The sequence below is a fragment of the Lactuca virosa genome, chromosome 8, assembly GCF_052849685.1.
Source record: "Lactuca virosa cultivar CGN04683 chromosome 8, Lactuca_virosa_CGN04683_v6, whole genome shotgun sequence".
NCBI classification, from domain to species: Eukaryota; Viridiplantae; Streptophyta; class Magnoliopsida; order Asterales; family Asteraceae; genus Lactuca; species Lactuca virosa.
In genome coordinates this window covers 263,089,733-263,161,821 of record NC_136433.1, presented here as the reverse complement: position 1 = coordinate 263,161,821, position 72,089 = coordinate 263,089,733, and the positions used below count along the sequence as shown (strand labels likewise).

The following is a 72,089-nucleotide window of genomic DNA, read 5'->3' as shown; positions in this document are numbered from 1 at the left end:
GATTTAATTTATGCTTTTTAAAATAAAATCAGAGAAATCTTTTTAAAAGATGTTGCGGAATTGGTCCCCAATACAAAATATAATAAAAGTTTGTCAAAACCTTTCTTTAAGAAATATATAATTTCATTTCATATCAAAACATCGGGATGTCATGTTCCGATACAGATCAAAAGCATAAACAAGACATTATAAGCATTTCAACAGTTATTTACAACTACTGGCCTTTAATCCAAAAATATCTCATCGTCCTCCGACTATGCTCGAGGTCCATTACCTGTAACATAAAAAGCTGAGTGGGTCAGTCTTGGGAGCCTGGTGAGCATATAGGGTTTTCAACCCACAATAATAATAAACTTATTAAGTTCACCAATCAACAATAACCCTGATTACCCGTTCCCGTTATCCTCACTTTAGGTCCCTAAACACTTATCATAAGGGACCTAGCCTAAAGAATATCATCGGGATGGACACTACTGCTAAGGGGTTTCCTCAGCCATACATGTCCTAAAGGCAACCATGAGGGGGATGGAGTACAGCGAATGAACACTCAAGTTCATTACACCTACAGGTTGCGGGCCTGCCAGTGTTCCACTTGACTGTCTAGAAAGTCTGTGGTCGTCATCCAAACTCCGCGAGATGACTGGATCACAATCACATCGAGGCCTCTCATTATTTTGATCTCATCACACATCAAATATCTACCCATGTTTTACCCAACATAGTTGTAGATAAAAATACATATACAGTTTAAAACTTGTATAAAACATCAATTCAACAGTCACCTCAATTAAACAATTAATATAATTACATGTAGCACGTATTTTATATAAAATACTTCATATCTAGGTGTAAGATGAAGGTGACTATACACTCACTTGATTTGATGAAAATCGGGCAGCAATATGTTTCCTAAAACGATCGTTTCTAATAAAACCGGGAGTTTTATTCAGAAACCCGGCTCTGCGAGGGTCGGGCTTCAAAACCGAAAAGATAAATTTTCCGGTCTTCTCGGGCTCTTCGTGGCGTATTCCGGGGGTTATAATTGATACCGGGGCTTTGTGGGATGTTAAGATGAAGAAAATATGGAAAAAGGGGCTAAATGTGACAAAATTCCAAAAGTAACCGAGAAGGCTCGCACGCCCTCTATTTATAGCAGGTCCGAAGACCGGTTAAGGAATGGAGAGTCAGCAGCGAGGGTGCGTGGCAGCAGCTGGGCGAGGGTGCGCAGGTGGCTTGTACATGGGCTGCGCGTGCGAGGGGCTCGGTGTCGGCCTCCGATTGGACCGCGGTCTAGTCCGAGGCTTCGGACGTAGCACCTTCCTGCGAGACTCGGACATGTGATAAAGGGCACGCGTCGGACAGCCATTGGACCACTTCGGATGACTCAGCAGCTTGGATGACTCAGCAAAATTTCGGACACGTGGCATGTGCTAAGCGAAGGTGACGTGGCCGAAGCCACCTATGCGAATTTTCTCGGTTTTGGCAATATTTCTCGATTTTCGCGCCAAAACTTCTAAAATCCATAACTTTTGCATACGAGCTCCGTTTTTGACGTTCTTTATATGCACGTGTAGGTAAAATTATGCTCTACAACTTTTGTTTAGACTTCGTCGGCTAATTTTGACTTTAATTTTTATATTATTATTTTTAACAGACCGGGACAGGAAATCCGTTAAAAAATCATAACTTCTTCATCCGACGTCCGTTTTCATCTGTCTTTTTACCGTTGTGCTACTATTGACGATACCTTCGATTCTCGTTTAGGTCATGTAGGCTAAAAATCACTCGATCTAAAATTCGAGTTTTTAGCTGTCTACTACTAAGCTGAAACTTCGAAAAATCATAACTTCCTCATACGAAGTCAGATTTGGGCGTTCTTTTTATACCTACTCTCGGTTTAACGAACACTATGACTTTCGTTTAGATCACTAAGGCTGAAAAGTATTTTATCAAAAACTCACTTTTTATGACATTCGGCCCCGTGCCAGTTTTGTCGCGAAACTTCGACAGGTCATAACTTCTTCGTTATAACTCGGATTTCGGTATTCTTTATATATCCGTAGTCCTTGTCACACCCACTACACGTTTCTTAATAGATATCGCCTTTTTCTAATATTTATTTTTGACGCTCCTTTTTATTCTTAATTAATTAAACCCTAATAATTAAGCATAAAACACATAATTCACATAATATTCACATAATTCCTTTTCATTTCTTCAAAATGAGTTACAAAGGTTAACATAGACTATAATGTGAATATTAATGCCTAGCCTAGAAACACGGACATTACAATTCTCTCCCCCTTAGGATGATTTCGTCTCCGGAATCACACATCAACAAACAAATGCGGGTAGCGACTCATCATGTCACTCTCCGTTTCCCATGTGAAATTTGGCCCATTCGTATGTTTCCAACGCACCAGCACTAAATCTACCATCTTGCGTCTCAGCTTCTTAGTCTTACGGTCAACGATTGCCTCAGGTTCTTCAATCAACCTCTTGTTTTCATCCAACCTTAATTCAGAAATGGGAATTATGTCGGGCACATCTCCCGTGAACTTTCTCAAATAACACACATGAAAGGTGTTATGAATACCCTCCAGTTCTTCCGGTAATTCTAGCTTGTAAGCTTGATTCCCGATCCTCTGAAGAACTTTAAATGGTCCAAGAAACCTTGGACTCAACTTTCCCCTTTTACCAAATCTTATAAGTCCCTTCCACGGCGAGACTTTAAGTAAAACCGAATCTCCAACTTCGAAGGATATCGGTTGTCTTTTCTTGTCAGCATAACTCTTTTGTCGATCTTGAGCAGCTAACATCCTTTCCCTTATCACTTTTAACTTTTCAGCAGTCTGATGGACTATTTCAGGTCCCATAAACTCCTTCTCCCCAGCTTCCAGCCAACATGACGGCGTTCGACACTTTTCTCCATACAAAGCGTTATAAGGTGCCATCTTGATGCTTGAGTGGAAACTATTATTATAGGAAAATTCTATTAGAGGTAAGTGTTCATCCCAGTTACCTTGGAATTCTAGGGTACATGCTCTCAGCATATCCTCCAATGTTTGAATCGTTCGTTCGCTCTGACCATCTGTTTGCGGATGGTAAGCTGTACTCAAACACAACTTGGTACCCAATTCCTCTTATAGACTCCTCCAAAACCTTGAGGTAAAACGGCTGTCACGATCGGATACAATCATTAACGGAACACCGTGTAGCCTCACAATTTCCTTCACATAAGAATTCGCAAGTTTATCCACAGACCATTTCTCGTTAGCGGCTATGAAATGCGCACTCTTAGTGAAGCGATCAACGACCACCCAAATCATATCGTGACCGTTCCTTGCTCTGGGCAGTTTAGTCACAAAATCCATGGTAATGTCCTCCATTTACCCATGGGTACAAGTAAAGGTTCTAAACTCCCATACGGTTTCTGATGTTGTGCCTTAACCCTAGCACATGTTACACACTCGGCCACATACTTAGCAACATTGAGCTTCATCGTCGGCCACCAGTAATAGGGTTTTAGATCCCTATACATTTTCGTACTACCGGGATGAATCGAGTACATGGTCTTGTGAGCTTCTTCCATCAGAAGATCTTACTCCCCCCGTCTTAGGTACCCAAATCCTATCTTTGAATACCTTCAATCCTTGACCGTTTATATCAAACACCAACGTTTTACCCAAACGTTCCTCCTTCCTATCATTTTTCTATAAAGCTTCCTCCTGAGCTTTCTTTATACTTTCCGCAATTGTAGAGACAACTTCAATTCTCAACGCTCTTGGCCTTTTCTTTTCAAGGTTCACCTTCCGACTGAGAGCATAGCAACAACATTTGCTTTATCAGGGTAGTAAAGTATCTCACAGTCGTAGTCCTTGAGTAACTCTAGCCAGCGCCGTTGCCTCATGTTCAATTCCTTCTGATTAAAGAGATATTGAAGACTCTTATGATCAGTGAAAAGTTTGCATTTAGTACCGTAAAGATAGTGCCTCCATATCATTAAGGCGAATACTACCGCTGCCAACTCCAGATCATGGGTGGGGTAGTTCTTTTCATGCTCTTTCAATTGCCTCGATGCATACGCTATCACCTTATCCCTTTGGGTCAGAACACATCCTAACCCAACTCCAGAGGCATCACTATAGACTGCGAAGTCATCAACTCCTTCAGGTAACGAAAGAATCGGTGCTTCACACAATCTCTTCTTTAATTTCTCAAAGGCTTCCTTATGCTTCTCATTCCAAGCATAAGTAGCTCCTTTGTGGGTCAAAGCTGTTAATGGAGTAGCGATCGAAGAAAAGCCTTGGATAAATCTTTGATAATATCCAGCTAATCCTAAAAAGCTTTGAATCTCCGTAGGACTTTTTGGTTGTTCCCACTTCATTACAGCTTCAATCTTTGTTGGGTCAACCAATATTCCTTCTTGGTTAACCACATGACCTAAAAATTGGACTTCTTGAATCCAAAATTCACATTTGGAGAACTTTGCATATAGCTTCTCCTTTTTCAGGACTTCTAGCACCTCACGCAGATTCTTTTCATGCTCCTGCTTGCTTTTCGAATAAATCAAGATATCGTCTATGAATATTATCACGGATTTATCAAGGTATGCTTTACAAACCCTGTTCATCAAATCCATGAAAGCTGCTGGGGCATTGGTTAATCTGAACGACATAACCAAAAATTCATAGTGTCCATATCTTGTTCTGAACGCAGTCTTCTCGATATCCTGCTCTGTTACCTTCAGTTGATGGTATCCCGACCTAAGATCGATCTTCGAGAAATAGCTCGAACCTTGCAGTTGGTCGAACAGGTCATCGATCCTCGGCAACGGGTACTTGTTCTTTATCGTCGCTTTATTCAGCTCTCTGTAATCGATGCACATTCTCATGCTCCCGTCTTTCTTCTTTACAAACAACACAGGGGCTCCCCAGGGCGATGAACTAGGTCGAATGAAACCTTTGTCCAATAACTCCTGAAGTTGTGACATAAGTTCTTTCATCTCTGTTGGTGCTAATCGATACGGTGCTTTTGCTATCGGCGTCGTTCCTGGTAACAAGTCGATAAGAAATTCTACTTGTCGATCAGGGGCCGGGAAGATCTTCGGGAAAGACTTCCGGATAATCACATACCACCAGAATATTCTACACCTCCTTCTTTTCCTTCTGAGGATCGATCACGAACGCTAGATATGATGTACATCCCTTGGCCAAACACTTTCTGGCTTTCATTAGGGAAATGATTCTAGAGTTTACTCTGCGTTTGTCTCCATACACCATAAACGACTCTCTCCCTGGCGGGTTTACTTTTACTATCTTCTTCCTACATAATATCTCGGCATCATTGGCGCTAAGCCAATCCATTCCTAAAACTATGTCAAATCCATTTAACTCGATAGGCAATAATTCCTCGTGGAACTTATTCCCATCCAAGTCAATGAGGACGTTCTTCATACGATGGCTAACAGGTACAAACTTGCCACTAGCAATCTCGACTATTATCGCATTAATTAGTCTATCTACAGGCAAAGCTAGTTTTCTACCAAATTCATGCGATATAAAGGAGTAATTGGCTCCAGAATCAAACAAAATTTGGGCAGGCAATTCGTTTACGAGAAAGGTACCTGAAGCGACATCGACTTCTTCTTTTGCAGCCTCAAGTGTCATCTGAAAGGCTCTCGCCTTCGGCTTTGGTGGTAGATTGGGCTTTGCTGCATCCTTCCTCTTCGGACAGTCTTTAAAAACATGCCCTTCTTCATGGCACTCAAAACATACCCTCTTGTCGGACGGACACACGTTGGCATAATGCCCAGTCTTTCCACATTTGTAGCAAGTCACCCCCTCACTACATTTCCCAGAGTGCTTTTTCTTGCACTTCTCACACCACTTCACTTCACCTCCTCCTCCAAACTTCTTGGACTTTGAAAATTTGCTTTTCTTGTTGGAGCCTGAAGTTCCTTCAAACTTTCTATTTTCACCAACTTCTGCCCTCTCCAGACCCTTCTCTCGGATCTGAATCTCAACATTCTTAGCAGCCCAGATGGCGGCTTTCAAAGTGGTTGCTTGTTTAACCATCGGACCAAAGTCCGCTGTTAATCCGAGGGCAAACTTGTTGACCTTAAAGAGTTCAAATGGAACTAGATGAGGAACGAGCTTCATCTTTTCCGTATAACTAGCAACGTATTCAGTAACGCTCATCTTTCCCTTCTTTAAATTCTGGAACTCATTATTAATTTCCAGAAGATCCTGCTCTGAGCAGTATTGCAATTTCAGCTGTACCACAAAATCTTCCCAAGACATCTTGCTAGCTTCTCCCTTGGGCATCGAATCAGCTAGTAACTTCCACCAGCTCAGTACAGCAGACTTTAACAGAGGAATTGCAAGTGCGGTCTTTTGTTTGTTTTTACATTCACAACTTTCAAACATCGTCTCCATTTCGGAGATCCAGTTCATGACTTCCACCGGTTTCGGACTTCCAGATAGACACGGCGGTTTAGATGCCATGAAATCTTTGTATTTGCATCCGCGTCCGTCAACTCCTCCATCCTGGTTGTTTTGTCTAACTATCGGTGGGTTGGCTTGACCAAGAGTCCCACTGTAGTTCCCTCCTACTGATTGCCATTCATTCAATTTGGGTTGTTCAACAGGTATCTTAGTTTCTTCCCTATGTTGTTGTAGTAATCGCCTTGTCTCCTCCATCTGGCAATCTAACATCATCTGCATCATTGATTGTACCCCAGCCATTGTCATTGGCTCAGGTGCAGCTCCTACAACAGGTACTTGCTCAACTACTTGAGGTTGAGGCTATTGATCCCTGTTTCCGTTTGCATTTACAACTCCACTACGAGTTCTTGCCATTACAATATATATACCGAATAAGGCGAATTTAGGTCTTTATCCTCGATAGGTATTTAAATTCCTTTATCACTCCGAAACGTTTACATGTTAGTTCTAATATCGTAATCGTATGTTTAGAATCCTACACACATAAGGTTTCCAGATCCGGTCGGCAACAGACCATAGATCCGAACAAATAATGGCATATATGGCAAACATATAACATTTAGCACATAAAAGCATTTTAGGCACCTTTCCTAAAATAAACTAGTGCTCGTGTCTTAAATATGGTAGACACTCATCTCACAATCATCACTTAGCATTCTAAGCTTAAGTCTAGAAATTCTACAATTTCTTAGTTCGCTTAAACTAATGCTCTGATACCAACTGTGACATCCCCTAATTTCTCGGCCAGAAAAGACTGATTTAATTTATGCTTTTTAAAATAAAATCAGAGAAATCTTTTTAAAAGATGTTGCGGAATTGGTCCCCAATACAAAATATAATAAAAGTTTGTCAAAACCTTTCTTTAAGAAATATATAATTTCATTTCATATCAAAACCTCGGGATGTCATGTTCCGATACAGATCAAAAGCATAAACAAGACATTATAAGCCTTTCAACAGTTATTTACAACTACTGGCCTATAATCCAAAAATCTCTCATCGTCCTCCGACTATGCTCGGGGTCCACTATCTGTAACACAAAAAGCTGAGTGGGTCAGGCTTGGGAGCCTGGTGAGCATATAGGGTTTTCAACCCACAATAATAATAAACTTATTAAGTTCACCAATCAACAATAACCCTGATTACCCGTTCCCGTTATCCTCACTTTACGTCTCTAAACACTTATCATAAGGGACCTAGCCTAAAGAATATCATCGGGATGGACACTACCGCTAAGGGGTTTGCTCAGCCATACATGTTCTAAAGGCAACCATGAGGGGGATGGAGTACAGCGAATGAACACTCAAGTTCATTACACCTACAGGTTGCGGGCTTGCCATTGTTCCACTGGACTATCTAGAATGTCCGTGGTCGTCATCCAAACTCCGCTAGATTACTGGATCACAATCACATCGAGGCATCTCATTATTTTGATCTCATCACACATCAAATATCTACCCATGTTTTACCCAACATATTTGTAGATAAAAATACATATACAGTTTAAAACTTGTATAAAACATTAATTCAACACTCACCTCAATTAAACAATTAATATAATTACATGTAGCACGTATTTTATATAAAATACTTCATATCTAGGTGTAAGATGAAGGTGACTATACACTCACTTGATTTGATGAAAATCGGGCAGCAATTTGTTTCCTAAAACGATCGTTTCAAATAAAACCGGGAGTTTTATTCAGAAACCCGGCTCTGCGAGGGTCGGGCTTCGAAACCGAAAAGATAAATTTTCTGGTCTTCTCGGGCTCTTCGTGGCGTATTCCGGGGGTTATAATCGATACCGGGGCTTTGGGGGATGTTAAGATGAAGAAAATATGGAAAAAGGGGCTAAATGTGGCAAAATTCTAAAAGTAACCGAGAAGGCTCGCACGCCCTCTATTTATAGCAGGTCCGAAGTCGGTTAAGGAATGGGGAGTCAGCAGCGAGGGTGCGTGGTAGCAGCTGGGCGAGAGTGCGCAGGTGGCTTGCACATGGGCTGCGCGTGCGAGGGGCTCAGTGTCGGCCTCCAATTGGACCGCGGTCTAGTCCGAGGCTTCGGACGTGGCACCTTCCTGCGAGACTCGGACATGTGATAAAGGGCACGCGTCGGACAGCCATTGGACCACTTCGGATGACTCAGCAGCTCGGATGACTCAGCAAAAGTTCGGACACGTGGCATGTTCTAAGCGAAGGTGACGTGGCCGAAGCCACCTATGCGAATTTTCTCGGTTTTGGCAATATTACTCGATTTTTGCGCCAAAACTTCTAAAACCCATAACTTTCGCATACGAGCTCTGTTTTTGACGTTCTTTATATGCACGCGTAGGTAAAATTACGCTCTACAACTTTCATTTAGACATCGTCGGCTAATTTTGATTTTAATTTTTATATTATTATTTTTAACAGACCGGGACAGGATATCCGTTAAAAATTCATAACTTCTTCATCCGACGTCCGTTTTCGTCTGTCTTTTTACCGTTGTGCTACTATTGACGAGACCTTCGATTCTCGTTTAGGTCGTATCGGCTAAAAATCACTCGATCTAAAATTCGAGTTTTTAGCTGTCTATTGCTAAGCTGAAACTTCGAATAATCATAACTTCCTCATACGAAGTCAGATTTGGGCGTTCTTTTTATACCTACTCTCGGTTTAATGAACACTACGACTTTCGTTTAGATCACTAAGGCTAAAAAGTAGTTTATAAAAAAAAACTCACTTTTTACGACATTCGGCCCCGTGCCAGTTTTGTCGCAAAACTTCGACAGGTAATAACATCTTCGTTATAACTCGGATTTCGGTATTCTTTATATATTCGTAATCCTTGTCACGCCTACTACACGTTTCTTAATAGATATCGACTTTATCTAATATTTATTTTTGACGCTCATTTTTATTCTTAATTAATTAAACGCTAATAATTAAGCATAAAACACATAATTCACATAATTCCTTTTCATTTCTTCAAAATGAGTTACAAAGGTTAACCTAGACTATAATGTCAATACTAAAGCCTAGCATAGAAACACGAGCATTACAGAGACATATGATAGTTGACATCGATAACTTTGTAAATAAACCAATCAAGTGGTATCGTACCTTTAGAGTACGTTTGATGATAGTAACATTGGAGGAGTATTGTACACGTGAAGTACACTTTCAACTGGCGAGATGATAAAACTATGGTGTAGTCCATGAAGTTGTCCCACCGCTTCGTGATTCCACCGCCGACTAGATTGAAGCAATGATTGCTTACAGATTCAGAAGAACTGGAGATGGTGATGAATACTTCGACAATATCGAAATTGATGTTGTGCAAGATTTAGAAGAATTCAATGAAGATTAAAGGAAAGGCTAACAGAGTTTTCAAACTCAATAGGCCAAGACCTTGTCTAACGTTGTGATGTAGTTTGCAGTTTGAGTGGTGTGGTAAGAGCCGATTTGCACCCTATATAGGATGCTCAGACTTAGTATTTAAATATAAGAGTGGAAATTGACTTCTATCACATCCTTACGAAAGTTACATAATGTGTTAAGCCGACTTTAACATACATGATTAGGATGGTGAAATGGGTTATTTGGTTGTGAAAGGCTCATTGACTTACTTGTCCAAGTAAGGTAGAATACTTAGTTGAAGAAGCAATACACCCATAGTATTGCACAAGAAGAGATGTTGTTTTCAGGAACGAAAAAGAACCAAGTTGAAGCTAGTAGAACATGTTGAGATGCAGCTGAAATGCAGACTTCCTAGGATTGACTCCTATGAAGTAGACTTACATGATACACCAATGAGAAGAAAACTTTCTCATATAAAGGAATGACGATGTCATGGAAGGATAATGAAATGAAGAAATCTAATGATGTTCATGGTGACTTGCATGAGTTAGAAAATGATACAAGTAGTTGGAGATCATTTGTCTCCACGCCGCTAAAGTATATTTTGGTTTAGTGTGCCTTGTAGACTGGCACTACCCGAGAAAGAATTTTTGTGAGAAGTTTGGAAGCGAAATTCCTAGAGATCTAGGAAAAGTATGAAAATATGCTAGATCGAGCATATGCGTGAGGGTACTAGAAGGCGAGTCTAGGAAATCCAAGATGCGCTAGATAGAGATGCAAAATTCTTAGTTGAGTCTAGGAGAAATTGTTGTATGTTCTTGTTTGAACACACTCATGTGTGATAAGTTGCTTTGTGACTTTTCTTGGTATAGTGACTTGGGGACTACGAGACAATTCTTGAGACAAGTATGAGTAGGTGTGAAAGGTAGTAGAGGCCTATAATACCCGAAGCACAGGACTCGCACTTCGATCAGGAAGAGACGCAAGGTTACTAAGGCACTCGTAGTTGATTTTGTTTTGTCTGTTTTTGTCATTACCTTCGTTTCGTTGATGACTACGAAGATGATTTTCGTTTATACCCTAGTAGTCATAAAGAATCAAATATGACTAATATAAATCTACAAAGTGAGTTGATTGGTTCAGAGAACCATGTCATGTGTAGTGACCAACTTTAGTCAAAAGATTGAAGGAGAAGATAATTGAGGTGATTAACAGAAGAATTGCAATCTTCAGTAAGACTGAGGTGCCTGTAGCTAGAAATACTACCGGCTATGAAGAGATTATATTACACTAGAACATGAAGGAAGGTTTCTTCCATGATAGCATTTGCCTCTTAGAGGTAAGAGTCTAGTTCGTTGTGCATTTGTTGCGTTATGTATTGGAAGGTCATTAAAATATGGCCACTCGACTTGCTGCTGTAGCCAAAGTAAAGACTTTATCTTGGGATGAGTCCATGACCCAAATTTAAGGAGTAGGATTCTGCAATGAGAATTGAGTTTTTAACTCGGAGATTAGGACCGAAGGTCCAATAGAGAATGAAGAGCGGGTGCAAGTTTGAGCATTGCCATCAACTAAGAAGTCCAAGAGTTTGTTTAACAAGTCATATGAGTTGCAATTTTTGAGGAGAGGGTGAAAAGACGCATAAAGATGATTGTTGTGCGTCTGTGTCTAAATACTTCAGATATGGTCAAGAGGACCAGGTGGAACGCGATAAGATTAATCGTCCCAAAGAAGAGGTGGGGATAATATTGAGTTCATCAATCGTCGTTGTTGCTAATAATTTATAATACGTTAATAACACCCTCTTATACTACTTTGTATAGGTATACATCAGTAGAAAACTACATGCTAAGTGTGATCTTTATCAATCTGTGTTCGCATTATGCAAGAAGATCACATATTGTGGGCACAATCAGTGATACTACATTGGGAATGTTAAGGTCATTGATATGACAATCAACACTTTATTCCAAGAAGAAAGGGAACTACAAATCATATACGCAAAGCCAGTTAGGGTTATGACCGGTTGCGAGTAGCAACAAATGGGAGTTCATACCCAAGTACGGAGAACCAACCATCGAGGTAAAAGTGAAAAACACAACTCGACTTCGGTTTTGATGTCAAGGACTTCGGAAAAAATCTGAAAGAAAGTGGTGGGGATCACATATATTCACCGAGTTTGTGATTTCGGGGACGAAATCATCCTAAGTGGGGGAGAATTGTAACGCCCGAGAGTTACGGCTAGACCTTTAAGGGATAATAATAAATAAATATTTAGTTTATTGAATAATAAAAATCCTCGAATAGGATAATTATTCTCCGTATGTGTTACGAGTTATATAATACTTATTTATTATAAACGTGTTATGAATATGTAATATATGTATAAATCTTTTTATAATATTATCGAAAAGCGATAAAATAATATGTTTAAATATAGAAGATTATTTACGATGAATAATCTTAACGAAAGTTATAATGACCCTAAAATCTTATTCTATATGTTATAAGATGTATTTGTTCTAAATATATTCAAGGGTGAACCCAGACAGTAAAACGATATTTTTATGTTACACCTATTTTTAGCCGATAATTATCAAATACATTTTACGATGTTAGTTATCGATTATCAATTTTAGATTGGTCGTAAAATAATATATTATATAATATATGAAAATATGGAAGTTATGTAATAATGATCTTTAGAAAAAAAATAGAAAATAAACGTATAAATGTATATATATCTAAATATGTTACTTCCATAGCATGAAATTGAGCAAATAGTTTCATTACGTGGCTGCTAAGGAATTCAAAGCAATATTAACTTTTGGAGTTCATCCAAAAAAAATCAAATTTACGGATTTCTTTTACGTGACAAGTTCATTTGATACGTGTTGAATTACTAAATGCTAGTGTATAATTTCAGTTAATATGGGGATGTACGTGTTACATTTTTGGGATGACTAAGCTAATTAGATACGACAACAAATTTGTAAATTTTGAGTACAAATACCAATGCTTCTCACAAATGTTAATCGCATAATTCAACAAAAAGTTTTATAATGAAGTAATATTTTATAAGAGTGCAAATCATTTCTTCGACTTAAATTCTGAATGTTCGAGCGGTGAATCATAAAAAAAAAAGGGAAGTACGTTACAACGCCGATTACGACAATAGGCTTATAGAACGAGATAAAGTTTTGGCAAGATAATAAGTTGACAAGCAGTGTTGAGATTGGAGCCACAATAATAGTAAGTTTTCATCAACTATTCAGGTGAGTGCATAGTTACTTTCATGAACATGATTTTAATACAAGTATTAATTAAAATATTAAATATTTGTTGAAAGTTTATATGTCAATTATATGTTTATTGCCTGAAATATGTGTTAGAAATATATTTGATGATATACGATGTGCATGCGAACCACTTATGGTTCAATATGTGTTAAGATGTATATATATGATATTATTACATGATAATAATAATAATAGAAGTATTATTTCTAAAAAAAGTAAATTAATACCTAAAACTTTGTGTTAAATATACACTAATAGCGTTGCCTAAACGGAGTTGGTATTGAAAATTGATTATAAGCATTGTAGTTTTTCTAGTGATGGGATAAGACTTAAAAATAGATATTTAGTTCAATTAAGTGTGGACATTGGGTAGCCTCGTATTAAGAGTACGTGTGTGCTGAGATTGATGATCGGTTGAGTACGTCCTACATACAGAAGTACATTTTATGTACGAAGTCTTTTTCAAAGCTCTGTGACTTAGGTGCTGCTTGTGCCGCGGTATAATTATGTTATGGGGTACGAGTCCTACTCATACCAGGGTACTATAATGTGCCAGAAGTACTATCATGTACAAAGTCTTTTTTTGACACTATTGTGTGTCGGTTACAAGAGCGTATGAGAGTACTCTATTAGTATTTCCCCATACTTTTATTTTGAAGAGCTTTGGAGTCATCGTTTCTTTTATGAAGTGATCGGACAAGCTTCATGTGTCAGCGTTTCCCTTCACGAAGTAATTGAGGGAACTTCGTAGACTGCCTAATAAAGTGTGTCGTTAATAGACCACTACTAGATATGTCTGGTGTTATATTGTCGGATAGAGTGAGTCTGGGGTAAAATACCCCATGGCGTCAGACCACTGCTAGGCACAGTTATCTAGATAACTACCCCTGACTTAACTGTCTTGTGGTTTTTACGAACGGAGGTTCGTGGTGAAACTTATTCCATCCCCCTCATTTGATGTCTTTATTGATCCTCATTTGCTGCAGGGAATTTCTGAAGCAGCTTCGTCAGTTTGGTGTTCATATTGATCCTTTAGGCTAGATCTCGTAAAATCATTAGGATCAGTACGTGGGGATCGACAGGATGGGACAGATTGTTTTAGAGATATGATATATCTTTGTTAATGATAATAGTGGTTTTGCAGGTTTGATATATATATTATTATCATATTATGGGATTGAAAACCCTATGTATCTCACCAGGTTTCCCAACCTGACGCACTCAATGTATATGCATCACAGGTAGCAGTGTAAGACTACTGAAGACTCGAGTATGATGCTAAGAGAAGACCTACAATAGAGTTCAGGACCGCTAGGTCTTTACGTTGTAACATATGTTGTGTATCAGTTATGACATCCTTAGAGTTGTATTATTTTGAGACAATCTTTTGTACTCAAATTGTTTTAATATACTGGGAATTTCCAAAATAAAAGATATTATGATTTTTAAAGCGCAAATAAATTTTTTTACGGTTCTGAAAATTGGGGATGTCACATATGATGTATGTTGTTTGTACTTTACTTATATTGTTATAAGTTATTGGTTTTACTTATAAGACTATATTATTTTCTTTATGGTTAGACATGCTTCAAACAATGTTAAAAGACCCGGCATGTAGTGCCGCACTTGAAGAATGGTTTCGTTCGTTGCCACAACGAAATGAAACTGGATGAAATGAGGAGAGCGATGATAATAAGTAGCTACTTTTAGGATTTTTCTAATGTGTTGTTTGTGTTAGGATTTGAAGACTAGTATTTTGGATATTTTGCATTATGTTTTGATGATTATTTGGAAAGGATGACATTTGGATTAATATTTTTGACAGATGTTGGATTGGATTAATATCATAACAGTTTCTATTCATTTTATATATATATTTTTTTCTAATTTTAATGTTAAATACAAAATAAAAAAGGAAAATACAATTACCGGCGACGCCTTTAATGTCGACACATATGTATTAGCGACGATAGACCTTTAGCGGCGACAGATGGCATTAACGGTGACTTGGTGAGTGTTTGTTGCGAGGCATCAACGGCCTTTTAGCGGCGACACGTCGCCACTAAAGGTATCAATTAGCGGCGACAACCCAGACTTTTAGCGGCGACATCTGTCGCTGCTAATACTCGCATTTCTTGTAGTGTAGTTAGTTAAGGAAAAAAAATCAAGATCTAATAATTAGGGGGTATCGAAAGATTACAAAGAGGGTATGATTACATGGGACCTAAAAATTTGAATTAATTTTCATTTTTATTTGAAAGTTTTTTGATAGAATTTTGATGAATTTCCAATACAAATGTTTCTGTTCGAATGCTGGAAATTTTCGCTACATATAGGGTTTCCTTTTTGTGGGAATTTTGCGTGTTTGGTTTAAAATTTCCCACTAAAGCTTTCCATTGGAATGTCCGTTATATATATATATATATATATATATATATATATATATATATATATATATATATATATATATATATATATATATATATAAAGTTCAATAGAGTACCATAATTATTGGTTCTACAAGGAACTAATTTTTTTTTTCAATTTCTACAGCTTATTTTTATCGAAAAAAAAATTCTAAAAATATCTAAATTCATATATTAACATTGTGAATGTGAAAAATATTTTTCGGATTCACCGTGTGAATCCGGATTCACATTGTGAATTTTCAAAGATTCACATTGTGAATTTGACGTAAAAAAAATCAAATTTGATATCATTGGAAAAAGGATAAAAAGTTATGAATTTCTGTATTTTTAGTTTTTTTTTTTTGATAAAAAATAAGTTCTAAAAATTGAAAAAAAGATTGGTTCCTTGGTTCCTTGGTTAATTATGTTTCTCTATTGAACCTCACCCTATATATAGGGAAAAGTTCAATAGAGAACCATAATTATTGGTTCTTCAAGAAACCAAATCTTTTTTTCAGTTTCTAGAGCTTATTGTTTATCGAAAAAAAAATCTAAAAATATTTAAATTCATATATTAACATTGTGAATGTGAAAAATATTTTTTGGATTCACCGTGTGAATCCAGATTCACATTTTGAATTTGACGTAAAAAAATCGAATTTGATATCATTGGTAAAAGGATAAAAAGTTATGAATTTCTGTATTTTTAGTTTTTTTTTTTTTTGATAAAAAATAAGTTCTAAAAGTTGAAAAAAAGATTGGTTCCTTGGTTCCTTGGTTAATTATGACTCTCTATTGAAACTCACCATATATATATAGAATAAGAATTATTTAGAATTAGGCTTGAATAATATGATTAGCTTGATTGTTTAAATTAAAAATTATTTTAACAAAAATCTCAAATCTTGTGGAATTAATTGTTATAATAATTCAAAATGAAATAATCATAGTAGATAACCAAAACATTTGTAGGAGAAAATGAATTCAAGAGCATAATGACAAGAATTAAATAAAGTACTCTTTAAATAGTACCTTCTTTGACTAGGCTTGGAATACAATCAGTACAAGCATTTTGAGAAATGATGATCTGGAAATCTAGAGACTTTGAACATCGAGAGGTAGATAGAGAAATAATAGGAGTTTTTATAGACATAAACTACACATTTGAGAGAGTGAAATTTTTCCGAATGCTTAAAAATGGAAACATCAATTCTATTTATAGATGATCTTGTGCTTCTTGAATAATTTTCTTATGTGATGGCATTCTCTTTAGAAATCGTTTTTTATAAAGTTTATTTTCTCTCTTGTCTTCTTGTTATTATTGAGCATCTTCTTTTGATAAAAGCCTTTTGTCTTCATATCATATCTTCTTGAATGGGCGACAAGGAAATTACCGAATTATCTTGAGCATCTTCTTTTGGTGAAAGTCTTTTGTCTTCATATCATAATTGAAATTGATCAATGGAGTTGATAAGGACCTGCAGTTTTATTCTTGATAATATTTTCATAAAGATTTTGATAAATGTTTTTACACACACGTTTACTACACACGCATTATTTACACATATCTTACCCACAGTTTTGAAAAACTATTCTTCGTATGGATCATCAAACGGGTCTTGAGCGTCTTGAAATAATCGAGTTCTTGGAGTAGATTCATTTCATTCCGTAGGGGATCTGTGAATATCTTGTAATAAACGGTGAAGTTCTTCTTGTGATGAACCGACATCGTTAAGAATTCTAGCTACTAGTTCAGGATCAGGGAGAGGAGCGTTCTTGATTTCTTCCGTTTTTGCTTTTGTAGAATGATGGATTTCTTGATAATATTTGATCACTTCATTGACTTAGCTTGAGAAAGTTTGAATTTTTCCCACCATTTTATCCTATATTGGTAGATAATCCATGGAGGAGAAATGTCTTTTGCTTCTTGATAATTATAGGTCCATGACATAATCCATGGAATTTTGAATAACATGGAAAATTGTAATAGATATTCAAATTCAGGGATAGGTTGAACAAATAATTCTTTGAATTTGAGAAATCCATTCAAATTTTCAACAGGTCCACATTTTTGTATTAAGCCCATGAACTTATACCAATTAACGAACCATTTAGGGTATCCTACAAAAATATTTTCAAAATGGGGATTTATTGACCAATCTTGAGGAGAAATGACCTTGAGAATTTGAGCTTTACTATAATCAATTGTTCCTTCAGATGAACTGGAACGATGAGTGAAACATATAGAACCGGATTCTTGAAGAATGGTTTGATAATATTCTCTGGTGTTCTAAGGATCAGAATAAAAGGTTTTTCCACGACCAAAAATATGATCAGTGAGAATATGAAATCCTTGATTTAACTTTGAAATCTGAGAGTCTTCAAGAATTTGAATTCTTTCAATATTGGGATTTATAATATATGGAGTCTTAGGAGAAAGAACAGTTTTTTGAGTTCCCAAAGGAGACGAAGATGGAGATTTGATAATAGGACTAACATTCTTGATCGGAGAAATATTAGAAGTGCCAAGTTTTGATTCTTTTTTTTGAAGAACATCAGTAAAAAGTACACATTTGTTTTCTGGAGATAAAGGAGAAAATCTATTTGAACGAGGTGGAAAATGTACAAGTTTTTGAGAAATAGGCACTACTAGAAAAACAGTCTTTTACGACGCGCAAACCACGACACGCATTAATTTATGTTACACAAAAGAGAGTGACCTTAAAATAGTGTCATCTCTTCAAAAATTTAAGGATTTACGTCACGCATTATTGCGTGCCCTTATATTAGTGTCTAAAGAAAAAAAAATAAAAAGACGGAGGGCGCTTTATCTTAAAGACGCGTCCTCTATACCTGTCGCTTTATAATTTTAATAATGAAACACGCGTTTAGACAGGGGGAAACGAAATCCCCAAAATTTTGAAAACACGCCTTCTACCTTTTTTCTATCTTTCATCTTCTCAATCGACTCTCCCCTCTCGGTTCATTTCTCTCCTCTCCGATCCGCTTCTCCGCTACTCCTCCTGACCTCCTTCTTATCGGTCTCATAAAACATCTCGTTCCTCACCTTTGTCGTTGACCACTGGTCCTTCCCCATTGATTATTGGATCAAAATCACCGATTATTGGATCCATTGTGATTTGTCTTTTTAGGGTTTTTTTCAGAAGAGACTGGAGATCCTATATTATCATAAAGATCGGAGCTTTTTGATGATGATAAATCGGACCCATCCACACTCATTCTGCTATCTACTGAAGTTGATCTTCTTTCGTTCTGCTGATATTCTTAGAAAAAAACCAGAACATGAAACCTTTGTAAGGCTGAGAATCAACTCTCATCCCGACCTCTATTGCAACATCGAATTTGAAATCTTCTCAGTTGACATCTTCCAGAGCCTTCGCGGCAAAGAAAGCCAAATCCTCGGGTACAAAGGCGGGCAATAAGAAAGCCCAGCCTAAATCCAAAGCCAATGTGAAAACAAAGTCAAAACAGGAAGAGGCTGTTGGTTCCTCCATCGATAATACAGCTCATGATCTCATCTCGGACGAAAGAAACCGGAGACGCCTCCTCGATGAAGATGAGTGCAATATGTCACTTGACATCGGCCCCAACGGGCGGCCGTTGTTTACTTCTGCTGCTTCTTTATCTGAACTCAGTAGAAAGGACGCCTATACTTACATGAAGTTTAGGTATTGTATATTCCTTTAATTTTACCAGTACATTTGCAAATCTAAATTTTATCCATTGATTGAATCCCCCAAATGCTAGGCATTGAATTTGATGTGGATTCATACTAGAACTTGGCTTTCTTATGACATACAGTAGGAAGAAACTGGAGGAGGTGCTGCCGGAGATATTGCCAGTTGGAATGGAGAAGGAGTTTGATGAATCAATGAGAGATGCATTGCAAGTAAGACATAGCTTCTTGGATCTGCGAGATAATTACAGGCGTATTGTTGATCCCCCTTTGCAATCTACTAACAGCAAAGGTAGGTGTGGTTTTAGCTCATTGCTTCAGAAGTTGATTGTAGTATTTATATTTGCTGTTTCTCATGAATCTCAGGTTTCAGTATTCAGAAGCAAATAGTATTGGATGGGCCTCTAAGCTGTGGAAAGAGTATTTCTCTTGCAATGCTTGTTCATTGGGCACGTGATGAAGGGTGGTTGGTGTTGTATATAGTTTCTACTATAAATATTGTCCAGAAGAGTGTTTCAATAGCAACAATGGCACTTGTTTTAAAGGTGTCATTCTCATTCAGTTAGTTGTTTGTATGGGGATGCTATAAATACTTATTGAAGGTTCTGTGCATATCAGTTAACAGTAGTATGAGTATGACAATTAACAATCTGGCTCCTATACCACATGATAATGTTTCTAACATTCTTTATTCATGAGTTGCAGTTGTTTGTTGTCTTTTGTAGGGAAATCCATCAAGTTCATCAAGGCCAGCTCTTGAATTACCACAGAGGGTAAACTTCTAATCTATTTATCATGCAAGGTGTTCTTGGAAGCTGCCAAATATCAAATAAAAAAGGAAGTGTACAAACCTTAGGATAATAACATTTCAATTGTTTATAATATAATTAATATTATACTATTTTCATGACACATAAAGTTATAAATTGAAGCGTTTTTAATTACTGGGCTTGTATCAACTTCTCAAGAACTTTTCCAGATAGTGCTGCTTAAAGTTTTTTTCATCAGTTGGTCCAAATGTGCAAAAAATATGGCATGGTATGTATATAATCAACTCATATATTGTAATTATTGATTAAGTACCAGTCATATATTGTAATTATTGATTAAGTAGTCAAATATTTTAATCTCCAACGTGTTTGTTGAGAGGGTAGTAGGGTCTTATACTCTTGATGATGCCAAAGAGTACAAACCTGTGGTTTTACCTTCAACTTCTGAGGTAAATTTCTAATTTATACAAAAATGTCTACATGGGGTAAATCCGTAGTATCCTTGTTTTTCTAGTAATGAGCAATCACAGCTTTCGAATCCTCCATCCCGTGCTCTTTTAAGCTGTGTTACTTGAAAAACATAATGTTTTTTTTAATAATAGCAATGTCTACATGGGGTAAATCCGTAGTATCCTTGTTTGTCTCTGTTGTCTGCTTACTGTAAGTTCTTTATATGCTGGATTTTTTTTTCATATTCTCTAGTGACGTTGCTCCTATATTGCGAAGTCCATCCTTTTAGTGATGTGAAATGATAAGATCCGTTACAGATCTGATCTTCAATCGCGGAAATTATGTACCTTTATAGGGTTCTTAATATCACCTACTGTTACTTGTTAAACTGTAGTTGCTTGCTAGTTATTTGTGAGTTTTTGGCCTTACTAGTTACTAACTTGGCAAACTGTAGTCGATTGCTACTTAATAATCTTGAAATTTTGGCTGAAATCTTTCAAGAAATGATAAAATTGGTGGTCAATTGCTGTTCTTTTGTTTACTGTAAGCATTTTAGTTTACATCAACTCTAAGCCTAAAGATTCCCTCTGTACCTCATAATCAATCGTTATTTATAACTCTTATTTATTATTTTTGTAGTTTCTCTCAGCTAAATTTAACTGGTAATTTATCCAATCTTTCATGGTTGGATCTAAGTGATAACAAGCTTCAGGGACCCATTCCTGTGTCTAATGAAACAACCCCTGGTCTTGACATGTTAAAGAATGCAAAAAACTTGTACGTTTTGTATCTTATGCAACCATTTAGCAGATAATCAGTTATCTGGTGACATTCGATCTGAACTGTTCAGATCAGATATGACTCTAATACATGTGTAAGTATCAGATTACCTAATGAAAGATCTCAAGTGTAATTGGTTAACAAATATATATATATATACACTTTTCAAACAGGATATTCAACAACAATCAATTATCTGGAAATATTCCTTCCTCGATAGGACTTGTGAGTACTCTTCAGGCAGTGTAAGTATCATTAATTAATAATCCTTGAACATTATAGCTAGATCTGAAAATATTCAATTTATTTACTCTTTCCCTCCTTTATTTCACAGACGCCTGGACTCAAATTCCTTGGATGGGATAGTGCCTCAAAACATCACGAATCTCAAAAGTGTTAGTAAGCTGTAAGTGATAATAGAAGTCGATCAATGTTTTTGTTTTGTATAATAGTTTTATTTGGTGGTTGAGATTTATTCATTTTTAGATACTTGTCGAACAACAAACTGAGTGGACCTGTTCCAAATCTCACATGAATGGTCTCCCTCTTTTATGTGTAAGTTAATTTAAAGTTTAAACTTCATAAATCATCATCTTCTAGTTTCTAACATGACATATGCCATTCTCAGGGACATGAGCAATAATAGTTTTGATGCATCAGATATTCCAACATGGTTCACAGAACTTCCATCTTTAACAACATTGTAATCTTTCTTTCACTCATTTCATGTCTTTCACCAGAAAGACTAGTCCAAGTAGTTCCTCAATGTGTGTGTTTGTAAAATATTTAGGGATTTATTATTAAGAATCCTTAATCTTCTACTAACAGATTGATGGAGAAGACTCAACTTCAAGGAGAAATCCCATCAACTCTCTTCCAACCTCAGTTAGAGAAATTGTGAGTATCAACTGAATGCTGTCTACTCAATTTAATCTGCATATGCAATTGTAATCATTTCAAACAATAGAACATCAACTTATTTTATATATATTCACAGGATGCTAAGCAACAATGGTCTTAACGGAATACTAGATGTGGGAAACACCTATAGCAGTGATTTGAATGTTGATTTGACAAACAATTCAATTGCTAACTTCACTCAAAAATCTGTATATAATATGAGCTTAAAGTGAACTCACATCATTTTTATCCTTCTTCTATTCAGTTCCCATCCATTTTATACTTCTTCTTATGGAAATACTTTTCTACTACTTTCCAGTCTTGCAAGTAATCCAGTTTGTGAAGGAGGAGCAACAGGAAGATATTGTGCAACTGGAAAGACCAATATAGCAAGCCGTTTACCATCAAATAGTTGTATTAATCCTATAGCAAGGTACGTGTATAAATTATGAAGATGGGATGCCTATTTATATTTTGAAGGGACCTGTAGGTGTTGTTTCTGCCATTACGTTTATCCAAGGCTTAGTTCTGTTTTCCAGCTTTTATACAAAAAGAACAAATTTGCCCTCATTTGACATTCTCATTAATTATAACTACATAATATATACAGTCTAAACTAATTGTTCTTAACCTTGGGAGTCTCTGTATTTATTAAAGTATGCTTTATTGTAACATAAATCCTATTTATAGTTGGTATCTCTTTCATTGTCTTATATTTTGACTTATTTTGTGGTTCCTCTTTGAGGCATTATCTGACTCATGTGTTCTTTTTTGGTAGCCATGGATGAGAGATTGTGCTCTTCTGCCCTTATTGCACGAGCTGTTGTTGAAGTTACAATCCCTTTGTCATGTTACACCTTCTTTCTTCTTTTCCCATTAACTGTTGTGGTCTCTGTATGGATAAAATAAATAATGGCAAAAATCAAAGAAAAAAAAATAAGTGGACATTTTCTGTTATAAGAAAGTCAAACCGAAACAACACATGATATGGAGATTTTCTTTTTTACTTATACATATTTGTTTGTATATTATTGCAGTTGAGTTTTACTGCTGGAGAAGAGGTTGAAGTCGAGTACGAAGTAGATGGCTAGTTCTATGTAAGTAGTTGTCATGTTTTCCCCATTAAGTATTTAAGTTACTGATGTTGTTGTATTAATCTGTATAAAATACCCGCCTGAGTTACTTTGAGTGACTACAGGTGAAGAGTCGTTGGCACAAAAGTTGATGAGGACTGATGAGGGAGGTTTGAAAATACTCTTCTATAGGGGAAAGGAAAGTGAAGAGGAAGCAATGAAAAAACAAACATTAAAAAAGAGAAGGAATGTTCATTTGACTTTGCATTTCTTAGATGTAAGTTAATTTATATAATTTAGTTTTAAGTTATCATACAACTTTATTTACAATAACTGTATTGTACAAAGAAGGAATGTTCATTTGACATATTATTGCAATGAATTATCTTTATTGTTTATAGTATTTTATTTTGTATTATGAGACTTTTAATTTGTTATTTAATTTGAAAATTAGTAAATCTATCAAAAATATATAATTTTAAAAACATTTAAAATTATGACACGCAAAAATACGTGTCGTCTTCCTTTATGACAGGAGCTTCCTTGATACGCATTTTGTGTCATAAATACGCGCGTCGTAAGGTAATGACATGCAAATGCGTGTCGTCTTCCTTTATGACACGACCTTCCTTGATACGCATTGCGTGTCATGATTGCGCGTCGTAAATGCGTGTCATAAATGTGCGTCGTAAATAGACGACGCGCAAAAGCGTGTCGTCTCTCATTATGACAGAGCCTTCCTTGACACGCATTTGCGCGTCGTCTGAGCGTTTACGACACGCATTGCGCGTCGTAAAAGGCTGTTTTTTTAGTAGTGACGCAAATCTGTTTTGGAGGATGAGGAGGAATAACTCATTTCCCCTGTAAAAATTCACGAGAAAGAAAATCTGGAAGTGATTTATTTTCTCCTTTAATAAATTCTATTTTAAAATCAAAATTTCCTAGAAGGGCTTGCCATCTAGCAGAAATCTATTTGGAAATAATGTTTTTGACATCTTTTTCTAAAATTAATTTTTGCAGATTGACAATCAATCCTTAATAAAAAATGTTTCATAAATAAATCATCTTTAAACTTTTTGATGCATAGAACAATGCTTAAAATTTCATTTTTGACCGTTGAATAGTTTCTTTGGGTGTCATTCCAGGCACCAGAAAAATATCGAACTAGTTGTTCATCTTTTGAATCTAAAAGTTTTTTGTTTTAATATACCCCCAAATCCAATATCACTAGCATCAGTTTCAACTATAATTGTAGCATTTGGATGAGGTAGATGTAAACATGGTAATGTTGGAATTTTTTGTTTAATATGTTTAACTATATTATTATGTTTTTGAGTCCATGGTTCTGTATTATCCTTTAATCTATTATAAAGAGGTTTACATATAATTCCCAAATCTTTGAAAAAGTCATGTATATAGTTTAAACATCCTAAGAATCTTTGAAGTTGTTTTTTATCTTTAATTTCCTCAGGGAATTTACTTGAAAATTCTAAACTTCTTGTTATTGGTCTAATGGTGTTTGTATTGATGTCATGTCCTAAAAAACGTATTTGATCTTTAAATAGATGCATTTTTGTTGCTGATACAACTAAACCATTTTTATAATTAAGATCATGGAATATATTTAAATGTCTAAAATGTTGGTCAATATATTTTGAAACGATAAGAACATCATCAATATAAACAATGGCGAAACTTTTTATAGGAATGATAATATCATTCATAATATTTTGAAATTCAGAAGGAGCATTTTTTAGTCCGAAGGGCATAACATTCCATTCGTAATGTCCAAAAGGAACATTAAAACCAGTTTTATATTTATCAGATTCATGAAACTGTATTTGCCAAAACCCTGATTTCATATCAAAATTTGAAAATATTTTTGAATCATAAAGTTTTTTTCAATAAATCTCTTTTATTGGGAATAGGATATCTAATCCATTCTAAAACTTTATTTAGAGATTTATAATTGACAACCAATATGGGTGATCCTCTCTCTAATTCAGTTGCATTCATAACATAAAAGGCCGAACAAGACCATGATGACTTAGAAGGTCTTATTAGCTTTTTATCTAATAAGTCTTGAATTTATTTTTTACAATGAATTTCCAATTCATTATTCATGTGAATGGCTCTTGATTTTGAAGAAATGTCTTTTTCCTTAAAAAATTTAATGTAAGGTAATTTGACGATATGTTGTTTTCTGCTCCAAAATGCATTTGGAATATTAGAGCAAACATTCTTTTCAAATTTTGATTTTAAAGCTGTTATTTTGTCTTGAGTATGTTTTTATTCTAAATGATTAATTATACGAGTATCATTTATTTCATTAATAAGATATTTAGCTTGTTTTGTTTTATAATTGAGTATATTTATATTTGAGTATTGAATAGATAGATAGAGAAATAATAGGAGTTTTTATAGACATAAACTACACATTTGAGAGAGTGAATTTTTCCGAATGCTTAAAAATGGAAACATCAATTCTATTTATAGATGATCTTGTGCTTCTTGAATAATTTTCTTGTGTGATGGCATTATGTTAAGAAATCTTCTTTTTATAAAGTTTATTTGCTCTCTTGTCTTCTTGTTATTATTGAGCATTTTCTTTTGATAAAAGCCTTTTGTCTTCATATCATATCTTCTTGGATGGGCGACAAGGAAATTACAGAATTATCTTGAGCATCTTCTTTTGGTGAAAGTCTTTTGTCTTCATATTATAATTGAAATTGATCAATGGAGTTGATAACGACCTGTAGTTTTATTCTTGATAATATTTTGATAAAGATTTTGATCAATGTTTTTACACACACGTTTACTACACACGCAGTATTTACACATATCTTACCCACAGTTTTGAAAAACTATTCTTCGTATGGATCATCAAACGGGTCTTGAGCGTCTTGAAATAATCGAGTTCTTGGAGTAGATTCATTTCATTCCGTAGGGGATCTATGAATATATTGTAATAAACGGTGAAGTTCTTCTTGTGATGAACCGACATCGTTAAGAATTCTAGCTACTAGTTCAGGATCAGGGAGAGGAGCGTTCTTGATTTCTTCCGTTTTTGCTTTTGTAGAATAATGGATTTCTTGATAATATTTGATCACTTCGTTGAGTTAGCTTGAGGAAGTTTGAATTTTTCCAACCATTTTATCCTATATTGGTAGTTAATCCATGGAGGAGAAATGTCTTTTGCTTCTTGATAATTATAGGTCCATGACATAATCCATGGAATTTTGAATAACATGGAAAATTGTAATAGATATTCAAATTCAGGGATAGGTTGAACAAATAATTCTTTGAATTTGAGAAATCCATTCAAATTTTCAACAGGTCCACATTTTTGTATTAAGCCCATGAACTTATACCAATTAACGAACCATTTAGGGTATCCTACAAAAATATTTTCAAAATGGGGATTTATTGACCAATCTTGAGGAGAAATGACCTTGAGAATTTGAGCTTTACTATAATCAATTGTTCCTTCAGATGAACTGGAACGATGAGTGAAACATATAGAACAAGATTCTTGAAGAATGGTTTGATAATATTCTCTGGTGTTATAAGGATCATAATAAAAGGTTTTTCCACGACGGGTTGTTAGGTTGTCAGGTTGTCAGTGATCTATTCGGGTAGCGTGATCTATTGTATGGATTCAGTGACAATAGGTTGTCAAGTTGTGGTGATTAGAGGTGTCAGAAAAGTGGACAGAACCAGGAGTAGTGGTATGGCGGAGACAATAGGTTGCCGATGTTGGTAAGAGTCGGATACTCAAGCTTCATCATGGTTGAAGTGCTCTCAAGGATTCACTCTATAAGAGTGGCAACCGATATAGGAAGAAGGGTGGAAGACCAGATATAGTGATTCAATCCGGATTTGGCCCTGATAGGGCAAGGGGTGCATCTTGAAAGACTGCGTAGGAACCATTACCCAGATTTTCTTTCGACGACAGACTTCGAGGACGAAGTCTAGTTCAAGTGGGGGAGACTTGTAACACCTGTTTCGAGTTTTGGTTGGAATTTGCTATTGTGGGGTGTTTGTGCCTGGACTCGGCGAGTTGGGAGTCCAACTCGTCGAGTAGAATCGTGATATCATAAACGCGGGTCGGAAGTGACTCGGCGAGTCAGAAGGCCCGACTCGGCGAGTCAGAGCTGTTCAGAGAAAACCTTAGTTTCGGGGTTTGCCCCATATATATACCTAATTATACGCCTTTGTATCCTCCCTTAACATCATAAGAGATCGTTTACGGCCGCAAGCGCTTGGGTGTGTGAAGTAAGAGCATTGGGAGCTTAAACTTGGGATTATGGAAGGGATTCCAAGATTGAAGAAGAAGTATCAAGGGGAAAACACTAGATCTAGCATCTATTTCGTCTTGGGCATCGAATTGAGGTATGAATCTGTTACCTTAAGCCTAGATTCTATGTGAGAGTTATGACCAACTTTGAGGAAATGGAAGCAAGCTTAGATCTGAACCTATCACAAGGATATGGTTCCAGATCTAGACCTTCTTAGGTCCCAAATATCATAAAGTTGCACCTTTTATTAAGCTCATCCCCTCTCCATGCATAAAAACCTTGTTTGAAGGTTAGTTTTGGTGTTATGGCCATGTGAGGCCTTGCATGCACGTAAAGTTTGCAACTTTACGTGTTATCCACACTAGTAGAGTATAGATCTGAAGTTTGGGACCTTGAGTCCCACTGGAAAGGGCCGTAAACATAAGGGACTAAGGGGACTCGGCAAGTCGTGCAAATGACTCGGCGAGTCGAGAGGGTTTTCTCGTTCACGGCCATGGGTTCATGGTCAAGGGTGTTTGGTTGGAAGTTTAGGGCCGTAAACATCAAGGAACTTGACGATTCTCTCGGGTGACTCGGCGAGTCGATGAGTTGAACAAGGAACTCGGCGAGTGGCTGGTTATACTCGACGAGTTGAGGTCAACATGGACGGTTGCCCTTGACTGAGGACTTTGACTTTGACCAGGGTTGACTAAGGTTGACCCGGAGGGTATTTACAGTGTTTCACGGTGGTGTTAGGTTAATCACATGATGATTACAGGAAGTTGAGTTGGAGCAGTACGTCGGAACTTACTCGGTTTTATTCTGTTAGTCCAGCAACGGAAGTTTCGTCTGCGGAATTTCGACAATGCAAGGTGAGTCTTCTCACCATACTCATGGGTCTAAGGCACCAAGGCCGACCCATTTTATGATAGTTGGTATACTTGCTATGTAGAGGTGTGTGATATGTATGCAAGCGTGATATGCGGTAGAGATAGCCTTTGTGGCTAATGGTAGAGACAACCTTTATGGCTGATGGTAGAGATAGCCTTGTGGCAAATGGTAGAGACAACCTTTATGGCTGATGGTAGAGATAGCCTTGTGGCTGATGGTAGAGATAGCCTTTGTGGCTAACGGTAGAGATAGCTTATATAGATAATTGATATATGCCAATGGTAGAGATAGCTTTTATAGTTATTTGATATGTGATATGTGGTAGAGTAGCTTTTATAGCTAATTGATATGTGCTAATGGCAGAGAGAGCTTTTATAGCTATTTGATATGTGATACGTGGTAGAGAAGCTTTTATAGTTGATTGATATGTGATAACGGTAGAGATAGCTTTTACAGCTAATACGAATATGATATGTGATATGTAGATTGTGTGTGGGGTATGCTCTGGGGGACTCACTAAGCTTTGTGCTTACGGTTTACAGTTTTTGTTTTAGGTTTCATCGATTTGGAAATGAAGAGCTCAGATTGATAGCAGTGCACACACCTATGATTTCCGCAATGAATGACTTTGGGACGAACTCTGATAAATGATTCTAATTTACACTGTTTTGGAATGTTTGGAATAAATGGTATCTATGTTTAGGTTGGATTAAAAATGAAATTTTTACCCCTGATTTTTGGGTCGTTACAAAAACTCACCTCTTTATTTCGTTTAAATTTTTTTTAGGCCATATTTTTTATCGAAAAAAAAAACCGAATATACCGTTGTTCGCGATTTTTCGTCCTCTTTCAATAGAGATCCATGTTGATATATAAAAAACGAATTTTTTTTTCTCGAAAAAAACTCAATTCATTTTGTTATTTTTTTCAATATTTAAGTTTTTTTTTATCCAAAAAAAACTAATTATACCAAAAATATTAATTGTTTGTACTCTATGAATAAACATCAACGCCGATTAAAAAAAAAACTCGATCAGTTCAGATTCACATTGTGAATCTAAACTGTAAATATTTCAGTTTGTAAGATTCACAATGTGAATTTCACTTACTATTTCAACTCTTTGATCATTCGCAAATTAACTTAGTGAAATTTATATATGAATCGAAATATATTCCATGTAGTTTTATAACATTTTAACGTTTCCATTACTCATAAAATAGTTTTGTAAAATCAATTAATGAATTTATTCACAATGTGAATCTGACTTTCTATTATTCACACTATGAATCTGAGCATGTTCACAATTTGAATTTGAGCAGGTTCACAATGTGAATTTGAACTGAAATTTCGATTTTTTTTAAACATCAATATGAAACTATGTATAAAGAGTACCAAAAAATATTAATTTTGGTATATTTATTAATTTTTTTCTACAAAAATAGACCTTAAATTTTCAACAAACAAACAAAATGAAGTGGGTTATTTGAAAAAAAAAAGTTCATTTTTTATATATCAATATGGATCTCTATGGAAAGAGGACGAAAAATCACGAACAATGGTATATTCGATTTTTTTTTGATAAAAAACACGGCGTAAAAAAATTAAACTAAAAAACAATAATAGAGTTTTGTTATAATCCGGTGCATGTGCGTCCATTGTAAAAGCTTACAACTCTTGCTTTTGACGTTGATCGCTTTAAATTTCAATGTTTTGGATTGGTTCCTTGGTTCTTTGATTAGTAATGGTTCTCTATTGAACTTTTCCATATATATATATATATATATATATATATATATATATATATATATATATATATATATATATATATATATATATATATATATATATATATAGAGAGAGAGAGAGAGAGAGAGAGTGAGTGAGAGAGATAAAAGTTCAATAGAGAACCATAATTATTGGGTATTTAAGGAACCAAATTTTTTTTCAAGTTTTAGAGCTTATTGTTTATCAAAAAACACTTAAAATTTCTAAATTAATAACTTCACATTGTGAATGCTAAAAAATAAATAATATATTTTTTGAGTTCACCGTGTGAATTCAGATTCACACTGTGAATCTCCACAGATTCACATTGTGAATTTGACGATTTTTTTTATCGAATTTGATATCATTGGAAAAAGGATAAAAAGTTATGAATTTCTATATTTTTAGTTTTTTTTTTATTAATATAAAAAACAAGCTCTAAATGTTGAAAAAAAGATTGGTTCATTGGATCATTGGTTAATTATGGTTGTCTATTGAACCTCACCATATATATATATATATATATATATATATATATATATATATATATATATATATATATATATATATATATATATATATATATATATATATAAGTTCATATGTGGATGAACATCTATTGTGTGAATGTAGGGACCAATCAAAATTTAAGAAAAATTAAATCCTTAATTAAATAAATAAGGGTAGTTTGGTAATTTTATTTTAGGATAAAATAATTTCCTGAATTACTCCCTATAATCATGGTAACTATATTCACTACATCTAACCCTAATTTGTGTTGAAATAACCACTGATGCGACAAAATTTACCTTTTTCAACTCTTTCATTTTGAATCACAAATCTTTTCAAACATATGATTTGTTAATCAAAACTTACTTATATACTACTAATATATCAATGTGTATATAAATAAATGGAAAATAAAAAAACATTGCACATTAATAACCATAAGTTTAAAAAACTTTTGAATGTAGTGAAAAATATAAAGGCAAATTACATTAGATTGGAAATCATAATTACATTTAAATAAATAAAACTATTGAGTTGTAGTGGGAGTTTTAAAATCTTGATTTGTGCCTAATAATATAATATAAATATTAACAATTATATGATATAGAAACAATATTATAAGTATTTATCATTGAAAGAATAATTTGTATACTAAGTTGTAACTAATATTATAAAAATTTAAAGTATAGGATAAGAAAGATATTAAATCAAATTGAATTAAGTTTTTGATTTAAAATTATTTTATACTATAAGTATTTTTAACTAATTTATAAATAATTTATTTGAATATTTTTTATTTGCTATATTATTATTATTATTATAATTATTATTATTATTATTATTATTATTATTTCAAATAACAATAATTTTTTAATATATTATAATTTATTCTTTAGTTTTAGGTTATTTTAAACAATTATTACTTTTTACTAAATAAAAACTACTTGTTTGAAAATTTTCATTATTAGATTTACAAAAAACTATTATACTTTTTTATTGTACTGTCATTTTTTTCCTTAAAGATATGAAATATATGTACTGCGGCCAATCTTAAAATATATATATATATATATATATATATATATATATATATATATATATATATATATATATATATATATTAAGAGTAGGTTAGGACATAATTATTGGTTTTGAACAATAAATTCATATCATATTAAAACTCATTCGTTCTAACTCGTCATTATCACCAACAATTTGGAATAATAATTGCAAACTCATTTCATCAAAATCAATTATAAAAAAACTCCTTCGATGTTATTTACAACAAAATAAGCGATAAAAGCTAACATAATATATACATAACATAAATTACATGTTGAATAATGTTCTCTTGTACATAAAATATATTTTCTTAACATAAAAAAAGAGAGAGACAACATAAAGATACATAAATGTTAACAAAGTTAATTTCTCTAACTGATAAATAGTTTGATGGTTGATTTACCAAAAACTCATGAGAAGTAATTATCAATCTCACTTCATCATCCTGTGATTATAGAAAGATGCATAACACATAAACTTAAAAAACGATCTCAAGTATACATTTACAAACATACCTAAATTTGAACATTGGTTAATATCTAAAACTTTACATGCACCTAATTTGAGTTTACATGAATGTATATTTGGAAAAGTTCCAATTGCTTTCTTACATCCATGAAACCACTCATATAACTCTTCAAACTCTACAAATATAATCTATCATTTTGTGCTGACATACATGCAATATGTAATCTACAAATTTCTTATATAGGCTAAATATTTCATTTAACTCATCAATTAAATAGTATGATTTGAAGAGTTTTAAGAGTTACAAATCATAATATTTCAATTAATCATAAATTAATTTGTATAATTTGAATAGTCTTGGGAGTTTCAAATGCATGAGATTCAAGGAAAAATGGTCTTGGGAGTTTCAAATGCATGAGGTTTGCATAACACATAAACTTAAAAAACGATCTCAAGTATACATTTACAAACATACCTAAATTTGAACATTGGTTAATATCTAAAACTTTACATGCACATAATTTGAGTTTATATGAATTTATATTTGGAAAAGTTCCAATTTCTTTCTTACATCCATGAAACCACTCATATAACTCTTCAAACCCTACAAATATAATCTATCATTTTGTGTTGACATACATGCAATATGTAATCTACAAATTTCTTATATAGGCTAAATATTCCATTTAACTCATCAATTAAATAGCATGATTTTGAGAGTTTTAAGAGTTACAAATCACAATATTTCAATTAATCATAAATTAATTTGTATAAGTTGAATAGTCTTGGGAGTTTCAAATGTATGAGATTCAAGGAAAAATGGTCTTGGGAGTTTCAAATGCATGAGGTTCAAGGAAAAATGTTAGCTTTATAAGATATATAGATAGATATAGATATAGATATAGATAGATAGATATAGACTTGTAAATTATTAAATTCTATTTATTAGTGTAAATTGTAAATTCTATTTATGATGTAAGTAAGATCCAAACCAATCATTTTTTATATATTATATTTGAGTATAAATGTCTTTTCACATGCTTTAGAACTTTTATTAATGTTTTTGACATACCTTATAATCACAAATATTTGATAAATTAAGAGCAAACTAATATGTACTTGGGGCATGCTGTTTTAATTTTATTAATTATATATACATAAGTCTTTTGTTGTTCGATCAACTTACTGCCTCGGAGATTTTATTAGGCATTGATAAATTATTATGTAAGGCACAACACCTACACCACACAGAATGCCTCTCATTTTTTTTTTTGAAAGTCATGAATATAGCTTGGTGATGAACATAGGATAAAAACTTGTTATTCTCACAACAATCATTCTTACAGAATGTTGTTGTCATAGAATTCGTATTCTAACAGAATGTATTCTTTCAGAATGTTTAAAACAATTCTCAATAATAATATTCGTTTAGAATGGATTAATGTTTTTGTTAGAAGTTTGATGTTTTTTTTTCTTTTAGGTTTTTAAGAGACTATGATTGATGTGGAAAAAAAAGAAAACATGGAGAACGAAAGTACGAAAGTGCATTTTAACAGAATGCATAAAGTGATTCATACCAATAATTTTTTTTCTAGAATAGATTAGTATTTTTGTTAGATTTTGATGTTCTTTTTTTTTCTTTTCCTTTTTTAACCATTATTAGCTTTAATCTTTAATAATAAATATAATTCTTAACAATTATTAGTCATATATATTTTTTTCTGAATGAATGTAATTATTGTTTATAGTCTTATTCTTTAACAATTAATGTAATCAATGATTCGGAAATATCATTACTAGTTTATGACAGACATTCTGTCAGAATGAAAGAACAAAATCGGTTGATATAAAAAATTATGTTAGAATATAAATTAAATAAATTGAAAAATTCAGATTTTTAAAATTAAGAAAATTAATTATCCCTTAAAATTTGAAATTTTCGTTTTTCAAATATAGGTTAATTGACCAAAATATCCTTATGCTGAAATTTAGGTGATTATATGCTACATGTTATCACATTGTAATATCATAGACACTTAGATAATGGTTATTCATTATATTCATCTATAGGTCCACAATTATCCTTACGACCACACAATAAATGTCATCCATATTATATCTAATAATATATATATATATATATATATATATATATATATATATATATATATATATATATATATCATACTATATTTATAAATGAGACATTTTTCTTATCACCTCATGCATTTGAAACCCCGACATGCACCACATGCATTTGAAACCTCCATGACTTTTCAATTTCTTTTCTAATGATTATTATAAATTAGATATATTGTTGTATGTGATTAATTGTCATTTTAAAGCTACAAATTTTATATAATTTATGATATTATGCAAAATAGTTAAATTATTAGTTTCAATGTAATGTTAAACGGTTAACTTAAATCAAAATTCCAGTAAAAAAATCGAGAGTCTATTTTATAAATAGTTCAAAGTTATAAATTATAGTGTTAAATCTAAATTAATAAAAAACTATTAAACTACTTTTTTTAATCATTATGAATTTTCAAACAAGTAGCTTAAAATAACTTACAATAAAAATAGTTAAAAATAATATTATATAAAAAATTATAATGTTATCTTTAAAAACAAAGATAATGTTTGTTTTTTTAAATAATTAAAATTAAAGAAACTAACAATATTCATCAAATAAATTTTAAAAAAGTTAAATTTCTGAAACCAAAATAAATAATCAAGAGTTTCCAAATACGTTGTTTTAAATAACTTACAACAACAATAATTAAAAATAACATTATATACAAAAATTATACTATTACCTATAAAAACAAAAACAATGTTAGATGTTTTAAATATTACAACGATAGAAATTAAAATTCTAAACAAATAAACTTTTTAAAATTAATTAATCATAACAACAATTATAAATATCGTTTAACCATATATTATATTTAATTTTATTCATGAGTCACCCGCATGTATAAGTCATTGAGACAATTGAGATAATAGAATTTTAAAAGATGTCTACATTATCATATAATTCAAAATAAACAATCTTTATACCGACTTATTATAAGATTTATTATATAAAAGATAACAACAACGTCATTGATATATTTAAAAAACATATATTTGTAAAGATTTCAAATATATTGACGTATTGTGCGTAACGCGCGGGTATTCGCCTACTATATATAGATAAAAATAGGTTCATACGAAAACATAAATATTTTACGAAAATGCGAAAACTGATTTTATCTTATAAAAATCAAACACATGTACTTTACAAATTAAATTTATTAGCAAGATAATAAGTTTATATGAAAATGTGTTATGGTAATATAGGTTTAAAGATGGTTTTAACAACCATTTTTTTTCATGTCCTTAACCACTTTTAAATTCAAGTTTTCATAATAAAAAAGTCAAAAAAACACTTTTTGCTAATATGAAACAATTTCTCATGTATCATCGATTATCACCATGTAATTCAAAGTTTGGATGAATTATTGTCAAAAATACAAGGTTGAGGAAACACAATCTCATAGGTTTTTCTTGTTTTCGCGTTTTCTCAAATTATTTGAATTTTCGCATATAATACCATTTTCTGATAGACTTCATAAACTTATTGATTCACATTCCATTAGGGAAAAGGGGCAGAGGTACAAGAACACGCATGTAGAAATGATTGTTCATCGTTTAAATTATACTTATTATTTCAGTTTTTTTTTTTTCGTAGTATTCTCATATGACGGACCAAATTGTTAAATACACCCAAGTGGGAATCCTTCGTGCTTCCAAGTGATTGCATGTATTATCTTTTATTTGTTTTTAACTATTATTCATAAGAATTGGTCAAATTGTTCATAAAATGTCAACACACCAATTTCTTTTCTCATACATTGTTCACTTTCCTTCTTAAGAAATATGACAGTGAAACTTTTGTAATTGGAATCTGTACTTCTAGGCCAGAGGTGATTTGGTTTGTTATAAAGATTATTTTATAAACCAGCATAATTTAATAAATGAAGATTGCCCACGGAAAACATAGAGTGATAATTATATTTGTGCCTTAATTCGTTTTCTAATTACTTGACAGTTCTAAGTGATTAACAAATTCTTTACTTTCTTATTTCGCCAACATTCACAAGGAGTTAGGATTTTTGAATACACACTTAAATATACTCTAAATCTACACTGGTGTCTAAGTGAGACTAACGACCCTCAACCTATTTGTTGATGACACATTCCCGATAACTTCTGGCACCGATAGGCTCAGTCTCTTTTGTTTCTTATAACCAGTGTGATTTCATAAATGAAAACTGTCCATAGAAACATAGAACGATAATTTGATAATCTGTTTCTGAATTTGTTTTCTGTTTACTTGGAAAGCACTTCTAAGAGTGGTTGCCAAATTCTTTATTTGTTTTATATTGCCAACATTCATAAAGAGTCAGGATTTTTTAATACTAACCGAGTTTTAAAAGCTTACAGATTGTTGCAAACATACAATACACATTCACCGTTTAAAAGTCCACACCCTGATTGATTGGAATATAGTTGGTACATGGAGCAAAGGTTGACAATCTAAAACAAGATATAGAATGAAGCTAAAAGGTAATAAAAAAGAGTTTTGGTTTTAAATAAACTCTAAAACAGCTCATCCATAGACGCATTCACAGGTGACTTAGTTATCATCAAAGCTATAAATTGAAGACTCTACAACTTCCTAATCATCTCTCCCTCTGTGCATGTGTCTGTAAGCAATATGGCAATCCAAAAGCACGTTGCACTTCTTCTACAATTTTTGCTAGTTGCTCTTGTTTTTGACATCGCCAATGGCTATCCGCTAAAGTTAGGGTTCTACCAAAAGACGTGTCCCAGAGCTGAGGCTATTGTAAAAAGGACAACAGCAAACTACATTTATCGTGCTCCTTCTCTTGCTGCGGCTTTGCTTCGAATGCAATTTCATGATTGCTTTGTGAGGGTATGTGCAATAACAACAACCATTGCTTATTTATTGTAATTAAATGTAAGAAAGAAAATGTGTGATGAAATGATATATATGACTTTTCTATAGGGATGTGATGGTTCTGTGTTGATAAACTCTACCACAAGTAACCAAGCCGAGAAAGACGGAATTCCAAATCTTTCTCTCAGAGGATTTCAAGTTATTGATGCTGCAAAAACTGCTGTAGAAGCCGCATGTCCTGGTGTTGTCTCTTGTGCAGACATCCTAGCTTTGGTAGCTCGAGATGCAATCCACCAGGTATTTAAATCTCACAATAAATATTTGCATGAAAGAAAAAAAAAAATCTATGGTTGTTTTTCTCTTTTTCTATATATAATTAAGAGAGATCTGAGGTTCATCCCTAGACCTTCAGTAGGGCACAATAATGTCTTTTACATTCTTCTAAAAAAACCCACGTATTATTTTTTCTTTTTCAGATTAAGGGCCCATATTGGCCAGTGCCATTAGGGAGAAGAGATGGAAGAGTATCAATCGCATCCGAGAGTTTTACACTACCTGCTCCTTTTGCCAACATTACTCAACTCAAAGCACAATTTGTCTCCAAGGGTCTGAGCGTTAAAGACCTGGCAGTTCTTTCAGGTATTTGATCAGTACATCGTTTTTTCAGCCGCACTCCTGGCCAAATTTAGTTATATTTATTGCTTGTGTGTCATTGCGAATATTACTTTAGTCCGATAAGAATAAGAATTGATGACTGTTTATACTCCTACCTAGAAACGACGTTGTGAACTGTAAAATGAACAAATTAAGCAGACTTTTACAACTTATGACTAGTGCATACAAAATTGATTTTCCTTAATTCCCAATACCATGCATTTATTTTCATTCTATTCTTTTTACTCTTTTTGAAAAAGTCAATATTGCCCAAATCAGGTATAAATCATTTTTAATGGAGCAGTATAAATATGAAAACTAGAACTATTTCTATGGTAGGAAAAGAATAAGGTTTTGGAAATGAAGAGTGTAAACTTTTTCAGAACTTATACCCATATAATTATGACTTTTTATTAACAATCAGTATATATAACATTTGAAGTTTAATTTGTTTAAAGGAGGACACACGGTGGGGGTTTCCCACTGCTCTACCATAGCCACCAGGTTGTACAATTTTACAGGCAAAGGAGACACTGACCCGTCCCTAGACCCAAGGTATGTACCTCAACTGAAAAGAATATGCTTTCCAACCGACAAAACCACACTCCTTGCAATGGATCCAGGGAGTTCAAAATCATTCGATGAGGATTACTACAGTGTTGTCTTGAAAAGGAGAGGTTTGTTTCAGTCGGATGCTGCCCTTCTAAATGACAAAACAACAAGTGCTTATGTCAATCTTCAAGCTAAGACTCATGGCTACACATTCTTTAAAGATTTCCAAGCATCAATGGTTAAAATGGGACAAATTGGAGTTCTGACCGGCAAAGCCGGTGAAATCAGAAGACATTGCGCTCTAATAAACTGAATGAGTTGACGTAATTATGTTTTTCCCTCCAAACTAACAAAATTAAACAGTGATTTCATTCGAATAAGAGAGACAAAGGTAAGTTGTCTTTGTTACTTCCACAAGACGCCTTATTTCGGATCCTATTTAATGTTTCTTGAAATTTGGTGCTTTGTGAATTTCGTGTAACTTGAATATAAAATGTATTCCTTTGTTTCAAGTGTGATGTTGAGAGACCAAAGTAAGTCAGCTTTGTTATTTACATAAGACGCCTTATTTCGGATCCAATTTATTGTTGCTTGAACTTTGGTGCTATGTAACTTCCGTCTATCTTGAACATAAAACATATTCTTTTTGTAAAAGGGTGATGTTGATGTTATTATGGAGTATAAAATTCATCGTACAAACACTATGTCGAGAAAAAAACCCATCATCAATGTGCGCCTATCATAAAAGCTATTGATAACAAATGTTTGTAAAAAAATATTGCCATAAACAATAGATGACATACACTTTTCTGTCAATGAATGTCTATCATAAATAATCAACATTTGTCTGTTAAGGAATATCCATCATAAATAATTGATGACCAACATTTGTGTGTAATAATTTAAGGAGGTGATTCTTCCATTTATAATATGAATTTATCCATATAAGATACAACACTTAGGGCTGTTTGTTTTTTGTTTGCAGATCTGCGTGATCACTTATGTCTGTGCCTCGCAGACCACGCACATACATATGCTCTTGCTGACTGTTTGTTAATTTTTTGGAAGTGCACAGACTTAAAAATGTTTGCGCGATGTCTTCTTGGCACAGACATAGACCAATGTCTTCTAACATCTTCACAACTCATTTAACCCAAACCAAAAAACAAAAAGAAAGAAAGAAAGAAACACTAAACACGCTCTTTTCTCTCGGCGCCTCCATATCTCTCCTCACCATCCATCATTCCTCCATCGGTCGTTCTCCCCCTTCCGACCGATCACCAGAATCACTATCCACCATATGCACCAGAATACCGGCGATAGTTGCCTCCTCCTCCATCTCACTGCCGGCTTCATCCATAGGTACGAGAAATCTGTTCTTCCCTGAAATCAGATGTCGGTTTCTTTCAACATCTAATCTGATTGAATAATAATCACGTAAGTTTGGGCATGTGGAATCCTTCTAATTTTGTTTTTTGCTCATTTGAATTGCTTAGTTTAGGTATGTGAAATCCTTCTAATAATCAGGTTCATATAAATGTGGTGATTTCATATGGCACACCAAGTGTTTGATAAAAGTCTTCAAAGAAATCAAAAGTTTTATTGGATCAAGAACAGGGGCTGATGAGCATCTTTAACACATCCACGTCTTTGGAAAACCCCAAGCAGTGTATACAGAAGTGTATAAAGAACGAAATACCACTTTTAAAATTATTAGTAGATTATTTATTTCAACTCAAGTTCTTTGTGAAAACAAGATAAGAGCCTCCTTTTGAATCAAGTTGTGGTGTTGGTGTCATGTTACGTGTCAATGGCAATGATAACAAATGAGTTAAAAACACATATATTGATTATCAAGATTGCTTGATGCTCAAGCAAGAATTTGGACTTTGTTAATGACAATCAAATGACCATATTGTGCTAGATGTTGTAGTTGCGTCTCAGAGAAGAATTAAGATGAAGATGATGGATTTTTAAAGTTATGTCAATGTAAAAATATTGATAGTATATGATTTTGTTTGTTGTAGTTATTTATTATTATCTATTATAAATATTGATTATTTATGATTTGTTTATTGTAACATTTATTTATCTATTATGATGAAAAATATAATTATTAGATGTTGTAAACCTCAAATAAAATGCTGTAAAATTGGCTTATTTAAAATTCAGTTTATTTCAGTAGTCTGTAGGTTTTAAAAAACAAACAAACTTCTTATTACAGACTGCAGACGTTTGGTCCACCTCTTTTATTACAGAGACTTGCAGATGTGGTCCGCAGACTGCAGACATTTTTGTTTTACAAAAACAAACAACACCTTAGAGCCATCATACTAGTTAGTAAAGCAGATAATAGCCCGGACAATGGAGCTTAGGGGTCACTAAAAAATGTCATTTATTGGCATACAAAAAGTGCCACTAAATACCCAAGAAAGTGTCCCTAAATGTTTCAAAAAGAATCAGCGGCACAAATAAAAAGTGTCACTAGAAACGCTTCCACTAAAATCCCCTGGTGACACTTTTCAGTTTTGACGCTGTAGTTTTTAGGGTTTTAGTGTCAATTTTTTTATTTGCCATAGTATATAAAAACTATTTTGTGGGACATAATTTGTGCTGCTAAAAACTAATACAATTCTAAAATTGATCCTACTTTTTTATTTTCCATAATACATTAAAATATTTTTTGGCATATATTTATAACCGCTAATTAGATATGATTCTAGAATTCATGCTACTTATAGCAACACATATTTTCGCTATAATAATAAATAAAAACCTAATTTAATTGTAGTTCGTAGAAAATAATAATAATTTCATTGTTGTTCATCAATATTTTGAATTCTTTTAAACAAAAGTTAAAGTAAAGTCAAATAAGTCTAAAGTTGCACATGAAGTCATCCAACCCAAAACTTTAAGGCAACACAATCATCAAAGGCAAATCCATATGCAGTTGAATCATTATAAATATATTTTATATCATGTACACAATCAATGAATATAGTTAAATTTAAAATAAGTATTTAAATAATAGTAATATATTTGCAATAACAACAAAGCTATATAATTGAAACGAATATACCTCCTTTATAGCAAGAAGAAGAACAACTCGAGGCCCAATGTTGTCATTGATCAAGGTTTATGGTGTAAGCACGCATATTAATTTCCTTTTAAATACCTGTGAACATTTAGAAACTTAATATATAAATAAATAAAGACATGTTATCTATAAATGACAAAATATGACACTTAATATTACCATAAAAGCAAACACATTTAGGTCACAAAACATATAGCAATAGAGCTTTTGATTTTTCTTCCTCTCATGTTTTCAATTGTTTCACTCGCCCTAATTTATACCTTCAAATTTTACGTAAAAATTTGCGAATAATTATTTATAGATAATCCGTGAACTTGTAACAAATCAACAAATGACAAGACTTTTAACAATTTAAACTATATATTATTCTTGTAACTAAAAACACTGGTACATTTAAAATTCCAATCTCAACACTAAAATCATGGAGTAACGTTTGTATTCTTTTACCTATGACCTTGAGAGTTCATTAAAAACTATTTAGTTTCACTGCAAGGTGTGATACCTGGGTGGTGAAAAGTGCACAATATTATTTTATACTTTAAAATAGTTATTGCAATGTATTCTTTAGAAAAATGTTTTTATATTGCATGTCTAGTTGAGAAATCTGGATTTTCTGTTAGTATTAATTTATATTAGTCAGTTATGTGACTACATCAAATAACAATTTCTCCTTTCATTTACAAGACTAAAGCCCAGAGAATTTATATTGATTTATTATGGGTTATTAAGTAACCACTTATCATATACAATTACAACTTATGTGACAAATTAAAAAAAAAATCTCAAATTAGTAACAATTTATGTTATTAGCATTAATAGTTATACTTACAATGTACTATAACATCATAAGCCAAATCCGTTTCAACACTTGAAATATAAGTCGTACATTAAAAATAAATATATTTTCAGTTTCTCCATACTTTGAAAATATTAATTTAAGAGTGATGCCTGAAAGTCATTAAACCAAAGTCCCACACAAATGAGTACTTTGCAGAGATGATGCCTTCTGAATTGTAGACAAAGAGACAACTCTACAAGTTTCAAATAACCTAGGAGGGGCTAACAACATATATTTGATCAGGGGTATTTATGTAAACCTATTTTTTTCAAAAGATTTATGTTAAAAGATGTAAAAATAGAAAATTTGTGATTTAATCATGTATTTGTTGTCAACTATTGTTAATAACTAGTTAAGGTATGTCTTAAACTATATATGTTTTATATATTTTACCTAGACAAATCCCCAACACAATTGACCATGCTGCATATGTACTAACAATGATCAATAAAACACACATACAGACAAGAGACGAGAAAGGAGTTTGGCTCTACTCCTTTAATGACGATAGAATGCAGTTTAATAACTTGAGTAAATTGTACATGAATCAGAACTTACTCATCTGCATTATTCTCCAAATTGATCCTCATCTTCTCTATAACCCTGTCCCACAAACAATCAAATTATTAATAAAAAACATCACAATACTTGCACCTATGCTTCTTGAATTTGATGTGTTTAGAAAAAAGGGCTTTTGTGACTAAAATGTGAGAGACTGATTAATCAGTCTTGGATACCCTGTATCTGGGACTGCTGAATTAGTCTCGGATACAATCAAAGACTAATTTTATTCTGTGAATAATTAAAGACTGATAACACTTATTCGAGACTAACATCTAGTCCCAAATCTGTTTGCTCTAGTTCATGTTTGGGTGGAACACATTGGGGGCTGAATTTAAATCTCGAATAGTCTAGTGCCAACTTTGACTTTGGATGGAAAGTTATATGGGACTGAATTTCAGTCCGTGATATACATGTGTCAGTTTTGATCGTGCATTGAACTTAGTAGGGACTAAATATCAGTCATTGATACAACTGCACCAATTTGTCCTCTAGATGAGAAACTTTTCAAAGACAAGATTTCAGTCCCTAAAAAATAGGCACTATTTGAAATTTGAATGCACGCTTATAACTAACTGAATTTTAGCATCTAAGATTGATTATTTAGTCATAAATGCCAATATAAGGGACCGATAAATCAATCACGAATAATATTTCAAGAAAAGTTATTAGGGACAGAAGTTTAGTCTTAGATACACTAGCCACTTTTGAATCTGAAGGGAAATAATTAGGAACTAAATTTTAGTATTTGAGGGGGATATATATATATATATATATATATATATATATATATATATATATATATATATATATATATGACTAAATATCCCCCTCAAATACTAAAATTTAGTCATATATATATATATATATATATATATATATGACTATATATATATATATATATATATATATATATATATATATTGGAGACTGATGAAAAGGCATATCATGCTCTGCCCTGCACACATGCTCCGCCGCTCAACAGCTCTAACCTAGATCGTTTGCCTTGCTTCGCCGCTCAATCTCTCTTCCCTAGTCGTCTCTCTCCGTTCGGCCCTCTTCCCCTACTTCACCCTCTTCCTCCCTGCATAGCCCTAGATCTTATTCCTCCTCCGTGTAAGTGTAAGTTTCTCTTCGTCTATGTCAATTTGTATTATATTGATTTTTGCATGTAGTAGTCATATGACGAATTTTATGTGTTGGGGACTTTTCACTGTAGTTTAGCATCTATTATCAGATAATCTTCGTTCGTCGCTTGCCTTTTTTGTTTTTTTGGTTTGACTGTTTCTTTAGAACGATTTGATGTCTTGCTTCATAATAGTTTAGCATCTACCATCCGATACTCTCATTTAGTCGCTTCTCTTCACTGATTAATTTTAGAATTTATAAAATCATTTTAAAGTCGGATATATTGATGCTTCAGCAACGACTTAAATATTGAGATATGTTTACTCAAACCAGCTTGTGTTATAATGAATTTAAAGGACAAATAAAACAAATATAAACAGTATCTCTGTAAAGGAGATTGTATCTTTTAGGTATAACATAAAGTATATGTGTATATCACTTGGTTAACAATATCAAAAATGTTCCTTTGTTGAAATTTGTAGTCATCACACTAACCTTTTATGAATAATCCTTTGTAATGCATGGAATCTTAATACTCTTCTATTATTGAGTCTTTGGTAATGAATGCATAGGAGAAACTTGTTTCAACCTAATATTATTAAGGACCATGTAATTATTTGTTATCATTTGATACATGGAAGGTAAAAATGATAACCAACATTTGTTATCCCATATTTTTCTCTTTCAGCCATAAATGAGATGTATATTTGTGCTAATAATTATCAGGATGCTACAATCAGCTATTCAATGGATAATTCAAGTCACTCAGGAGCCTTGACTGTGGCTAGAGATCTCATTGTCTATCCACTTAATCTTTGTGCCCCTAGCATATCCAATGTTACTACAAAGGTCTGTTTCTATTGTTTTTTTAAACTGTCAATCATGGAATTTCTTTTTGATTCTGATAAGTAATTTAATCTGTTCAATTAATAACAAGAAACGATGATTAGGGATGAAATAGTGATATGGGGTGAAGCTTTCTGACCAAGCCACCTTAACACCAATGTTGCATGACAAGTTGACTGTGCAGGGGCAAACATGTCCAATGTGTGGGAAATTTGTCCAATTTATTTTACTGTAATGATAACTACTTTCCATAATGGATGAAATAGATGTACTACGAGAATTGTAGAAGACCTTTTTTAATGCATAAATTGCTCTTATTGTCTAAGTATTAAAAAAAACTCTCAAATGAACACTTCCATTTCCTTGACTATGAACAAAAGCATTCTCATTTTTTTTCATAGTATCTTGAAGAGTATTTTAATTCCAAGGTTTCACAAGTTGTTTCTTTTACCATTATGATTCTTTTATTTTTAAATACCTAGATAATATAGATGGATTCATTTGGAAATGATACACTACTAGCTCGTTTATTATGAGTTTATTGCAATAAGGTAATTTGGATTGTTGCTTTTATGTTGGTTTGCTTTGTGTTATTACACATGTTTATTATGAGTTGATTATATTGTAGGTTTTAAAGAGGTACTATAAGTTTAGAGCAAACATGGAGATCTTGTTATCATTTTGGAAGGTAATATATCTATATACTTCAATATTTTATATATTTTACATTAATTTGTGCCTAATTAGTTTGAAAGTTGTGTGGTTATTTTTTTCATTGTTCTTTAATGTGGTGTGATTATTAGTGATATTCTTACATATTTTTATGTGATTTATTATAGTTATTTTATAGGCAATTGTTCGTAAGTTGGATAAACAAGAGGAGCAATTATGCAAATGAAATTTTCACGTCAACTTTTGTGTTTCTTCCTGAACTCGTATTTAGTTTGATAGTTTAGTGTTTTGTGTAATTATTAGCATAATGTTTAGACTTATTAAGTATTTTGGAAGATATTTTTGTTATTAATATTGAGAATATTATTGTAAGATCATTGAAGTTTTAATTTAAGTAATGCTTTTGGGTTTTTAACTGATTATTTTAATTGTTTTTTTATTCGTTTATAATTCATTTAAGTTTATAAAAAAATTGGAGCTAATTTTGTAATTTCAGGCTGAACTTGAGAGTATCAAAGACTAATATTTAGTCCTTGAAAGATAGTATAAGAGACTGATACGACACAAGATAGAGATTTCAATGAACAATATTGGAGACTGACTAATAAATTATAGAAGGCTGATATTTAGTCTCTAAAAGATAGTATCAGGGACTGATATAACATCAAATCGGGGATCTGAAGAAAATAAATTGGATACTGAATAAGATATTATCAAAGACTGATTTTATGTCTTTGATAATTTGATGAATTAAGGACTGATTTTCAGTCCCATATACATAAAAAACCGACTATCTAAGACTAGGTCTCGGGGACTAGCTGGGGACTAGTTAAATCTGTCCCTGATTATCATCAAAGATTGATTATTAACCATCGGAGACTAATTATGTCAGTCTTTGATACCCTTTTTTCTTGTAGTGTTCATATGAACAACAATACCAAATATATATACATCAAGCACATTTCACTTTGTAGCAAAGTATCGCATAAAAGAAAATGTTAACGTTTAACTCTCAACAAATTTCTTATCGATGTAGGATAAAAAAGTGGCAGCTATAACCAATTCGGAAAGGGAAAAGTATAAGACAACCTTGAGATGTTTCAGAAACAATAGAAATCAGTACACTAAATCTAAAAAAATTGAATTCAACAACATAAAGATAGGGGCACATACTTGAGGAAAGATTATAGGAATACGCCCACGTATTGTAGTTAGGGGAGGGTTAAAGATTGCCTGCAAAAACACATTTCTTTCTAATTAATTGAAAACAACATGGAAATATTAATTTTGGGTAATTGACTTCATCCAATTAACTAATATAAATAAGAGTACAAAAATATTCATTAAGAGAATCTATGACTAGCTAGTACCAACTACCGATAAAGAGCAACTATTATCTATGTTCATTTTTTCAAGATGTTACATCACCTCCATACTTATACACTTGTAATAATATAAATGTTAAATATTGTTATGTATGTGAAATCTTCAAATATGGTGAAACTTAAACTAGAATAAGGCATTGACATCAGATTCAAACAAAAAATCCTATGATAAGGCAAGAAATGCCCATAATTCATGAGATTTCCAATACAAAGAACAAATCTAACCTAAAATGAAGTTTTGCATGAGTAAGATCGAATCAGTAAGCAATAATGTGACATAACACCCACCAAAAAAATACAACATACAAAGTTAAATTACAATATACAAGGACTTCTGATAGATAATAAAAATGTTTCCAGAAATAAAAATTTCAAACCATTTAGAAAATAAAAACTCAAGCTTAATTTTATATGAGATGAATGTAACTAGAAATAAGTAGATTGACTCCAATTCTTCATGAATGTTTCAAGAAATAAAGATTTCAAACCAATTTAGGAAATCTTAGAACCATTTTTAAGACAACACATCAACTACAATTCAAATACCTGAACAAGTAAATCTTTTTACCTCGTCATCATCAATACCTGGCCAATCCTCAAGATTTGGAGGCACTATCTGTATGGGGTTCAGTGTACTATTTACACCGACCACAAGAGTTTAAGGTACTTGATGGATCAACCAAATCTGAATATGCGGAAATGGATATGGTCGGATATGCTAAAGGACTATGATTGTGAGATCCTGTACCACCCTAGGAAGGACAATGTGGTGGCCGATGCTTTGAGCCATAAGGCAGGGAGTGCTCCTATCAGGGATATTTGTTTGAGGATGGTTATTACTTCGCCTTTGTTGGATTTGATCAAGAAGGCTCAGGTGGAGGGATTGGAAAAGGAGAATTGGAAGGTTGAGTTAATCAGGGGGCAAATTCCTTTATTTGTTAGAGAAAATCGAGGGTTGTTCACTTAGTGTGGTAGAGTTTAGGTTCCGACTACTAGTGGGGTAAGACAGACAGTCCAGGAAGAGGCACATCAGTCAAATTTTCGATCCATCCGAGGGCCACAAAGATATATAGGGATCTGAAGTTGAGTTATTGGTGGCCCTGTATGAAAATGGAAATAGCGTGGTTGTCTAGCGGTGTCTGACTTGCAAGAATGTCAAGGCCGAACATCAGAGACCCCATAGCAAGGTGCAGCCGTTACCCATTCCCATGTGTAAGTGGGAGGAGATTACCATGGATTTCATCACAAAGCTGCCAAAGACGACACGTAGAGTTTATTCTATCTGGGTCATTGTTGATAGATTGAACAAGAGTTCACATTTCATCCCGATTGTCAAGAGTATATATGTTGAGAAGCTAGCCGACATCTATATTTGGGAGGTGGTGGTCCGACATGGAGTGCCAATTTTGGTGGGTTAAGACCATGGTGTACTTTTCACTTCTAGGTTTTGGAGGAAGTTCCATGAGGAGTTGGGCACTCAGCTGCATTTTAGTACTTCTTACCACCCCCAAACCGACGGTCAGAGTGAGCGGACGATTCAAAAGCTCGAACATATGCTTTGGGCATGTGTTTTAGATTTTGGAGCGAGTTGGGATACTTACCTTCTAGTGGTCGAGTTCTCCTACAACAACAGTTATAATGCTAGTATTAACTGACCACCGTTTACGATGTTGTATGGGAGGAGGGGCAGGACCCCTGTTTCCTGGGTGAGGTCGGGCATCGGGTCATGGGGTATATGGAGGTGGTACTCAAAACTACTGGGTTAATTTGACAGTTGCACAACAGGTTGCGAGTTGTGAAAATCCAGCAGAAGAGTTATGCAGATCGACGGCGTTCAGACCTCGAGTTTCGGTTAGGGGACTTGGTACTTGTAAAGGTGTCAGCTTGGAAAGGTGTCATCATATTTCGGAAGCGGGGCAAGTTGGGCCCCAGGTTTATTGGACCCTTCAGGATTTCCGCCTGAGTGGGCTAGGTTGCATACCGACTGGATTTGCCTGACGAGCTCAGCCAGGTCTACAACACCTTCCATGTTTATCAGCTTCGGAAGTGTGTGGCCGACGAGTCCGCAGTTGTCCCCTTGGATGACATTCAGGTTTATGATCACCTGAATTATATGGAGATACCAGTGGCGATCATGGATAGGAAGACGAAGGCCTTGCGCAACAAGGTGCTATCCTTAGTTAAGGTCCATTGGCAGCATCAGAAGGGTTCTGAATGGACTTGGGAACCTGAGGCCGAGATGAGGGACCATTACCCCAATCAGTCTGAGGCATAGGACTTCAAGGGCGAAGTCTGGTTCAAGTGGGGGAGAGTTGTAAAATCCAGTTTTGAGGTACATGACATGAGGTTTATTTTCGCATTTGGACGTAGTCACGACATGGGCAATTCTTCTCACGTCATGAGCTAAAGTTGAATTATTAAACCGCCTACTTTGAGTCTCACGACATGAGCCCTTATTTTGCACAACGTGAGAACGGCCTGATGACAAAAACCCTAAATTTTCGGTAGTTAATGGAATGTGAGGGCTTAGGTTGTTCACCCTCAGCCTCCTTCATACTCTAAGCCTCCAGAAACCCTAATATCAACCATTTTGAAGCTATTTTTCATTTTGGTGCACTTTCTAGCTTGAAGAAAGAGAAAAGAAGAGGAAGGTCCTAGTGGTGGAGTTTGCAAAGTAGCATCATCATCTACATCTCTTCTTGTTATTGGGCCTTTGTAAGTGCTAAAGGTTCAAACTTTATTGCATCATATGGGTAGATCTAGGTTTTTGTCCATATTTCTTTATGTTTAGCATGCTTGTATGGAGTAAACCCTTAAAGTTAGCAACTTTATGGATTCTAAGGGCTCCTTGATCATCATATTGTCTAGATCTGGAAGTTTGTGAGGTATAAGAGCCATGCATGAGAGTTTTATGCTTATTTTCCCACCTGCTGACCTAGAATGGGTTGGGTTATGCCTGTTGCAAGCATGGCCATAAATCAAACATTTGTATGGACCATAGGGGTCCCCTTTAACTTCTAAATGAGATGGGTTCAATGGTTTAATAAAATAAGGGCTTAAAACCGTGACTTTTAGCTTCAGAAAAGAATCACGATGTGAGACATGAGGTTTTCATGACGTGAGAGCGGGGAGACCCGCGACAGAGCTGTATGGGTCTAAAGAAAGTTAATGCATTCGGACCTGGACGACTCTCACGGCGTTACCAAGGAATGATCACGATTTGAGACCTGACATTAGGATTTTGACGGATGGATTTGACTTTGCGAGTTGACTCTTTAGCCAGGATTTTGACTAAGTTTGACTTAGGGGTATTTTGAGTATTTCGATCTATAATATGAGTTTTATTCACTATTATTTGTAAAGGTGACCGGTCCGGTTAGTTGAGGAGAAACGGGTTGTTTCAAATTGTATCCATCCGTGAGGTGAGTTTTCTCACTGTATCCATGGATCGAAGGCACTAATGACGACCTATTATTGTGTATCTAGGATGATAGCTGATATGTGGTTTATGTGTGTGTTTGTATGATGGGTTGAAATATACCCCAGGGCTAGGCCCTAGGGCGGGGCCCATATATGTTGATCGGATTGAAATACACCCCAATACGTGGCCCCAGGGCTAGGCCCATATATGAATATTGGGTTGGAATATATCATAGGGTTAAGCCCAGTTGTATCCTTGTTGTGTGCTACTTTGGGGAACTCACTAAACTTTATGCTTACAGTTTATGTTTATGATTATAGGTAATTCTAGGTTCCTCCCCTCATGATTTCCGCAATTGAAATAATTTTACTTTGATGTTTTGAATATTTCATTGATGATGGTTTTTAGGACAATTGATGTGTGAAATTAATAGACTTTGAATGTAAAATTTTATCACTATTTTTGGGTTGTCATATACAAAAGTCCAGAAACAGTACAAGATGATGAGGAGGAGATTTGCTTACTGGAAAAATACACCAAAGACACATTATTCTTCTTCAAAGGACCAACAACCACCACAAAAGCTCACAATATTAACAATGGAGGCTAGGGTATGCTCTCGTTCGAAAGGGAGGTGATAAAGGTTGAGGGTATGCAAACCCTGGCCATCACATCCCTTAAGTAAGGCACAAATCCTGGGAAAATTAGGGTTTCACATCTTGGCCACCACCACGTCGTGGTCAGGCACTTGGCACATCGTGGTGCGCATAAATGTTGCGCGTTTCCTTTGACCGTAACCACATCGTGTTGTATCCTTCATCATATTGTGGCCACCAAAAACCCACACTTTTAATTTTTAATTGTAATAAACATAAATGAATTATCTACCTGGAGCTGGGGTTCATGCCCTCATGTTTTGTAATATTGTTTGCGAGAATGTCTTAATAGTTTGTTCATGCACTGAAGCTCCCTTTTCTACATCAGACTTCGACTTGATCAACAACCATTCCAAGGTTATGCTATCCATGAAGTCCTTGACACTGGTTCCACCATTCTTCTTGATTGCATCATCAAAACTTTTCCTTTCCATTTTCACGATTAATCTGACACAAGTTCATCATTTTCATTAAAACAAAGATACAACAATCAAGATGACTTGTTTATAAAGAGAAAGAAGAAGACACTTGAAATTAAATTATTTTTTATACGAACCTCAAAGGAAAAAAGAGGAGAAACATGCTCTTTAAACATGTACAAAAGCACTGCAAGTTTACCAATTACATAATTTGCATTTTAATTTAAACTTTTATCTTTATATCTTTTTAGAATAAAGATTAAAGATTCTACTATCATTAGTAAATAAAAAACAACACTGCAAACATATATGTCAATCAATAGGAAGTTTTAGATTATGTAACCCTAATCTGGCAATCTTCTTTAAAACTTTAGCTAAGAAGTTTATTAGAATTGACTATCTGTGTGTGTGTTATGTAATGTGTTATTTCTTATGTTTCCCATACCAAAAGTGATTACAATGGGAACCATGTGCTAACAAAAGGTTACCTTTGATTGACTTGTTTTTTCCTTATCCATTAGTGGAAAGAGTGAAATTGAATCATAGTAAAGATGTATGCTTTCTTTCCCTTTTTGGTTAATTAGAAAACCCAAAAAATATATGCAATCATCAACCACTCAACTAAACAGTAAAATAGCTCATGGAATAGCAAAAGTCGCAAAAAATGCTAAAGAATTTACGAATCTAAATAGATTCAAAAAACATAAGAGGCGGATGCCCGAAATACTATAAAAAATAACCCTAATTTCTCAAATTTATAATTAGAACTTCGAATATATCAAATGATGCAATAATAAGTTCGTACCATGCAATGAGGTAACCTATAGCCAACACGAACATAATCAAATTGATGTGTTTTCGATAGACCACTATTGACTCGTACCTAATGAACATATGCACCATTGATGAAGTGGTGGAAGAATCTGATTGGAATAGTGGCAACGAAGCATAAAAGGAACCTGAGTACCGGCACCAATATAAATCTGATCAGGAAGAAACATCGATTTAAGTTTGAGAAGAGGAGAGGCAATGAGTTGGAGAAACATTAAGAGGGTGTTTGAGATTTCATCTCAAACAACTTATTGACTTATTGGTTTTTTGAAAAGTCAATACATCAAAAAAAAATGTTTCGCAAAAAAAGTCTTTTAAAACAACTTCATCTTAACCCTTCAAAAAGAAAATTTTAAGAAGTTAGAATGGAATTATGAAACGACGAGATATTAATTTAAGATGCATGACACACAAAAATCAGAAGTTTCTCCCGTGCTTTATTATTTTTTGTTTTGTTTTGTTTTGCTTTTTTTCATTTTATGACCGTCAAAGATGACATGCATTTATATGAGTCATAGTTCATCTGTCATTGAAGGTCTATTTTTTTTGTCTTGTTATCATATTAATATATTAATAATAATATTATTGTTATTAATAATATTAATACTAATATAAATCAAGGTTCTAAAAAGCTCGTCATGGCTCCGTCATGGCGCGTCGTGGCTCCAAGGCTTGTACCTGCCGCCGAGCTTTACCAAAATGCCAACTTAAGTCATATATGTGTATAAAAATGAATAATAGTTGAAAATACATATAAAAATATTAATTATATACAAAATTGTTGCTTTAAGTCATGCCTTACAAACGACTTGGCTCACCAAAGCTTGGAAAAGCTTGAGGCTTGACATTGCCGCCAAGTCACGCTTTACGTTATTTAGAACCTTGATATAAATTCTAACTAGGTTAAAACCCGTGGACACCACAGATGAGAAAGAAAAAAAAATTATCAATAAATCGTAAGAATATAATTGGACAATGATAAGATAAAATTAATTAATTTATAAATATATATGTTTCGAATATTATGAAAAAAGTTTTATTAAACACGCGAGCTTGAAATTTTGTTTCCAATCAAAATAATAAAGGTAATTTAGTTTGGACATTGAAGTTATTATTATTGTTAAAGTAAATTTGAAATTTTCCGATTATATGTATTACTAACTTGGTAATCGGCATTGCTAACTTGGTAATTATCTTAAAATAAGAAAAATATATTTGTTGTTTCCCTAAAAAAACGAATCAGTTAATATAAATTGTTCTGTTATCTTATTATCTTATCATTTCTTACTTTTCAAATTACTTTTACATTATAAATAATATACGGAAATTGTTTCAAATTTCAAATAATATATGAAATTGATTATAGACTATTTTGAATTTGAATTTAGGAGTTACACGTGGCGTAATATTGATTTAATAGTTTGATACATCACAGAATGAGGTTGACGGTATTCATTTATTAGATAGGGAGATATTAATTGAAATAATTATAATATTAATTTAAAATGCATACTAATGATAATAATAATAATAATAATAATAATAATAATAATAATAATTTATTATTATTATTAGAAATCCTAGTAAACACTAAAAGTATTAGACATTTCCCAATGTATTTCGGACAGATTTAGGTATTTTGTTCGTAATTTCAAACAAGTAGTGATTGACATTCCATTAGGGAAAGGGGCAGAGATACAAGAACACGCATGTAGAAATGATTGTTCATCGTTTAAATTATACTTATTATTTCAGTTGTTTTTCGTAGTATATTCATATGCCGGACCAAATTGTTAAATACACCCAAGTGGGAATCCTTCGTGCTTCCAAGTGACTGCATATATTATCTTTTATTTGTTTTTAACTATTATTCATAAGAATTGGTCAAATAGACAAGGATTCTCCTTAGATGTACCTAAACCAACATAAAATGTCAACACACCAATTTCTTTTCGCAAGAAATATGACAGTGAAACTTTTGAAATTGGAATCCATACTTCTGTTCAAGCGGTCTCGAAGAGTCAATCTGTTCGCTGCGATCACCTTTCCAATAACTTTATGCACCACTAGGCCAGAGGTCTTTTGGTTTGTTATAAAGATTATTTTATAAAGCAGCATAATTTAATAAATGAATTAATAAATGAAGATTGCCCATGGAAAACAAGAGTTATAATTATATAATTTGTACCTTAATTAGGTTTCTAATTACTTGGCAGTTTTAAGTGATTAAAAAATTCTTTATTTTCTTATTTCGCCAACATTCACAAGGAGTTAGGATTTTTGAATACTTACGCTACAAGAATTGAGCCCTATGCAGACGACATAAGTCGTCGGTATTGTGTCATCTATACCGACGACATGTCGGTAAAGCGTTGACTAAATTTTTTTGACCTGACACAATATAGAAACGACAAATCGTCGGCATACATTAAGCGGGAAATAAAATTTTTACATGGTTTTCCTCAAATCCTTTACCTACGATAAGTCGTCGGTATAGATTACACAAAATATAGTTTTTATTTATTTATATTCCATTTTGCAGAAAAAACGAAACGACATCGGTTTGTGTGCATGGGTTATACCGACAACAAATCGTCGGTATATGATAGGCAAAATATAATTTTTATTTATTTATTTCCATTTTCCAGAAAACAAAACGACGTCGGTTTTTGTTGGCTATACCTACGACTTGTCGTCTTGAAACATATTTCTTATTATAATTATTATTTTATTATGAAAAAGTGGAAACAACGTCATGTGGCTAAACTCTATACCGACGACATGTCGTCGGTATAGGGTTTTAAGTCATCAGCTTCCTTCGACCCCGTCTCATTTGCAGACCTCACCAAAACCTCGTTTCTCTCTCTCGGCCAGCGATACTCCGTCCAAAGACCTCCGACGACTCGTCTTCACCGCCGACGACACAGGTGTCTTCTCTTCTCCGATTACCTTCTTTTCTCGGTTCGATTTTGAGAATTTTGGGGTTTTTTTTCCTGTTTTTGATTTGTGTCTCGATAGGGTTGTCACCAGTGGTTTGACCACCTGCAACGACGTCTATTGCAACGTCCGGCAAACACATTCTCCGATTACGTTCACCGCCGTCGACAGAGGTAAGGTGTTGTGATTTTTCGTTGTTTTTTTTAATTGCTATAATGGTTGTTTTTCAGTGAACACATCCACCATGTTTTGTTTTGTTTTGCTTTTTTTCATTTTATGACCGTAAAAGATGACATGCACTTATATGAGTCATAGTTCATCTGTCATTGAAGGTCTATTTTTTGTCTTGTTATCATATTAATATATTAATAATAATATTATTGTTATTAATAATATTAATATTAATATAAATCAAGGTTCTAAAAAGCTCGTCATGGCTCCGTCATGGCGCGTCGTGGCTCCAATGCTTGTACTTGCCGCCGAGCTTTACCAAAATGTCACCTTAAGTCATATATGTGTATAAAAATGAATAATAGTTGAAAATACATATAAAAATATTAATTATATACAAAATTGTTGCTTTAAGTCATGCCTTACAAACGACTTGGCTCACCAAAGCTTGGAAAAACTTGAGGCTTGACATTGCCGCCAAGTCACGCCTTACGTTATTTAGAACCTTGATATAAATTCTAACTAGGTGTTGTGATTTTTCGTTGTTTTTTTTATTTTTTTTATTTTTAATTGCTATAATGGTTGTTTTCCAGTGAACACATCCACCATGTCAACCTCCCACTTCTGGTCACTACATCCGGCCAACACACCACGACCGACAGAAAATGTAAGTTTTTTTTTTCTGTTTTTTTTTGTTGGATATTGTTGATTGAAAATGTGGAATTTGATATATGTTGTTTGATTTCATGGTTATAATTCTTTGAAAATGCCTACTAGGATGAATGATGAAATTTGTTGGGCATTATTTGTTTGATTTCGTATTTGGATTTGTACATATTTATAGAAAATTAGAATTGGATATGTTAATGATGTCAAAATTGAAATGAAATATGAAAGTGGTAATGATGTCTAAAATGAAATGGAAATTGGAATTGGAATATGAAAGTGGTATAGATTTGGAAATGCCTACTACTATGAAATTTATTGGGCATGATTTGCTTAATTGTATAAATTGAAAAATGAAAGTGGTAATGATGTCTAAAGTGAAATGGAAATTGGAATTGAATGTATTGTATACATGTATGATTATGTGATATTTAGGTTTAATAGTTTGAGTACTGTATATAAGATGAAGTGATTGTATGATTGTATATATTAGATGTTTATTATGTTTTTATTTTCTTGTTAATATGGTTTCAAAGTGCTTAATTTTGTTAGTGACTTAATGTTGGTCACTACGACTTTAGCTTAATTAAGCTATTAATAGCAACATACTTTTCGTAATTTCAAATTAAGTTAATTTTAAAATCAAATTAAATTAATTATAAAATAAAATCAAACTAATTTATAAAATCAAATTAAATTAATTTATAAAATAAAATAAAATTAATTATAAAATCAATTTAATATTAATATTAAAATAAAATAAAATTAATTATAAAAACAAATTAAATTAATTTTAAAAAAAAAGTAATAACAAAAAAGAAAATATTAAATTAACTTTAAAACCAAATTAAGTTAATTTTATGATCAAATTAAATTAACTATAAAATCAAATTAAATTAATTATAAAATCAAATTAATATTAACATTAAAATAAAATAAAATTAATTTTAAAAGCAAATTAAATTAATTTAAAAAAACCTAATACCAAAAATAAAAATATTAAATTAATTATAAAATCATTTTAAGTTAATTTTAAAGTCAAATTAAATTAATTATAAAATCAAATTAAATTAATTATAAAATCTTAAACGGTATATTTTTTAAACCATAATATTATGTAATATAATATTAAATGTATGATGCTATAATAGAAAATTAACAAAAGTATGATGTTATAATTAATAAAATTATGATACTTTTGTTCATTATAACATTATACTTTTGTTTATTTTCTATCATAACATCGTGCTTTTAAAATTATGGTTTAAATAATGTACCATTTAATATGATTTTTCTTATTAAAACACGTTGAATCATTGATTTTTAATAATGATATAGCAATGAAGATCGATAAGAGTTGGATTGGAGAGAACCGAATGTCTTCAAAATACTTGGAAGGTATTAAAAACTTTACGAGGATTGCTGAGATACATGTCAACTCTAAAGCCAAAGTGCGTTGCCCGTGCAAAACATGTGTGAATTCATATCGACATGTTTTGCCTACGGTTTATGCCCACTTACATGACATTGGGTTTCTAGACACATATGCTACGTGGATTCATCCCAGTAAGAAACATGTTGGTTCTTCGGATTTAGGCTACAATTTGACTCCAAGAATAAACACTCCAATAAACACGCCCACAAGTAATGAGATGTTTGATGTAATTGATGATGTCATGGCGGAACAAAATACAATTGAAGAAAATACAGACGAGGAGGGACGAGGTATCGACCCGAAATTTGATGATTTGTTTGAGGAGCTCAATACCAAGTTATACCCTGAATGTAGTGATATGTCTGCCTTAAATTTTTTGGCAAAGTTTTTGCATATTAAAGTGATTAATAGATGTACAAATTGTTTGTTTGACCAACTTGTAGAGTTACTAAGAGCTACTTTCCCAAAGAGCAAGATTCCAGCCTCACACTATGAAGCTAAAAAGAAGTTGAGAAAGATAGGGTTAAAATATTAATCAATCCACGCTTGAAAAAATGATTGTGCTTTGTTTTGGAAGGAGAATGGTTCCATGCATAATTGCTCGATTTGTAATGAGAGTAGGTAGGTGGACGCAACTACAAAGGGGAAGAAAGTACCACAAAAAGTGTTACGGTACTTTCCTTTGACTCCAAGACTTCGACGACTGTATAGTTCCATATTCACAACTAAAGATATGAGTTGGCATAATATTGGACGCTCAATAGATGGTATGATGTATCATCCGATTGATGGGAAGTCATGGAAACATTTTGATTAGAGATATCCAGAGTTTGCTAAAGAACCTAGAAATGTTCGTCTAGGTTTAGCTGCTGATGGCTTCAATCCATTCGGCAACTTTAATAGTACTTATAGTACTTGGCTGGTTATATTGACTACCTACAATACACCACCATGGATATGTATGAAAGAGTCTTCTTTCATGCTAACTTTGCTGATACCTGGCCCTAAATCACCCTCAAAGGACATTGATGTTTTCTTGTGGCCTTTGGTGGATGAGTTGAAAATGTTGTGGGCCGAAGGAGTCCAAATGAGAGATGCATCAACCAACACCGTATTCAACATGCATGCGATGTTGTTATGGATTATCAATGATTTTCCATCACGTGGCAGTTTGTCTGGATGGAGTGGTCAAGGTTATTTAGCATGCCCTACTTGTAATGCAGACACATCTTCCATTCATGTGACCAACAAGATGTCTTGTGTTGGTTATAGACGATTCTTGCGTATAAACCATAGGTGGAGGAAAAGTTTATTGTTTAATGGTCAACCCGAGAGAAGACCACATCCAAGACCATTTAGTAATGCAACTATATTAAAGCAACCGGCTCGTCTCCCTAATCGTATTATAGGGAAAGATCCTGAGAACGGGGTGCAACAAGAAGGCGTGATGATGAAACAAGAAAAATAGAGTTGAATTGGACGAAACATAGTATCTTTTTTGAGCTTGAGAATTGGTCTTCCCTCGAGCTAAAACACAATATAGATTTTATGCATGTGGAGAAAAATGCGGACGCGAGTGTTGTAAATACTGCACTGATGAATGAAAAAACCAAAGACAAAAAAGAAGCAAGAGAAGACTTGAAAAATATGGGCATTCGGCCAGATCAATGGCCAAAAGAGAAAGTCAACAAGAGGAAGTAAGTGAACATAAAAAATGAAGACAACAACAAGAGGGTAATACTACCACATGCTGATTACTCTTTCAAACCAATTGATTGACATCGTTTCTGTCAATTCATTAAAGGAGTGGGGCTACCTGATGGTTTTCAATCGAACTTTAAGCAGAAGGTGAATGATACTGCATCAAATTTGGTTGGGCTAAAGTCTCACGATAATCACATCCTCAAGCAACGATTGCTGCCAATAAGGGTTCAAGCATTTCTCCCAGAAAATGTTTCAAAAACAATCATTGACTTGTGTACATTCTTTAAAAACGTTTGTGCACGGTCATTAGATGTTAATGACATGAGAAATGCCAAAACAGAAGTGGTGAAGATTTTATGCAATCTTGAGTTGATATATCCTCCAACATTTTTCGACATCATGATTCATCTAATTCTTCATTTACCTGATGAAGCCATTCTTGGAGGGTCTGTACACATGAGATGGATGTATCCCTTTGAGAGATACATGTAAAAACTTAAAAATTATGTCAGAAACAAAGCCAAGCCAGAAGGCTCAATAGCATAGGGTTATGTTGCAGGCGAAGCTTTGACATTCTGCTCTATGTATCTCGAGGGTATGCAAACCACATTCAATGGTCTTGATAGAAATGATGATCTTGGCCTTCCAAAAAGGCGATTTTCTGTATTGATAGAAATGATGGTATGTTATGGTTGTTTTACATTTTGATTGTTTAAAATTGTTTATTAGTTTTTTTTAAGTATGTATTATATCTTCTAATATTTTTTAAACAAATGGCTACACATGTTGCAAGGGGGCATGAAGGAAATGACGGGGACCGACCTCCACACGGGGGAGCAGACAAGATACCGGCGGGTTGTCAATCTTGTAAGTTACATGAAATTCATAAATATATTGGATATATTTTCAAAGTTTTAAATTTCTAAATTTTCAATTCTATGTGTCAATGTAGCAAACCTGACTCGTCGGCATGGAAAGCGAAGAAGTTTAATATGCGAAAAAAGTTCAAGGCTGGCGGTAACAAACCTTTACCCCTGGAAGTTGATAGCGATGGGGGGACCTATAAATTCATAAGTAATAATGGAAAAATGTTGACAATGTTTATCTCAAATTATGTGGCAGATCATGTACCACTCCATTATAGGACTTGGAGACGTGTTCCTTTCCGATTTTATAAATCTATGTATCCTGAGATAGGAGTAAGTACACAATATTTTATATATGTGAAAATTTTATACTTTTGAAATAGTTTTTTTACTAATTAAATTTGTTTTTTTATTGCACACATTTTTTGATCTTCATATGTATCGGGGTACATGTATGTGGGAAGCCGTTCGAGCGGCTATAAAGGGCGACTGCCAAAGAGCTTATAAAGAACATAAACATATTGTGAAAAAAATATTTTGATGAGCTTGGCGGATATGATGATCTCGAACGTGCAAGACAATGTCCACCGGAAGATATGGACGACGAAGCTTGGGATGATGTGATTGATCTTCTTTTTTGAACGAGGGTTATAGGAAACATTGTGAAAAAGGTAAAGAAAGTATGTCCAAACTTCCATATACGAGTTCTCATGGAAGTAGAACATATACAGAGAGTCGACGTGAGGAGGTAATTACATTTATTTGTATTATATACAATTTTTATTAACACTTATATAAATATATTAATTGTTTTTGGCTTATTATAGATAGAAAGGGGACAAGAACCGCAACGTATCGACGGTTGGAGACAGATGCGATTTAAAGAAAGCAGGGGTTGGTGTACACCACAAGCAAAAGTAGCTTGGGTAAGTAATAAACAAAGTTAATACGTTATTTGATAAATATGTTATTATTATTATTATAGTTAGTTTAAAGTATATTATTAATATTATTTTAGTGTGTAAATTTAGTTATTTGTTTTAATTAATCTATGTTTATTGTTTTCTTGATTTTACGAAAACATTCAACATGAGAAGATGTTGATGTAATCAGAGCTCGGGGAGAACCAAAAGTTAAGTGAAGAACATTGTCTCGCTCGTGCCCTCGGTGAGAGACACGGGCATATTCGCGGAGTTTGAAGGAAACCAAGCATCAACAATAATCTATTTCCAAATGAACATACCAAACGTTCCAAAGCTTCCACATCCCAATCTTCAGATAATCCCTAAGTGGCTGTATTAACCCAACAAATGCAACACATGCAACAACAATTGATACAAATGCAACAAATGTATAATAACACTTTCGCGTCCGTCATTCCTAACTTCCAACCACAACCAATTCCATAATTCCAATTTAATCCCAATATGTTTTCACAAAATAACCCCGAAACAACCAACGACCTCGAGGAGGATGATGATGATGATGAGGAGGGGGAGGAGGAGAAGGAGAACTAGAATGATAATGAGAACAATGTTTGTTAAAAATTTGTTTTTTTTTTTTTTTTTTTTTGTTATTTTTTTATGTAGTAGAATTTGAATTTGAATTTGAATTTGAATTTTAATGGTATGTTTTGCTTATTAAGTGTTTGATATTATTCTGCATATATAATTGTTGGATTTGTTTTAAAAAACATATTTGGTATATATAACAAAACCTGTGATGTTTTGCTTATTAAGTGTTTGATATTATTCTGCATATATAATTGTTGGATTTGTTTTAAAAAACATATTTGGAATATATAACAAAACCTGTGAAAAATATAAAAAAAAAGGTTATAACGACGACATGTTGTCGGTATAAACTTGTAACTGTAACAACTGTTTTCATCAATCCCGACGACAAGTCGTCTGTATTGCTAGAACGGAAGTTGTACGACACCTACTTTTCCCGACGACAAATCGCCGGTATTGGTTACCCTTTTCCCGACGACAACTAGTCGGTATTGGTTTCACTTTTCCCAACGACAAGTCGTCAGGATAGATTAATAATAAAACTTTTTTTTTCTCAAAAATCAATACCGACGACCATTTAACGACGACAAGTCGTCGGCATTGGTTGATCTGTACCGACGACATTTTTGACTTTTACCGACGGAGCTGTGCCGACGACCTTTTACAGACGACATATCGTCTGGATAACCTTTCCAGACGAAATGTCGTCGGTATAGTGTCCATAACTGTCGTCTGTATAGGTCTCGATCCTTGTAGTGTTACCGAGTTTGGAAACCTATGATACGTTGCCGATACACATTTAAATATACTCTAAATCTACACTGGTGTCCAAGTGAGACTAACCCTCAACCTATTTGTTGATGACACATTTCCATTAACTTCTCGATAGGCTCAGTCTCTTTCGTTTGTTATAAAGATTATTTTATAAACCAGTGTGATGTCATAAATGAAACTTGCCCATAGAAAACATAGAACGATAATTTGATAATCGGTTTCTGAATTCGTTTTCTGTTTACTTGGAAAGCACTTCTAAGAGACAGAGTGGTTGCCTAAATCTTTATTTGTTTTATATTGCCAACATTCATAAAGGGTTAGGATTTTTTAATACTTACCGAGTTTGAAAAGCTTACAGATTGTTGCAAACATACAATACACATTCACCGTTTAAAAGTCCACACCCTGATTGATTGGAATATAGTTGGTACATGGAGCTAAGGTTGACAATCGATAAAGAATGAGGCTAAAAGGTAATAATTTTTTTTTGGTTTTAAATAAACTCTAAAACAGCTCATCCATAGACGCATTCACAGGTGACTTAGTTATCATCAAAGCTATAAATTGAAGACTCTACAACTTCCTAATCATCTTTCCCTCTGTGCATGTGTCTGTAAGCAATATGGCAATCCAAAAGCACGTTGCACTTCTTCTACAATTTTTGCTAGTTGCTCTTGTTTTTGACATCGCCAATGGCTATCCGCTAAAGTTAGGGTTCTACCAAAAGACGTGTCCCAGGGCTGAGGCTATTGTAAAAAGGACAACAGCAAACTACATTTATCGTGCTCCTTCTCTTGCTGCTGCTTTGCTCCGAATGCAATTTCATGATTGCTTTGTGAGGGTATGTGCAATAACAACGACCATTGCTTATTTATTTTAATTAATCTTATTAACTGTAATTTAAGATAGAAGATGTGTCATGAAATGATATATATGACGTTTCTACAGGGATGTGATGGTTCTGTGTTGATAAACTCTACCACAAGTAACCAAGCCGAGAAAGACGGAATTCCCAATCTTTCCCTCAGAGGATTTCAAGTTATTGATGCTGCAAAAACTGCTGTAGAAGCCGCATGTCCTGGTGTTGTCTCTTGTGCAGACATCCTAGCTTTGGTAGCTCGAGATGCAATCCACCAGGTATTTAATTGTCACAATAAATATTTGCATGAAAAAAAAAATCTATGGTTTTTTTTTCTCTTTTTCTATATATAATTAAGGGAGATCTGAGGTTCACTCCTAGACCTTCAGTAGGGCACATTATGGTGGCGTGCATTCTTCTAAAAAAACCTACGTATTATTTTTTTCTTTTTCAGATTAAGGGCCCATATTGGCCAGTGCCATTAGGGAGAAGAGATGGAAGAATATCAATAGCATCCGAGAGTTTTACACTACCTGCTCCTTTTGCGAACATTACTCAACTCAAAGCACAATTTGTCTCCAAGGGTCTGAGCGTTAAAGACCTGGCCGTTCTTTCAGGTATTTGATCAGTACATCTAACTTCAATAACTAGTTCATACAAAAGGTATTTAATTTCCTTTTAAATGATTCCCAATACCATGCATTTTCTTTTTGTTTTACTCATTTTGTAATGCGTAAGAAAAAAAGACAATAATATTGCCTAACCTGGTATAAATCAAAATTTTAATGGAGCAGTATATATATAAGAAAAATGAAACTTTTTCTATGGTAGGAAAAAAACAAGGATTTTGACTTAAGAAATTAAGAGTTTTAACTTTTTCTGAACTTATACCCCTACATAACCGATATAACATTTGAAGTTGTATTTGTTTAAAGGAGGACACACCGTGGGGATTTCACACTGCTCTACCATCGCCACCAGGTTGTACAATTTTACTGGAAAAGGCGACACTGACCCATCCCTAGACCCGAGGTACGTACCTCAATTGAAAAGAATATGCTTTCCAACCGACAAAACCACACTCCTTGCAATGGATCCAGGGAGTTCAAAATCATTCGATGAGGACTACTACAGTGTTGTCTTGAAAAGGAGAGGCTTGTTTCAGTCCGATGCTGCACTTCTAAATGACAAAACAACAAGTGCTTATGTCAAGCTTCAAGCCAAGTCTCATGGGTACACATTCTTTAAAGATTTTCAAGCGTCAATGGTTAAAATGGGACAAATAGGAGTTCTAACCGGCAAGGCGGGTGAAATCAGAAGACATTGCGCACTAATTAACTAAATGAGTTGAAGTAATTATGTTTTTCCGTCAAAACTAACTAATTAAATTGAAGAGTGATTTGATTTGAATAAGAGATACCAAGGTAAGTGATCCTTGGTACTTCCACAAGATGCCTTATTTCGGATCCAATTTATTGTTGCTTTAACGTTTGTGCTATGTAAAATTCAATTACCTTAATCATAGGCCGTATTCTTTGTGTAAAAGGGTGATTCTGTTAATGTTATTATCGAGTACAAAATTAATTGTACAAATACTACCATGAGAAAAAATCGTTCTAATTACGGTTGTGGTAAAAAGTTATAGATAAAAGACATTCTTCGGTCGTGGGTAGTCTCATCATAAACAATGTCTATCAAGGAAAACCCGTGGATCATAAGTAATAGAGGATTGACATTTTTCAGTTAAACATTTACGACAACCATTTTGTACATCATAATGTTTGACATTGTTTAATTCTTGAAATGTATTCTACAACATACATTTATGTCATTATTTCACGTTTTTATAAAAAACATATATCTTTCTAAATATACTAATATTCAAACTAAGATCATCTCCAATTCCACGTTATTTGACATGCGAAACATTAGTAATTAACATCAAAAATATATTTTTTACAATCGGAGTGATTTGATGATTTCTTTGCTTTCAAGGTTTTTATAATTAACTCATTTTTTCAATAATGTTCTATATTAATCATTGTATTAGGTTTAACCCATAAACACCTTTTTTTATCAATTATTATTTTTAGTTTAATCTTCATTATTAAATATTAAATATAGTGCTAAATGTGACTTGAGTATTTGGAATAAAGGTTGGAGAATTTGGGATCACACTGGAGCATTCTGACATAAAAGTGCTACTAGTTATATATAGGTGTAAGGTGCTCATGGTTGTGTAAAGGTGCTCTCTTAGTCTAAAGGTGCTCTCTTAGTCTAAAGGTGTTACAAGTTGTGTAAATGTGCTCTCTATGTCTAAATGTGCTTCTGGTTGTGCAAATGTGCTCTCTTGGTTTAAAGGTGTTTTTGGTTGTGTATATGTGCTCTCTTGCTGCAAAAGTGCTCCTGGTTATGCAAAGGTTCCCTTTCGGTATAAAGGTGTTCCTGGTTGTGCAAATGTGCTCTCTTGGTGTAAAGGTGCTACTTGGTTCTAAATGTGCTCTTAGCGAGAATATGGTTTTAGCATGGTGATGACATCCTAGGTAGGGTGAAAATGAGCCAAGCTACTCATGAGCTACTCAGAATCTATAGTGTGTTACAATTGATTAATGAATTAATAGATTAAAAAAAAGTAATACAAGACACAACATCTAAATAAGATCTGATTGGCTCAATTGATTGTCTGAAGAGTACAAAGAGAGAGTACAAAATGATATGAGAATGTTCAAACTCATACTCTAACCCTATGTACTTATCCTATTTATAGGATACAACAGACGAACAAAAAATACAAGGACTGAACGTGACATAACGAAACTATAATGCCTTGTAGATAGATAACATATCGAAAGTGCTTATGCTTTCGACACTACAGACACTTCTGCTTTCGACACTTACATACACATAACAAGAGATATAGCTTTTGAGTCTCACTATATAAATTTCGAATCTAGAATCTCCCCCTTAGTGAGAGCAGTCGAAACTTCAAGCTATCATCTTCAGTGCCTGCAAAAGCTCCATACGAACCTCCATATACCACATAATGATCTTTCTTATCTCTTCCTTATCTTCATCATCATTCTTTTTGCAATTGTTGAATCGAACTAGGAACTTGAAACAAGAACTTTGTCAAATTCCCTCTCTTGTTCTTTCCCTGGAATACCACACCAAATGGTTGATGGATGATTTCACTATCATCGAATTTTTCAATATTCATTCGACCTTTCAATAAAGACCGAGGCACTTTTGAAGTCTTGTTGATAGCTAAAGCAAGATCAATATCAGTGATAGCCAAATACTCGTAATAACTATCAATGAATGTCTTGATATGAGCAAACACCAGAATGAATGCATCCTTATTTGTCTCTATTAACTTCAACACTTCAACACATCATCAACGAAAAATCAGCCATTGTAAACTCGAGCACCACATTATTTGCCCTCACGACAATATTGTTGGATTAGGTGTCTAATCCCATAACTATAATTGGTATATACTTGACTCGATAATAGTATGGTCTATTTGGGTTGTAACAATCTGGAACAATTTGATAGGATGGATACTTGAGGAAGAGGTTGTTGTGGTTTATTAATATATTATAATTGTAATATATTAATTGAGAAATCATATTATTTTATTAGTATTGATCAAGAATTAATTTGGTATTAATTTAGTGATAAAAAAGAAACTAATTAAAGATACAGGGACTGATTAAATAAATCAGTAATACTTCTAGTTGGACTCATGACTCATGTTGATTAGATATGGACTAAACCCATGTGAAAGTCCAAGGATGTTTAGCCCAAAAGACTAAGGTGCTGTTTGTTTTTTAAAAAAAACCTCTTCAAACCACTTATTGCTGCTCGGCGCAGCACACGCGCAACACTTTCCCTCTCGCAGCAGTTTGTTTTTTGGAAGGCTTCAGACTACAAAACCTCTGCGTGTGTGCTGCATGGCGCAGCACTTGACTTGCCTCTTCTAACCTCTTCAGCTTTCATTTTTTTCAAGTGTTTTTTTAAGAATTTTTGTATAACTTTTTTTTTTTAACTTTTATTTTCTTAAATTTTTATTTACGAATGTGATACAATTTATTTTTATAGTTTCCACTATATTTTTTAACTTGATTTTTTTTAAATTTTTTTTACCGTTTCTATTAATAATATTTTCAATTTCAGTTGCATCTTTTTTAACGTGTGTAATTTTTTACGAACTTTGTAGATATCGTTTGCAATACTTTTTTATTTTTTTTTTATTATTTTATTTTTTAATGTTTTTTAAAATTAGTTTTTTTTCTAGAATAAAACTATTAGCTTCTTTTACATTTTTTTAAGTTTTTTTTTTTAAAAGTTTTATATTTTTGTTTTTTTACATGTTTTTTATTATTATTTCAATGTTTTAAGACTAGAATTATTAAATTTCGTTGTTGAAAACTATTTTCAGTTTATAAAATTAGTTTATTTAAATTTCAGTTTACTGCAGCAGTCTGCAGATGTTAAAAAACAAACATGCTTCTTATTATAGGCTGCAGCCGTTTGTTCCACCTCTTCTGCTACAGAGGATTACAGAGGTGGTCCGCAGACTTCATAAATTTTCGCTTCGAAAAAACAAACAGCACCTAAGAAATATGAAGAGTCATTAGGGTTTGCATGGTTGTAATCCTAAGCTTTAAAAGAAGTCCCTAACACCTAAAATCGACACTCATGCATGCTAAAGTAGTGGCTAGCCGATTTTGAGCTCCCAATTCTCTCTCTCAAGTCCATTCTCTTGTTCTTGGTTTGTTATAAGACATTTGAGGCATCATACTTGAGGTGCTAGGCTCATAAAGGTCAAAGACAAGCAAGCTACTACACAAGGTAATCTTCTAACTATTTTCTTATGATTTAAATGTTGCCTTGCATGCTAGTTTAGGCTTTATGCTTTGGAAAAACAATGTTGCATGTATAATTAGAGAAAACTTAGATCCAAAGCATTCGGGTTGTATGTGCACCATAGGAATGTTAGAGTACATAAAACCCATTAGTGGTATATGAGCCTAGGGTTTTTTCTATTATATTGATGCAAATGTGTGATTTTCAAAGTTGAAAAAAATGACTTTTCTGGCCACTGTCTGATGAACTCGACGAGTCGATAGATGGACTCGACGAGTTGGATGAGTTTTGCCTTGAACTCGACGAGTCCAAAGTCTGGCTCGACGAGTTGGCTCATCAGATGGCAGAATTTTCGAGTTTTTGGCCTGTTTTGGATTAGGATCATTACCACAAACTGTTTTGGTTCATAAAATTTGATTTTACTAATATGGTATTGTTTATCCCCATCCAAAAACATGAGTTTTGTCAAATTTTAAGATAATTACTTGATTTTATGAAAAACTAATTATTTGTAAAATTTGAAGCTATCTTGAATATGAACTAGGTGAAATTGGTAAATGATGAATTATATGATAATTGAATTAGTTTAATTTGATCTATGTGTTTCTTGAAAAGTTACATAACTTGTCTTCAAGTTATGGAATATGAAAAGTCTTTATTTATGAAACCATTAACTAATGTAAGTTATAGAATTCAAGAGATCTTGAAGGGTTTCATAACTTGTCATCAAGTTTGGAATTTGAAATGTCTCATTCATGGAACTTTAAAATCCATAAGTTATGGAAATCAAAAGTTTTGAGAAGTTACAAAACTTGCCCTCAAGTTTTGGAACTTGAAGAGTCTCATTTATGAAACTTTAATTCCAAACCCTAAAATTTTAAAAGTTTAAAATTCAACCGTTATACTATTATAATATTAAAGTTTAATACTTATATATATATATATATATATATATATATATATATATATATATATATATATATATATATATATATATAAGACAAGTTAGTCTTACTGTTAGTAGGCCTCATTCCTATGTATAAGACAAGTCAGTCTTACCGTTAGTAGGCCTCATTCACGAAGCCGGTCTATAACGGGGGTATAAGGTTACTGCCTATAAAATGGTGGTTTAATGGGTGTCCACTCTCACCCACCGCTTCCTTGACTGGTGGAGGGTCGTTAGCCGAACGGGTAGGATAGGACATTAATCTTCATTAATAAGTATAATGATAATTATTAAAGTAACTAAACTTTTATAAATTCCCACTTAGTTACTTTAGGAAAAGTGTGAAAATGGTGCTATTCAATGAAATTGCACTTTGCACCTTGTTAAGTCGTTAGTGGAGCGTGTGTGGTTAACCGGCACACTAATTTGGGACTGACAATGTGTGGCAAAGGGTAGCTTGATTTTAATCACGGATCAATGGAGCGTGTGTGGTTAACCGGCACATTGATTAGGTGATTTGTAACATTAAGTGTACCAAGCTAATTTGCATGGTTATTCACACATTGTTTGTGATTCTCGGCATCCCAGTCACAAACTTGAAGGGCATAATCGAGATTTAAACATGCCATTGAAAAGTTCAATGAATCTCAAAAGAATCTAGGAATTTCAATTCATTTATAACTTAATAATCAATTTCGTTTTTCATGGTGGAAATTTGTTAATCGTCATTTACCTACCTTCAAATATTTTGCAATTGGATTATGGCATCCCTTTTCCGAATTGTAAAATATTGTGTTGGGTCCTAGCCTTAATATCTCATTTTGGGTGTTATATTAAGGATCCTTATCCAATCTAAACTTTGTCTTTCTTTTCAGATGTCTTCCAACACTGCTTCAAACTCAACTGCTTCTGGCTCGTTCTCCCTCATGAACTTATGTGGGAGGGTCATATTTGATGGATCGAACTTCAATGATTGGATTCGAAACATCCGAATGGCCATTCTCTATGAGGACAAAGAATATGTCCTAGATAAAGAGCTTAAAGAGATTCATGAATCTACCGCTACTCCCGAACAGATTGCTGAGTTCAAGACCAATGAGAGGGACGCGACAAAGGTGTCATGTATTATGATTGCTACCATGACTGCTGAGCTTCAGAAGTCCTATGAGGACTTTTGGCCATATGAAATGCACCAGGATTTGATGGAAATGTACCATCAAAGTGCTAGGCAGGAAAGGTATGAAATCATAGCCTCCATGATTACTACCAAAATGAAGGATGGAGAGTCTATCACAGCCCACTTGCAAAAGATGAAAAGGTTCGTGGACCGCTTGCTAAAGTTGAATGTCAATTTCGATGAAGAATTGACAATTGACATCATCCTACACTCTTTACCTCCTTGTTATGATCAGTTTCGTATGACTTATCATATTAACAAGGAGGAGGTGACTCTAAACAAGCTTCAAGGTCTTTTAAGGACTGCTGAAAGTAGTCTGAAAGGAAAATCTGTTGTTTCTACTCCTACTGCTGCTGCCCCTGTCTTGGCAATTGGACAAGGGAAGGGAAAGAAGAGGAAAACTTCCTCAAAGAGCCACAAGGGAAAGTCCCATGTTGGATCCTCTTCTAGTGGATCCAAAGGTGGTCCGGCTACACCCTCCTCAAATCCAAAGGAAGCAGAGTGTTTCCATTGTCATGAAAAAAGGGCACTAGAAGCGAAGCTGCCCCAAATAGTTACAGGACATAAAGGATGGGAAGATCAAACCCTCCTTCATAGGTATTTATACTATTCTGTCTAATAACTCATCACATGCTAATTCTTGGGTCCTTGATACAGGATGTGGTTTACACATTTGTTCTAATTTCCAGGTCTAAAAAGAAGTAGGGATGTGGAGTACGGGAAGATGAAATTGATCATGGGGAATAGGGGAAAGTCACCTGTCACCAAGATTGAAGTTTATACTTTATTGCTTAGTAGTGGGTTAAATTTAGAACTCAATAATTGTTGCTACTCGTCAGATATGGAGAGGAATATTATTTATTTTCATAGTTTGTATAAACAAGGTTTTACCTTTTCTTTTAATAATGAAATTGGTAGTATTAATGCTTATTATAATGGTGTATTTTATTTTGAAGCATTACCTTGTAATGGTATATATGAAACTGTGATGGTTGTAGATAACTTAGGAAATAATGTATTGCATATCGATTCGTCCAATGGTTTGGATAAAGCATGCTTATGGCATTATCATCTTGGACATGTTAACAAGAAGCGCATAGCTCAACTCCAAAAGGATGGAGTGTTGGAGTCATTTGACTTAAAGTCGGATGACACTTGTGAATCTTGTTTGCTTGGAAAGATGACCAAGTCACCCTTCACTGGTACTTGTGAAAGGGGTGAAGGTTTGTTGGATCTCATACACACCGATGTGTGTGGACCCTTCAGAACCGCCACAAGGGATGCTAACAGCTTCTATGTGACTTTTACTGATGATTATAGTAGATATGGGTATATTTACTTAATCAAGCATAAGTCAGAAACCTTTGAAAAGTTCAAAGAGTTTAAACAAGAAGTGGAGAATTAGCTGGGCAGGAAGATAAAGATGCTCCGATCCGATCGGGAAGGAGAGTATCTTAGTATTGAGTTCCACGACTATCTTAAGGAATGTGGAATTGTTTCACAATTGACGCCACCTAGGACACCACAACTTAATGGTGTGGCTGAGAGGCGCAATCGAACCTTTGTAACACCGTAAATTTTCAAACAACTTTTTCATTTTTAAATCACATAATTTTCATAAAGTATTTCACAAAAATCTCATTTATTAGGTTTACAACTCAGAATCCATAATTGCACCATTAAAAATCCAGGATCCTCAAAATGTAACTCTCTCACTGGTGTGTACAATCAATCCGTTGCCGTCCCGTGATCCTGAAAAGAAACCTGAAACACATAACACATAACACGGTAAGCACAAAGCTTAGTGAGTTCCCCAACATACCACCAACAACACATATTAGCCACTCGAGGCTATAACTCTGTGGACCCTCTGGTCCTAACTCTGTGGATCCTCTGTTCCTAACTCTGTGGACCTTCCGTTCCTAACTCTGTAAGCTCTGGAACATACAC

General features: G+C 33.8%; 2 protein-coding genes and 1 long non-coding RNA gene across 3 annotated transcripts; all 3 read left to right on the top strand.

The window, feature by feature from the left end:
* Window positions 1–21,289: 21,289 nt before the first annotated feature.
* LOC145129446 (uncharacterized) lies at window positions 21,290–21,795 on the top strand. The gene is made up of 4 exons (XR_013717493.1): window positions 21,290–21,340; window positions 21,420–21,491; window positions 21,581–21,652; window positions 21,733–21,795. It is a non-coding gene; the product is annotated as an uncharacterized LOC145129446 (long non-coding RNA).
* Window positions 21,796–36,907: 15,112 nt separating this feature from the next.
* On the top strand, window positions 36,908–39,021 carry LOC145133820 (peroxidase 27-like). Its single transcript, XM_079068779.1, has 4 exons — window positions 36,908–37,176; window positions 37,270–37,458; window positions 37,638–37,800; window positions 38,274–39,021. Exons 1-4 carry the CDS (start codon window positions 36,958–36,960, stop codon window positions 38,678–38,680), a joined length of 978 nt encoding a protein of 325 aa, XP_078924905.1. The 5' UTR covers window positions 36,908–36,957; the 3' UTR covers window positions 38,681–39,021.
* A 23,838-nt stretch (window positions 39,022–62,859) lies between these two features.
* Window positions 62,860–64,889, top strand: LOC145134302 (peroxidase 27-like). Its single transcript, XM_079069167.1, has 4 exons — window positions 62,860–63,129; window positions 63,237–63,425; window positions 63,602–63,764; window positions 64,083–64,889. Exons 1-4 carry the CDS (start codon window positions 62,911–62,913, stop codon window positions 64,487–64,489), a joined length of 978 nt encoding a protein of 325 aa, XP_078925293.1. The 5' UTR covers window positions 62,860–62,910; the 3' UTR covers window positions 64,490–64,889.
* Window positions 64,890–72,089: the final 7,200 nt, after the last annotated feature.

What these genes read in the sequence shown, in the direction of transcription:
- LOC145133820 (XM_079068779.1), top strand. Translation starts at nt 36,958, where the DNA reads ATGGCAATCCAAAAGCACGTTGCACTTCTTCTACAATTTTTGCTAGTT. An exon ending in TTCATGATTGCTTTGTGAGG is followed by an intron (nt 37,177 to 37,269) that starts GTATGTGCAATA and finishes ACTTTTCTATAG; the next exon opens with GGATGTGATGGTTCTGTGTT. An exon ending in AGACCTGGCAGTTCTTTCAG is followed by an intron (nt 37,801 to 38,273) that starts GTATTTGATCAG and finishes ATTTGTTTAAAG; the next exon opens with GAGGACACACGGTGGGGGTT.
- LOC145134302 (XM_079069167.1), top strand. Translation starts at nt 62,911, where the DNA reads ATGGCAATCCAAAAGCACGTTGCACTTCTTCTACAATTTTTGCTAGTT. An exon ending in CTCGAGATGCAATCCACCAG is followed by an intron (nt 63,426 to 63,601) that starts GTATTTAATTGT and finishes TTTCTTTTTCAG; the next exon opens with ATTAAGGGCCCATATTGGCC. An exon ending in AGACCTGGCCGTTCTTTCAG is followed by an intron (nt 63,765 to 64,082) that starts GTATTTGATCAG and finishes ATTTGTTTAAAG; the next exon opens with GAGGACACACCGTGGGGATT.